Raw genomic sequence first — 58,393 nt, 5'->3', positions numbered from 1 at the left:
AAACAAGAGCACTACTTACATATATAGACATGAATAGTGACATACCCCCTGTAGTAGTAGTAGTACGTTTATTTATAAGGCGCCACAAAGTGTCCGCAGCGCCGTACATAGCAAAAAAAAAAAAAAAACAAATTACAAGGTAACGTACAGGGTGTGTAGAAAGATACAGTATAAATAGGGGTATAGCTGGTAGAACTAAAATCAGCATCAGTTCAGAAGTAGGTGTCAAAATAGTCAAGGAGACCGAAGATGAAGTAGAGGAAGGGAAGAACAGGACAGGAGCACAGGTGAGGTAATGAGGTAGGGTGAGTACGTGAGGAAGGAGGGCCCTGCTCATAAGAGTTAACATACTAAAAATAGGTGGGTGGACGAACGAAATACAATAGGATAAGTAGGAACGGAGGGGAACGGAGGCAGGATAGGAGGATCAAAAGAGGTTAGGAGGAGGGATAGGCTAGTCGAAAAAAGTGGACTAGTTAGTCGAAAAAAGTAAGCTGTGCACAGGGGAGTGCATTCAGTGGGGTGGTGTTTACTTAGTCGCAGGGCTCCAAACACTTGCAGCCCAGTGAGCAGGTCTGAATGAGCCCACTGTCCTATTTCTAGGTAAGTCTACACTATAGATTTTCACTTGTTTGACCTGTTTCCCTGTATCTTCAGGTATAATAGTACTCGGAGACATTTGGAATAATGTCTCTGGATCGCCATAATGTTCTTTGCTCTTGGTATTGAAAGCTGGTACTATCAACCTTGTTGGACATAAATCCTGTAACTAGATGGATGTAAAATCCAGCCGATTCCAGGTCATTTGCATTAAACCGGAATCGGCCCCCGCCCCACATGTGCACACAATTTTGCAATCTTCTCAGCTTACCGTGTCAACCAGAATTGGGCCCATAGTGCCATCGTGGTTTGTGAAAAGGCCACGAATATGGAGAAAAAGCAAAATTTAAATGGAGGTCAAACAAGTGCTTGAACGCTAAAGGATCCATGGATGTAGGATGGGATTGTAGTGTGTGTGTGTGTGTGTGTATTACAATGTTACCCCTTTCACGCCTTTGTTTGGTGTCGTTGCACTTTGACATGTGAATAGTCCTGTGTTATACTGAAGATTAGTTCAGCTTTGATCAGGAGGTTTTTTAGGATTATTTCACTGGCACCTGCAAGGAATTCTCCTTAGTAGGCTTTAATCTCTGTGAGGTATGTCTGATCTGAGCTCTGGGGAATATGTACAGTATATGTTACAAAGCAAAAGAATGAGTCCTCTCCGTTCCACTACAGCTTATGGGGCTCATTCAGAATTGTGGACAGGAAAATGATGACCCATTTGTTTTACTTTATCCCTAATCTTCCCTCTAAACCTAACCCTCCCACTGTACCTAGCCCTAACCGCTCCCTTCCTGAACCTAACCCACCCCCAAGTCCCTAGGCTGAATTTACCCCATGTCCATGCCCCTTTACCCTAACTTCCCCCATGTACCTAACCCCAAAGATCCATAAAAAACATTGGTCAAACTTTTTTGCATCGAAACGGTCAATTTAAATCCATGTCAACCACTGTTTAACTGTCGACCTGTGTACTGTTGACCATCTGGTGTTGACTTATTGACTTTACTTTCTACCTTCCATCCAGATGCATTTGTCCGTATACCTAGTTGTACGCATCTCTGCAAGTAGGTTGCCGCTAGTCATACCGTTTGAGTCATAGCTGTCATAATACTGCACACTTGTACTGCCTTATACAGGCGTAATTGTGCATACATACACCTGCATAGGCTGAAATTCCATATGCATCTTCACTAAGCTAATACCTGTTCCACTTCCCTAATAATAATAATTATATGGCTATGTACTTTAAGTAGGGTTTCTTGTGGTCACTGGTATGGAATTGCTTGGTAGTAGAACACATTACATAAACATGGCGGACCGGTACACATCTGCTTTAATACAGAACTTATATTTCTTGCTTACAATATCTCCCTAAAGGATTTTTAAAAAGCAGGCACGTGCACGTCTATGGGGCCCATTTGTCATTGTATATTTGTGTCTTAATGCTCAAACACCCGATTTCGGGAGTGAACTGCAATTATAAAATATCCCTTGAATGAGGTAGGAAGAAACACAGAAGCTATCGACATTGCCTGACTGGCATCCACCCACGTTCTGATTGGCCCACTGGCCATTCAGTCAAAGATAATGGATAACCATTGATAGCAAAAACGATCAATGGTTATCCATCAAATAGTTTGACTATCGATGGCTGGTTGCATTGATGGCAACTGCACCGATGACTATCCCTACAGCGCAATTTGTGAGAGACACTGCAGCTCTACCACAGACTGACCATACAGCATACACCGTACTCACTAACTGGAGTGCTTGGCTGGAACAACCAATTTGGGGTTCATCTGGTCACAGCTTCAATGGGCAGCCGTCTCGCCGTCATTTGAGAACTGATGAATTTACCTTATTGCCCCATCATTCCAGACCCAATGGCCGGGTACGACTTATAGTTACCAAGTGCCCACATTTATATTTATACTATATTAAGACCATATTGGACAGAGACTCTACAGATTCTTACAAGTATATCACTATTGGAGCACAAATTGTGCAACCATTCATTGCATCTGCAATTAAGTGAATGCCACACAGGATTGTGTTTCTTTTATATAATGTGTAATAAGCATTATGGTGTGTGGCATAAAACGAAATAAGCATTCCAGTGTGGCAAAATGTGTAAGGGGCATTAGGGTGTGTGGCATAATGTGTAATGGGCATTTTGGTGTGTGGCATAAAGTGAAATAAGCATTACGTTGTGTTGTGTGGCATATGTGTAATTGGCATTGCCATAAGAAGGAGAAATGAGAGGTGGGTGCCGCCCCACCCATTTCATGTCACGGCAGCGGCCCCGTCCCCCTGCCTGACGGAGCTGGCTGCCTTCTCCCAGAGAGGGCAGCAAGAAAGTAAGCAACTCTGCTCAAAGCAGCATTTCCGGATACAGGGGACGGGGCTTGATGTTGTTAAGACCATTACAGTAGAAAACACGATTTACGGCTCTTCAGGAGGGGGGCTAAAATTACATGATTTGCGTGACCCCCAAAGAACCGCGAATGCCGCTATTTGACCGGCAGTGGAGGGGGCTGCAGGGGTCCATGTATGAATCTGACAAACGAAGCCTGCAAAGAGTGCTGAGGACAGCAGAGAAGATTATTGGGGCGGACTTCCCCCTGTAAGGGAACAATACTTAAGCAAGGTCAAGAAGCGAGCAGGGAAGATCATGGTGGACAAACTCCACCCTGGCCATAACTTGTGTGATATTCTCCCATCAGATAGATGCTTCGGGCCCATCCCATGCAAGTCGTCAAGAACCGCAAAAAGCTTCTTCCCAATAGCCATTCACCTATTGAACAATATTCTCTAAAGCTGTGTACACATTGGCAAGAATCGCTGGCAATATGGTCGCTATTGCCAGCGATTGGAATGTGCAGCGGCGATAAATCATGCACCCGTTTTTAGCCCTCATATGATCACTGGTCGTAGGACCAGCTGATTCCCTCTGCGGCTCCCCCTGGCAGAGGTTCCCTTTCATCAGCGACCATCTCTGGATGCTGATGAAAACGGGACACTGAGTGATAGATCGCTCATCGATATATCGCCCTGTGTGTACGCACCTTTAGATACTGCTAATCTAAACACATAACTGCTCTGTTTAACCTTGCAAATCATAACATGTGAGTTGACATTTGTATGCACAACTGATGCAATGTATGTATGTCCTGTTATCCCTCTTGTACAATGCTTGAAGCTGCACTGTATACAACAGATTCATTCAGGTTAAGCAATCTCTATCTGACACGTATTTAACATTTAAGTAATATATGATCACATCCCACAAAATAATTATACACAGCGGACATTTGGGTTATATCATTTCACTTCAATACATACACATGATTATACAATTTTCACTACAAAATAATTTTTAAACAATACTTCACTGATTTTAAATAATACAATCTAATTAAAGTTCAGCTATAGTTTAAGCTTTCTTGGGACACTACATGACAGGAATTATATGCTAACATCATCACGAGCTAGTCTGGAGCGCCCCTTGTAGGAATTATGGATGGACATCATTGCCATCGATGGTTGCCATAGTGCAACTGGCCATGCAATGGATGACCATCAATGTTTTTACATATTGATGACCATCCATTTTCGTTGACTCATTGGCCTGTGGGCCAATCAAAACACAGGGGCAGGGATTCACAGGTGTCACAGCGGAGCTATGTTTTGTGTCCCGGGACCCATACCCTTCTGGAAAAAAGAAAAATTTAACTATTAGTTTAAGCTTGACATTGATAGTGGAAAATCATTTGTTTCTTCCCCATTGATGGTAAAACTATGCTATATTGGCCATAAACCATTGATGATATTGAATTATCGATGGTTGATGTAGGAATGGCCATCTTTGCCATCAATGGTGCGGAGAGATTCAGTAGCCGCTCGGGGGGCGGGGCTTAAGCGTGACATCACTAAGCCCGCCCCCATGCTGTTAAACCAGCGAATTCAGGGATCTCCGTGGAGGGGACGGGGCTAAAATGATGCGATTGTGTCATTTTAGCTCCGCCCCTCCTCTGAGACCCGAGGATTGCGGCATTTTAATGCCGCGATCCGGGGGACAGTGGGGGTCCCCCCTGAATCCGGGAGGGTTGCCCACCCTTCCGGGGGGCCGGGAGGGGGCCCCGATTTTCGGGAGACTCCCGGAAATTCCGGGAGGGTCGGCAACCCTGTTGTAAAAGTATTCAACATCGGCCATAAACCATTGATGATTTTGAATCATCAATGGCCATCCCTAGATTGATGGCCATCCCTATTAGGAATCCTTTCTTTCTTCTGCTGGGGTCCATGCAGATGCAGGAGGCTTGCCCAACCGTCTAGGGCTGGGAACCCTGCTTTACAAGGGAGGGTTCCACTGGAAACCGCTGCCAATATGCGGTCAGCATTATATGCATGTGCAAGAGTATATTATAGAGAGAGATAGATAATGTGTGTGTGTTTATATTTAAAATAGATACTAGATAAGTGCTCTGTGTCGTGTCCTCCTAACAGTGAGTGTTTCATCACTATTACAGTTAGTATAGTACTAAAACAAAGTACTAGCCCTTCTTCCTAAGAACATGGGCTGGCCATTCACAGCAGTAACTCTACTCCACGTAATCGCACTGGTGATTGGCTGCCGGGGCGTGATGATAGCGATCACCTGATTGGGTGAATGCGGCAGCTGGAACGCATGATGTGTTGAGGGGGCGTGTCCGTGCTGTAACCCTTTCCTGGCCGGCGCTCAGGAGCAGCATGGCGGAACTCCGGATAAACCGCAAATTCGCGGATAACTATGATCGGTACCGGGAGAAGGAGGAGCTGCAGCGCTGTAAGTTTACCGCCCCGGCCCCCGGGAGCTCCGTATCTCCCCGACAGGCAGAGCCATTAACCACACGTCCGTTCCCTACAGGAGGCCTAGCATTACATCTGGTGCTCTCCATGTGTCCCAGCATGCCTTCCACTGCTGTGGAGGTTGAAGTCCCTGCATTAGTCCAGAGGTGGAGATGCTGGGACTTCTGCTCCCACAGAAGTGGTGTGGCCACAGACTGGCCTATAATATAGCAGTGTACAGTAATAATGACCCTGAGGCGCTGTTATTCTGTGTATATAGCTTCACCAGCCCCATCTGCCTTTCTACAGCTGCGAGGAACTACAAGTTTCAGTACACCCTTCCACCATCTGGCCTGCTGCTGGGACTTGTCCGTCAACTGCTGGACCCCCATATCCAGGGTTACCTATCTGACCCTCTCCATGAGGGAGAAAATGCAGTGTTCCTGGGCTTCCCTGGCAATGTAGGATTGCCATCACCTGTGGGGAGCTAGGTAATTGATAAGAAAGGTGTTTCACAACAGGTTATGGAAATCATTCTGAAATTTCTCCATTGTGAGACGAATAAAGGGATTCTATTGTGATGGCTAGCATACATTACCAGGGAAGTCCAGGAACAGCATTTTCTCCCTGAAGGAGAGGGTCAGGTAGACAACCCTGCCCATATCCCACTTCCTCTAGTAATCAGATCAGAACGTTCCTGCTTGCGGACATTATATAATTAGGGATGGACAGTGCATGGACCATCAATGTTTTATATCTAATAGTAGTGTTTTTACCATTTGATGGCAGCATTCCTGTGTTTGCCACCATATAATGGTAAACATCTGATGGTGTTGTGATGGTCCCGCGCCCATTTCTATATATATTTTTTTTCTATCAAATTATTTTGATGCAATGATCAGTTACCATCGCGTCAAAATATTAGATGGCGGATGCCCAGCCATGATTTGATATTGGGCTTTCTACGGTATGTCCATCCCTAGTATAATGCATTAGACCAGCGATTTCCAAACTGTGTGCCTAGAGCACAATTTACATTTTTTTTTTTTATCCATAATAAACTTTTTGACTAGGGGTGCCTTGAACAAATGCGGATATTCTAGGGTTCTAGAGTTATCTGCTAGGTAATATAATGGCCTCCGTCCTTCTCCGAACCATCTATAGAGATAGAAGTCATCAGGTGCGAGTTACATGAACTGTAGCTATAAAGCAACGATTAATTTAAAGGGTAAAACTAACCTGGTTTTGCTTTTTATTTTATTGACCCTTTTATTCTACATACCTAGTTAGCGGGATAACCAGGTTTATGAAAAGCACGCCCTGTTCAATGTACCCCCCGGCCTTCCCTTCCTTATACGGTGTAGTTTGCGTTACCGGTGTGAGACCTCCCTCAGCCGCAATGTCACATTCTTGCAGAACAGGAGCAGTTGTTCCGTTCCCTGTCCTGCTGTAGGAAATGTAACAGGATAATGTTTGGGGGTGTTTGTCTCACAGTGAAGGATCGGTACGGGGATCAAGAAGAAGACGGCAGCGGTTTTTCCAGCTCGGAGTCAGACAGTGAAGATGAGTTGGTGAGTTCTCCTTGTATCACCCTCTTCCGTTACCCTTGTTCTGCCTAATTCGTAGTGACTTGTGGAGATTCTGATTGCACTGCACGCTGTCACTTACAGGCGATTGATCCACAGTTGGACAAGGACTTTTATCGGACCCTCTCTCTGCTCAAGAAGAGAGATCCTAGGATATATCAAGAGGATGTTACATTTTACAAGGAGACAGGTACCAGGGCAACACGTCTTGTGGGTGGCAGTCTGCCCTTTGTTATATCACTGTACTGTTAGACTCAACTTTGTATTTCAGATCCACCGGCTGCCAGTCAGAGTAAATCTTCCAAGGAGAAGCCCATGTATCTGAAGGACTATGAACGGAAAGTGATGCTGGAGAAGGAAGGGTGAGCATGACGGTGGCACCGCCATATCTGTGACCCCTATGGCCAGTTATCATTCTCCTTTATCTCATTAGTGTATGTCTGGCGATGACTGTATTCAGAAAGTAATTTTCCTCTTATTTTTTTTTTAGAAAATACGAAGATGAAGAAAGCTCAGAGGGGGAAGATGGCTTCATGCAGGACCAGGTAGAGATGGGGCAGATGATCCACTAGTCATAGTAGTACAGTGATCTCATTGCTGTGGGGGAAGGCGGCCTCATGCAGGACCAGGTAGAGGTGGGGCAGGGTGGTCCGCTAGTCATGGGAGTGCAGTGATCTCATTGCTGTGGGGGAAGGCGGCCTCATGCAGGACCAGGTAGAGATGGGGCAGGGTGGTCCGCTAGTCATGGGAGTACAGTGATCTCATTGCTGTGGGGGAAGGCGGCCTCATGCAGGACCAGCTAGAGATGGGGCAGATGGTCCACTAGTCATGGCAGTGCAGTGATCTCATTGCTGTGGGGGAAGGCAGCCTCATACAGGACCAGGTAGAGATGGGGCAGGGTGGTCCGCTAGTCATGGGAGTGCAGTGATCTCATTGCTTTGGGGGAAGGTGGCCTCATGCAGGAGCAGGTAGAGGTGGGGCAGGGTGGTCCACTAGTCATGGGAGTACAGTGATCTCATTGCTGCGGAGGAAGGCAGCCTCATGCAGGACCAGGTAGAGATGGGCCAGATGGTCCACTAGTCATGGGAGTGCAGTGATCTCATTGCTTTGGGGGAAGGTGGCCTCATGCAGGACCAGGTAGAGATGGGCCAGATGGTCCACTAGTCATGGGAGTACAGTGATCTCATTGCTTTGGGGGAAGGCAGCGTCATACAGGACCAGGTAGAGATGGGGCAGGGTGATCCGCTAGTCATGGGAGTGCAGTGATCTCATTGCTTTGGGGGAAGGTGGCCTCATGCAGGACCAGTTAGAGATGGGGAATATATATATTGTGACAGGTAATGGTAAAAATAAAACATGACTGGATTAGTGTGTAATCCCCTCTTTCTGTCCCGCAGAGAGCGCGATCTCCCACCTATCTGGAGGAGCAGAGACACATTAAAGAAAGGTGAGTTATATCACTGGGGTGTTACATGGCACTCCTTACATTTCAGTATTTATTTTTTTACAACCCATTTAAGCTACAAATGGCTATAGTATATTGTTCATGATTGTTATCAAATGACATGTGGCTTGTACACCACAGAGTGACAAATCTGTATTAATGCTAGAAGATGGTCTCCTACCCACCCAACCCAGGGTGACATAGACAGGAGGGGCTATGTGACATGGGGTCTGTCCCTCCCACCACAGGGTGACACAGGCAGGGGGGAGCTATGTGACGTGGGGTCTGTCCATCCCACCACAGGGCGACACAGGCAGGGGGGAGCTATGTGACGTGGGGTCTGTCCATCCCACCACAGGGCGACACACAGGAGGGGGCTATGTGAAATGGGGTCTGTCCCTCCCACCACAGGGTGACACACAGGAGGGAGCTATGTGATATGGGGTCTGTCCCTCCCACCACAGGGCGACACAGGCAGAAGGGGTCTGTATAACATAGATCTGTGCCTCCCACCACAGGGCGACACAGACAGGAGGGGGGCTATCTGACACGGGGTCTGTCCCTCCCACCACTGGGTGATGCAGACAGGGGGGGGGGGGGCTGGCTATGTGACAAGGGGTCTGTCCCTCCCACCAAAGGGGGACACAGGCAGAAGGGGTCTGTATAACATGGATCTGTTCCTCCCACCCCTGAGTCACAAGTGTATGAATGTGTGTTTTCTGTTTGCAGTCTCTCCAAGTTTGTAGATGACAGTGATGAAGATGGAGATGATATAACCACATCCAGTCTGTTGACAAAGCGCTCAAAAACCAAGAACGAGCAAGTGAGTGGTGCTGGACAGCTGTATATAATTATCATGCTTGGGCACTTGCACATATTATCCTGATTGCTGTAGTCTTCATTAATGTCCGTGCAATGCCGCTTATCTGGATGGGAATTTGTTTGATGTTTGGTTGCAATGCCCACAACACACTTGCCCATTAATGTTAGTATTTTAGTTTATAGTTTGCCAGAATATTTCACTGTAGATTTCACCTCTGTAGCCGATTGGTTTGGTTTCTACCAATCTGCAATCTTCCCTTACTCACAGTCACCACTAGGAGACAGCACACAGGGCTGGGAACCTATTAGTAGGGGTTAATATCACTGTTTGGGTGTAACTTGTTCCATGATTATCAACCCACAGGATAAGGAGGAGGACGACTACATTGCATGGCTTAAAGGCCAGAAAGACGTAGAAGAGAGAGATGACGTGAAGGAAATGGTGGGTACAGCTGTTGTAGTACGAGTACATGGGTGGTGTTGTGTGTATGGCTCCACTGGTGCTGGACAGAGCAGTGATTGCAGTGCTTTCTCTGTACAGAGTTACCTGAAAGAATACTGGACTGACCCAGCTCTGGATGACGGAGAGAAGTTTCTGAGGAATTATATCCTAAACAAAGAGTACGTGGAGGAGGAGTCCGATGGTGAGGATGAATGGTGAGACCTACAGCAACATTTACCAACCGTGTTATGATTGCAATGTCTGTATGATTACCAGCTTTTAGAGCAGGGATGGGGAACCTTTGACCCTCCAGCTGTTACTGAACTACACATCCCAGCATGCTACAGTTTTGCTATTTGCTTTGCTACAGTTTTAGCATGGACATTCTGGGATGTGTAGTACAACAGCTGGAGGGACGAAGGTTCCCCATCCCTGTTGTAGAGACAAAAGGGGGCATCTCAGAGCCAGGAAATCCTGGTGCTCCAGTGCTATTCGGGTGCAATCTGAATATAACAAGCAGGTGCATCTGCTGGGCCCAGCTGCGTTATGCTGCATATACATACACACTGCAGACTGTGAGCCCTGGAACTGCAGCAGGTGCATCTGCTGGGCCCAGCTGCGTTATGCTGCAGTTACATACACACTGCAGGTTGTGAGTCTTAGCACTGCAGTAGGTGCATCTGCTGGGCCCAGCCGCGTTTACATACGCACTGCAGGCTGTGAGCCCTGGAACTGCAGCAGGTGCATCTGCTGGGCCCAGCTGCGCTATGCTGCATTTACATACACACTGCAGGCTGTGAGCCCTGGAACTGCAGCAGGTGCATCTACTGGGCCCAGCTGTGTTTTTATACCCACACTGCAGACTGTGAGCCCTGGAACTGCAGCAGGTGCATCTGCTGGGCCCAGCTGCATATTTACACATAAGTGTAATAAGTTTTTTATTTTTAATAATGTATCTTAAGTTTGAATGTTTTGCATGAACCTATTTGTATTCGTAGCTGTAGTTCACCTGAATCATTGTAACTACAAAGGGACATTGTACATCAATGCTGTCAGTTTCTTGCATTGCCGTGTGCATCCGTGTTAGGCGATGCCAGGAGCAGGGGGTAATGAAGTCTTTGCTGTCGCTGTGTCACACTGCAGAGTTGAGTTTGTGTAGCGTTACATAGAGAAACAATGAAGAGATTACTGAGCTGTTTCCTGTTCCCTACAGCCCCCCGGCCTTGGACGAGGCTCCGCAGGTCTCGGACTCAGAGGACGAGGGGGAAATCTTCTTGAAGAAACAGGAAGATTTTGAGAGAAAATACAATTTTCGATTTGAGGAACCAGATTCTACTTTGGTATGTATAATGTATGTGCAGGTGCCTCGTTCACCAACCACATGTGTGCGGCATGTATGACCATCTCTACTACATAACGCGGGCCTTCGCCAAAGCAGGGTAAGGGGGTGAGGTCTTGTCACCCCCAGCCACTGCCTACAGAGTGGGTTTTAGGTGAACTCTTTGCCAGGGGGCCTAAGGTTTCTAATTCTGCAGATCCTGCGCTCCAGAACATAACCAGCAGTGCACTGAGGCACCTCTAGTGAGCGCTAGTCTAGAGTAGGAGGACGTTCTGGAACATCTTCCTCTCTAGGCTGTATGATCGGAGTATGAGTGCTCACCTCTGAGTAAAGTTGCTATTTGGCTTATTGTCACCCGCACCGTGTATCCAATCCTAGATAAAGACCTTTCCCAGAACCATTGCTCACTCTGTGAGACGGATGGATGACCGGAGGAAGAGGAAGCGCGATGAGATAAAGGAGAGGAAAGCTAAGGTAAGATCTAGAGCCTGGTATCTATCAGCATGGCATGATTGGGTACCGGGTGGAAGAGCTAAAGCAGCCATCTTGTTCTGTCCTGTCTGCAGGAGAAGGAAAAGAAGCAGGAGGAGCTGAAGCAGCTGAAGAACCTGAAGCGGCGCGAGCTGCAGGAAAAGCTGCAGAAGTTGCAAAAACTGACCGGGGAGGAGCACCTGGGCGTGACGGAGGAGGACCTGATGGAAGACTTTGACCCAGAGAAACATGACCAAATTATGCAGGTGAGCGGTCTGCCATGTACTTGTGTCTACTGATTGCATGATTAGCTGGTGCTCACCACCCATTCCTTCCTATGACAGAAATGCTTTGGTAATGATTATTACGGGGTAGAAGAGGACCAGAAGCCTCAATTCGAGGATGAAGATGAGCTGGAGGGTGAGTCTTTGTCCTGTAGCCTTCTGACTATATTCACGCTGTGCTTGAACCGTTCACTACGGCTACACATGGTGATTAGGTCATAAAGCCTTTTTATCGCTGCTGTCTCGCAGAGGAATGGAACTGGGACACTTGGACTGGAGCAGAAGAGACAGAGGAGCCCGAGGAGCAAGAAGGTGGAGAAGGGGATTACCAGCCCCACTGTGACGACCCGAACTTTGTGGTAAAATGTTGTTCTCTGGTCTGTGCTCCCCTTGTCCCCCTCCCCATGATTCTGTGAGAGTACCTGTAGTAGCAGCCTATGGCTCTCCAGCTGTGTTGAAACTACAAGTCCCATCATGCCTAGCCACAGTTTTGCTATTAGGGAATGCTAAAACTATGGCAAGGCATGCTGGGATGTGTAGTTTCACAACAGCTGGAGGGCTAAGGTTTGGCCATGACTGGCTCATATCATAGTGCTCAGTAGCAGGGCTGAACTGGAATGCCATGGTAGTAGTAGCCAGAAGACATATCCCATACCCAATATAACGTATATTTTCTACCCTCGCAGATGGACGTAGAATATGATCCGCAGGCCCCTCCTGCCCCAACACGGAAAGAAAGAAAGAGGATGAGATTGGAGCACGAAAAAGCTGCCAAGAAGAGGAAAAAATCTAAATTCGCAGAGGCCGTCGGCAGGAAAAAGCCCATTTTTAACCCAGGTCAGTACATGTCAAGGGGTCACATGATAATTGGCATTGCTGCTTTTACAGCCCTGGGGCAGGGGGCATGGTTTAAATTGTGACCAAGGTACTGTAGGTGTGGGGTTTTATGTGCCTGTTCTGAGTGCTATGATTTTCCTTTAACAGACCGGTAGGTAGGTTAATTGTCTTCTGCCTTAAATAGTATATTTAAGTAATATTTGTAAGTGCCACTGAGTCTCTGTAAAGTACTTCATCATATATAATTGCTGTAGAATAAAGAGTAATGATCATACAATGACTGACCTACTATTGTATTAGGGCAAAAAGCGGGTTACAACCATATCAATATAAACATAATATTGAGCTTCAGGCACAATTTTGGCCCAATAAATAATACCCAGCATGCTTGAAATCGCCTAGTTAAATATATTGGCTTAGATGCTGAAATGGCTGTATCTTGCGAGTCTGGGTGACAGATCCACCTCACACCTTCATGCCATGCTGTCTGTAACATTAAAATGTTTAAACTCCAAGCACCTTTTTAACCCCTTCACGACATTTGACGTATATATACGTCATGGTCGGGAAGTACTTCCCGACCGTTGACGTATATATACGTCATGACTTCTAACTGTCACTGCGTCTAGAGACGCAGTGACAGTTAGGTGATGTCTGCTGTCCCTGACAGCAGACATCCCCCCTCGTCGCCCAGGGGGGGCAGGGGTGCCCCCCCCGGTCGGCGATCGCTGTGATTGGCTGTTCAAATCTGAACAGTCAATCACAGCGTTTCCTGTGTTACCGGCGGCTAAGCCGCTCGGTAACACAGAAAACGGTGGTGATCGGTGCAGCACCGATCACCACCGAGCGGCAGCACCCCCCTCCCACCCGCCGGGCACTCACCCGGCAGCAGCAGCAGCTCCAGCTGCTCCACCGCTACGTCCGGAGCGCACGCTGCGCTCCCCCCTCCCCCCCCGCAGCAGCAGCAGCAGCAGCATCATGCTGCTGCTGGAAAAGTGAAAAATAAAATAAAATAAAAAATAATGTGCAAATGTGTGTATATATATATATATATATATATATATATATATATATACACACACACATATATATATATATATATATATGTGTGTGTGTATATATATATATATATATATATATATATACACACACACATATATATGTGTGTGTGTGTGTGTGTGTGTGCGTATACCGCACCGATCACCAACGATCGCCAGCCCCCCCCCCCTCCCACCCGGCAGCCCCCCTCCCTCCCACCCACCCGGCTGCCGCAGCGCCAGCACCCCTCCCACCCCCCCGCCAGCCGCAGCGCCAGCCCCCCTCCCAAAGCTGGTGACCAAAATGGGGTCACTTGTGGGGGGGTTCCACTGTATTGGTGCTTCGGGGGTCTTGCTAATGCGACATAGCACCCGCCATTCATTCCACCACCAAAAATCACTCCTTCCCTTCTGAGTCCTGCCATGCACCCAACTGGTATTTTTTGGTCACATGTGAGGCATTGCCGTACCCGGGAGAAATTGGGGCACAGATTTTGGGGTGCTTTGTCTCCTTCATTCCTTGTGAAAATTAAAAATTTTGAGCCAGAACTGCATTTTTGTGTAAAAAATTAAATTTTTTTACACAAAAATGCAGATCTGGCTCAAAATTTTTCATTTTCACAAGGAATGAAGGAGACAAAGCACCCCAAAATCTGTGCCCCAATTTCTCCCGGGTACGGCAATGCCTCACATGTGACCAAAAAATACCAGTTGGGTGCATGGCAGGACTCAGAAGGGAAGGAGTGATTTTTGGATTTTGCAGCACAGATTCTGGTTGAATGACCCCCGAAACACCCATACAGTGGAACCCCCCCACAAGTGACCCCATTTTGCAAACTACACCCCTCAGGGAATTCATCTAGGGGTATAGAGTACATTTCAAACCCCCCGGGGTTTCACCAATTTTGATACAACTGAGCTGTGAAAATGAAAAATTATTTTTTTTCATTTTCACTGCCCAGTTGTACCACAATTGGTGAAACCCCTGGGGGTTTGAAATGTACACTATACCCCTAGATGAATTCCCTGAGGGGTGTAGTTTGCAAAATGGGGTCACTTGTGGGGGGGTTCCTAACTTTTAGCATCTTATGGTGCCTAGAAACCTACATGGTGCCTAAAAAATAATCTCATAAAAAGGAGTCTCCAAAATCAAGTAGGTGCTCCTTCTATTATGAAGCCTGTGGTTTGGTCACCGTGCACACTAGGGCCACATATAGGATATTTATGAAAACCAAAGAATTGGGGGAATCAATTTTTAGTCACATTTCTCTAGTAAAATGTACTGTGTTCCTTAGAAAAATGTATTAAAATTGAAAATCCGAAAAAAAAATGAAATTTTGAAATTTCACCTACACTTTGTTTTAATTCCTGTGAAACACCTAAAGGGTTAACAAACTTCCAAAATGCTGTTTTGAATACTGTGAGGGGTGCAGTTTTTGAAATGGCATCATTTATGGGGGTGTCTCACATACAAGTCCCTCAAAGTCACATCAGAACTGAACTGGTCCCTAAAAAAATCAGTGTTTGAAATTTTCTTGAAAATTTGAGAATTTGCTAGTCATATTTGAAGCCTCCTAGTGTCCAAAAAAATTAAAAGGAAGTTGAAATAATGATTGCAACATAAAGTAGACATATGGTCTTTGTTAGTTATTAACTATTTTGAGTGGTATGATTATTTGTCTCACAAGCAGAAAATGTGACATTTTGCATATTGCTAAATTTTCCATTTTTTCACGATATTTTGGTATTTTTCACAAAAAAACACAGACTGTATCGACCCAAATTTACCACTAACTTGAAGTACAATGTGTCACGAGAAAACAATCTCAAAATCACTGGGATAAGTAAAAGCAAAAAAAAGTTATCCCCACTTAAGTGAGACATGTCAGATTTGAAAAAAAGGGCTCTGTCATGAAGGCACAAACTGGCTCTGTCATGAAGGGGTTAAACAGTCACTCCTGATCTCAGGATTTGGCTTGCAGCCTCATAGGTAACACAAATTATCTAAAACAAGTCTGTCGCTCTCCAGATGTTGGGAAACTACACAACCCAGCATGCTTTGCCACAGTTCTAGCATTCCATATTAGCAAAACAGTGGCATTGAATGCAGGTAGTCACAACAGCAGGAGAGCCACAGGCTGGCCAGGCCTTATCTAAGGGCAGTATTCAATGAGAATATTCTCCGTGCATGGCGAGAGTTTTTTTTTCTCTCGCCATGCACTCGCCGTGTTTTTGCGGAGATTCTCCGTCACGGGACTTTACACAGTATTCAATGTGACTGAGACTCGCCGCCCCTCGTGGCGAGTCTCAGCCAATCTGGCGTATGAGGTGACTGTGAACCGAGCCTGAGGACGGCGGCAGGCAGGGAGATGGAAGTCTCCCTGCCTGCCCCAGAACGTATGTGGGGGGGGGAGGTGGGCTGCCCCCCGGGAGAGCCAACAGGGGACCAGGTATTCACTGCACCCAATCGTGCATATGTAATGATCGGGAGCAGTGACTATATGATATCTAATGAGTGGCTCTCGGCTGGCTGCTATGTGTAAAAAAAAAAATATATATATATATATATATATATATATATATATATATTTTTTTTTTTTTTATTAAATATATATTCATGTGCTGTAAGCACATGCATAAAAATAGCATGCCCCTTCTCAGAGTAAAATTCCTGATTTTTTTACACCAAATTAAAAAAACAAAACATTATTTTAAAAGTTCACATTCCACTTCACCATGAAAAGATGGCAAGTGAGGCACGGAGAAATTAACCTAGAAATTTATTCTCCGTCTTCTCATTGAATACACTCATGTCATGGCGAGTGACGGCGAATCTCAATGCAAAATCCTATTGACAAGACACGGCGATTGGCGGCGAGTATTAGATGGAGAACCATCCATTATTCACTGTTCGCCGACGGCGAAAATATCACATTGAATAGGGTTGCTCGCTTTTTGAGACCAAAATTCTCCGACCAACGTGAAAAAAGCAGAAATTCGCCATTAAACACGGCAAATTTTCCTCATTGAATATTGCCCATTGAATACTGCTCTAAGAGATTGGTGAGGAATCAAATACATAGCTGCCATTTTGTTCTATCCTTCAGCATTTCTAGGCACAATCTGAGGAAGATGTACTTGCGGTGTGGTATTATTACATCACACTTTATCTACACACAAGAGTGTAGTAGTAGTGGATTCTATTTTGCATTTTGTCTGGTGAAAGTCACCTTTTGGGCATTCTGTCTTCTGAAGGGCTAATGTCCATGTTTCACTGGCCCTCATGCCTCTTGCAGATGACAAAACGTTCCAGGAGTACGTGGAGGAGTATTACAAGCTGGACTGTGAGGATATAGTGGATGATCTTCCGTGTCGATTCAAGTACCGGCAGGTGGTTCCCTGTGACTTTGGATTGGCCACAGAAGAGGTATGAGGAGGGATGGGCCGGGCCATCTATAGATCTCATAGGTCCCTGCATTACTCTGTTTAGTGTGAGTGTGTATCTAGCTATCTGCTTCTGCAGCGGTAAGAGACTCGGCATGTCATATGGACAGGCCCAGACAGACACTGATCGGGTATAACTGAGATCCTCTTACCCTTTAGATATTGAAGGCCGATGACAAGGACCTGAATAGATGGTGTTCCCTAAGGAAGACGTGTATGTACAGGTGAGAGGCCAGAGCCTAACATGGCAAATGTAACTGTGCAAAGTAGGCATGATGGACAACCTGTGGCTCTCCAGCTGTTATGAAACTACACATCCCAGCATGCATTGCCACAGTTTTACCATTCCTTAATAGCAAAACTGGCAAGGCATGCTGGGAACTGTAGTTTTACATGCTGGAGAGCCGCAGGTTGCCCATGCCTGAGCTAGCTCCGTACGTCTGGCAGGTACAGAAATGTAATCTCTTTTACAGAACCGAGAAAGAGGAGCTGTTTGATAAATCAATCTACACCCAGAAAGGACAAAATCCATGGAAGAAACAGCAAATCTTAAAGTCTCTGACCGAGAGGTGAGCTCCTTCCCCACACTGGTGTATGTCTGACAGATCAATGAGTCTGTGGTCTACCTGATTAGTTGTTGATTGTTTCTATGGGGCTTTACCATAGAAACGCTGGCTGCCTCTAGTATAGAGGTGCAGTATCGGGGGGGCTGATCTACTGTTGTGGGACACGAGGAGTGGTCCGGAAAATGCAGGTGTGTTCGGGCTGTGGCAGCTGCTTGATGATACACGCAGCGGCCGCGACCCTAAACATGGCCGGCCTGGTTTTGCAGCCTGTAATGTGCGATCGCTCGGACTTTAGAGATGTTTGTGACTACATAGCTGGGCGGCTTTGCAACCAGGTCTGAATTAGGCCTTTTGTTGAGATTAATACAATAAACCAGAGATTCTCGTACTCTGACCTCTGGGTCCAGGTTTTAGGGATATCCATGGCTTAGCAGAGATGGTTACTGAGGAGCTAATTAAGTCAGCACTGGCCAAGCATGCATATACTACAAACTGGGCCTGTTCCGCAAGGACTGCGTAGGGCTACCGCTACAATAGACTATGTGGAGTTATTTCAGTTTGCAGAGTTGAACCTCAATAGATTAGGAGGGTATTCTATCCAGGATCCCAGTCGTTTTTGCCGGTTTCCGACGGTTGGTATTTAAAGTAGCAACAGTGAAGTGTTGGAAAGTCCTGAATTCAACGAAAATGACAGCGAATTGTCGACGTCACAAACCTTATAGTCAGGGTTCACAAAGGCAATGCTGTGGCTGAGTTTAGACCTACAAGTTTTAATATGTGCTGTGTCTTTAGGGAAATTAACATTTATACAACTAAAATTTTCTGTAAATATTTTGTGACTCATCTATGCATTTCTGAATACTGTGGTTAGAATATTGTGGCCATTAGTGTGATATATATATATATATATAAAAAAAACCTCTCGAATTCTGCTTGATATTGACAATTTTTGCACTTTTCTAGAATTGTTAGGAACTCCGGCGCAGGTGTATTAGGCCGGATGAAGTGATAAAGTGGAAGGTGATAATGAAGCAGCCAATCTGTGCCTGTCAGGTTATAGGCTGGGTTTGATAAATGACAGTAAGGAGCTGACTGGCCACTTTATCACTTCACCAGGTTTCATATATCTGCCGCTTTATCCCCATTTCTTAGAACACATTTATAGACTCATACTAGTGGGGCGTTGTGTAACCTGTGTCTATCCATGATCTTGTGTTTCACATTTCATCTTTTCCTCAGTGATGATCCAATGTCTCCAAACTCCTCAAAGTCTAAGGTAGGGAAGAAACGACGGGACAGATTAAAGACTCAACAAGAGGAGAGGAACTTGGCTGTGAAATCGGAAGTAGAAACAAAGCTAGCAGTGGACCCAGACACTAAAAGTTCTCCAGCTCTCGATGTTCCGCTCCCAGCGGAGGCAGCCATTGTGGATCTACAGGCGGAGCTCTCTAAAGTGGAGCATGGGGAGGAAAAGACAAAGGACACGCCAACTGCCCATAATGTACCAAAGCTGGAGCAAGACACTGCAGCGGTCCCAGCTACACAGACCGAGGGAGTGGTTAAGGACTTGAAAGACAAGAGGAAGAAATTAAAACGAAACGGTGGTCACCGTCTGCTGAGCACCAAAGTGAGACTGGGAGGGCAAGAGTTCAGCGGGCACAGATTGTGGGCCTATGGCTTGAACCCTAAAAGGCTGCGATACAGGCAGCTTGGGCGGGAGAGAAGGAAAAAAGAGGAACAGGCCAAGAAGAAAAGCAGGAAACCAGACTAGCATGGGTTAATGAAAGACATTCACCGCGTCACGCGCAGAGGAACCCCGGTCCAACAGAAGGGATTTCACACTTACCAAGCCCAATATAAAAGCTTTATTTCCCTAGATAAATAAATCATTTGTTTTCCACAATATACAGATTTAATGTGTTTTCGTTCCAGTTTAAAACATACATGAAGACAGACTCACATGTATACAGTGTATTTGACACCCATCCACAGCGGATCATTCCTGAGAATATCCCAGTGCCTGTATCACAAACTCTGTTTCGAGAAATAAAACACGGGCAGCCGAACAGCAAGGTCGCCCTGTCTACGGTTATCGGTGGGAGCAGGCACAATCATAATCTGTTCCACACGGGTGGAGCTTTCCTCTGCTCCAATCAGACTTCATTACAGTAGAATACTTAATATTATGGTGTCAGTTTCAATATGGAAGAAGGGCTTTGGTGAGGCCATCCGCTGCTTAGTGCAAACATAGGGGGTTATTTTGGTTCATTCCTTCTTAGATGGACAAAACCATGTGCACTGCAGGTGGGGTAGATGTTACTTGTGCAGAGAGTTAGATTTGGGTGGGGTTTCTTCAAAGTGAGATCAATAATGAAGTGTAAAAATAAAGCAGTCAGTATTTACCCTGCACAGAAACAAAATAACTCACCCAAATCTAATTCTCTCTGCACATGTTACATCTGCAGTGCACATGGTTTTGTCCTTCTAAGAAGGAATTTGTCAGAAGGAGTGAACCAAAATAACCCCCATAGACCTTATAAATGATACTGGGCAAAGAGAATGCTCGTCACAGTGGGGTCTCCAGCTGCCTGGTTTTCTGATTAAAGATTTAAAAAAATAAGTTGCACTGCTTATTGGCAGCAGAATACCATGTGACACAGACACACTACCAGGATTCATTCGTCTGGTGAGCAACTTACATAAATGTGTTTTAAAAATTTAACAGCAGGGTTCTGACAGTGTCCCTGCTCATCGCTTTAATCCCCACAGCAATGGGAACACCCAAATTGGCAAAATACTGGCCAACATTCTCATAAGAACTCAAACTCATCTGAGCTAGGTCTCTTGGCTATTGTCCCCCTCTTACGGTGGGCAAGGGCAAATGAGGTGAGGGATGGTCCGTCTGCATTGAAGAATTCCTGAGCTTGGCCATCTGAGATGCTGAATACAGGGTACTTCTCACCTGCTGACGGGGAGTTCAACACCTGGAGGGGGGGGCAAAGGAAGAGAGCGTCACACTACTGATCTGACCAAGATAAATACATAGCTGAAGATTGCAATAGACATACCCTCAGCTTAAAATAATAGATTGCCACAAATGTTGCCTTAAAGGAGATAACTATATATAAATGATAATATTCCAGAGGAAAACCTAATTGTTTGTGTACTGCACACTTGATCTCTCCTAACTTTATCACTTCACCAGCATTAATACATCTGCCCCTCAGAGCCAGACATACTAAGCCTTGAATAATGACCAGGTAGAATGTGATAGTTAAGAGCTTATTGGCTGGATTTGAATGTTGACAGGGGCCAAATGGCTGCTGCGTTATCACTGCCAACTTTATCACTTCGCCTGTCTTAATACATCTGCTCCTCAGTCCTTATTCCAGAGGCTGCGATGATGCGGGAGCGTGTATCGGCCACTCGTACACACTGGGCGAACTTTTGAGCTGAAGGCTCAAACGGCAAAACTGAGCTTTCAGTTTAAGTTCACCCAGTGTGCATGGGCCCTAAAAAAGGATAAAGTGTGGAGGGATAAAGTACCAACCAACCTGTAGCATGACTAGAACTGCTGGGTTGATACTTTATCACTTTTCAAGGCTTAGTACATCTGGCCCTATGTTTAGAAACCACTGACTACTAGAACATTCCTATTCAACCGCTACTAACAAAATACATAAACAAATTAGCAAAGGTACTTGTCCTACAAGACAATGTAGGACAAGTACATGGTATATAGACATTGTTGAATCGGGACAGGACACCAAAATAATCATTAGGGTGACAGAAACCGAGGGTTATGCGCTACACATGACCGCTCTGTACCTGTCAGCAGCACACTTATGTTGAGGTGGCAAATTGGGTGATTGACGTCACATTATAGTAGACCTACCCTTAGCTTAAGTATAGTATAGTAGGGTATGGTACCTTCACTAGATCATCGCAAAGTGCTCCAAATTTTTCATGATTTTTTGCATAAAAAGCAAATGTACAGCTTGGATCCATCTTCACAATGGGCATTTTCCTTGGGAATTTACAGTGAAAGGTCTGCAGAGGGGAAGGAGAGACATCACAACTGTCAGAGGAGCTCTACATAGGAGACACACCCTCCTAATACAAGAGGACACTGACCTCTCGCCCCCCCCCCCTCCCAATACACAGACACGAGGACACACTGACCTCTCCCCTCCACCTAATACACAGACACACTGACCTCTCCCCTCCTAATACAGACACCAGGACACACTGACCTCTCCGCTCCTCCTTATACACATACATAAAAACACACTGACCTTTCACCTACGCCTAATACAGACATCAGGACACACTGACCTCTCCCCTCCTCCATATACACAGACATCAGGACACACTGACCTCTCCCCTCTTCCGTATACACAGACATCAGGACACACTGACCTCTCCTCCTAATACCCAGACATCAGGACACACTGACCTCTCCCCTCTTCCGTATACACAGACATCAGGACACACTGACCTCTCCCTTCTAATACAGACATCAGGACACTGACCTCTCCGCTCCTCCTAATACACAGACATCAGGACACACTGACCTCTCCCCTCCTCCTAATACACAGACATCAGGACACACTGACCTCTCCCCTCCTCCTAATACACAGACATCAGGACACACTGACCTCTCCCCTCCTCCTAATACACAGACATCAGGACACACTGACCTCTCCCCTCCTCCTAATACACAGACATCAGGACACACTGACCTCTCCCCTCCTCCTAATACACAGACATCAGGACACACTGACCTCTCCCCTCCTCCTAATACACAGACATCAGGACACACTGACCTCTCCCCTCCTCCTAATACACAGACATCAGGACACACTGACCTCTCCCCTCCTCCTAATACACAGACATCAGGACACACTGACTTCTCCCCCCTCCTAATACACAGACATCAGGACACACTGACCTCTCCCCTCCTCCATATACACAGACATCAGGATACACTGACCTCTCCCCTCTTCCGTATACACAAACATCAGGACACACTGACCTCTCCTCTTAATACACAGACATCAGGACACACTGACCTCTCCTCCTAATACACAGACATTAGGACACACTGACCTCTCCCTTCTAATACAGACATCAGGACACACTGACCTCTCCCTTCCTGATACAGACATCAGGACACACTGACCTCTCCCCTCCTCCTTATACACATACATAAAAACACACTGACCTTTCCCCTACGCCTAATACAGACATCAGCACACACTGACCTCTCCGCTCCTCCTAATACACAGACATCAGGACACACTGACCTCTCCCCTCCTAATACACAGACATCAGGACACACTGACCTCTCCCCTCCTCCTAATACACAGACATTAGGACACACGGACCTCTCCCCTCCTAATACACAGACATCAGGACACACTGACCTCTCCCCTCCTCCTAATACACAGACATCAGGACACACTGACCTCTCCGCTCCTCCTAATACACAGACATCAGGACACACTGACCTCTCCCCTCCTAATACACAGACATCAGGACACACTGACCTCTCCCCTCCTCCTAATACACAGACATCAGGATACACTGACCTCTCCCCTCCTCCTAATACGCAGACATTAGGACACACTGACCTCTCCCATTCAACTTACTTCTAAAGCAAAGTCATCCCTACTGGTGTCAATGTAGGTCTGGCAATAATGTGGATCCAGGTATAATAGATCATTATCTAGTGAGAGAAGAATGATAAATACAAGTGCAATGTGGGAAGGTGTACAATGATATTGTTACACCAATGCTTACCTTGGTAGCCAATGAAATACAGTGAATGTTTGGGTTTCCCTCCTATAATGCCCAGGCATGCTGGCATCTGCAGGAACTCCTAACAGGAGAAACATTCAGCATGGAGTCACTGTGGCTCTGTCCACTAGCACTTACTACTATACCCAAACACCTGACCTACTGCTGTGTAAGCAAAGGAACCAAGTCTCTCCTCCCCACTGGTTGGCAGGGCCCATTACCTGAATGCACTGCTTATATACTGGGTTGAAATGCTCGCCCCCGAGACGTACAGGTATGAGGATGATAACAGCCCTCCCAGGAAGATTCTTCTCTGGGCCACATTCCGATCCCTCCAGCAGCTGCTCCACGTCTGCCCTGTACACTGAGCAGCACAAACGCAGATTAAGGGTTCAGTCTCCTTCCCCATAACACAACATGTGCAGAGCCAATGCATGTCTTACCTGTGCAGTCCTGGGACACATAGACTGAGAGCTCCGGGACTGCAGGCACAGTCTCCAGTGCTTTCCTGATGGACAGAAATACAAGTCATATGATTGGGCAGAGGCAGGAATCTGTAATAACATGAGCCTTCTTCTATTGGCCAGTTTCTATACTACACTGTGACCTCACCAAGATCTACATACTAAGGATCATGTGAGACATTACAAAAGAACAGAAGTGATAGGATAGATTGCTTTGGAGGAATGACGGATGCCATTCTCTCATGGCCTGGTAGGGGGCGCCATAAATCCTTTACCTGTGGAGTGTTTGCAACCATAATAAAACCTCCAGTCATGACTATATGACTTATAACTCGTTTTTTTTTTCTTTTCACACATCCTCCCCGCGCTATGGCTGGATCGGTCTCAAAGGCCACATTTTCCAGACCATCTAGCTGGTGCACAGGTGCATTCATTGCTCACACATTTTAAAAGATCCACAGGTGGAGCTAATTACTTTATTCTGTGAGGAGACCTGGAAACCGTTAACTGTTGGTAACTCTAAAGGTCTGGAGTTAGCTGCCCCTGGTTTATAGTATTACTGACAAGGATTCTAAAACAACTCTTTGCTAGTAATTTTAACATTCTGCCTGGACCTTAGAACTGGGCGTCTGCACAGGACGTGTCCTGGATGCATTATTTGAATTGGATGACGGATGACTCTCCAACATCGGAATCCCAACTATCAGGTGCCTGAGATTTGTAATCCCAGCAATTTTCCCTCGTGGGGTCCACAACCCCCATAGAGGGAGAATAGAACAGGTGTCGAGCCACAGAGCCCGCAAGTGGCTTGAATGCCCCCGCCCGGCTCCTTCCAGTTGGGATTCCGATGTTGGAGAATAGACCATATGAGGGTTATACCATAACCTTTATCAAAAGCTTAAAGCTGTTAATTAACATTTAGCGTATTGCTCCTACATGAAATAACCGGTGTGTTCATAGGTCATCCTGTCCTCACTCCTCTGCAGCGAGGGCGGGTCAGGTGTGGGGGTAGAGCAGACAGAGGTACCACAGCATTGCTGTGCAGTATTGCAGTTTGATGGGGGCAGTCACAGGAACTCATCTCTGTTCTTAAAATATAATGAGGGAACTGTTTTAGCAGTCAGTAACAGGGGGAAGTTAATGTGTTATAATTGCTGCGGTGTTTGTTCAGGGTAGCATAAGGTTCCTATATGAATATTTCATTTATTTTTTCAGCAAGCGGCAAGAGAAATAGGAGATGAACATTGCAGTGTAGCGGTTTTAGTAGTCCCTTAATCTGAATACACTCCTATTCCCCAATGCCATAATGCAGCTGCTGCGGTATTTTCCAAGCCCAAGAAGTGTCAGCAAATCATTTGTGATTAGATTTTAAAAAGTTAAATGAAAAACAAAAAGTTAAATCTCCGCATCACATTTACTATGCGGCAAGCTATTGTTATCTGTTATCAACCAATATGTTTCTCTCAGTTTGTACTGGATATGCATAGAGAAAACAAACCTCCACAAATAACCCTAACTTGCGTCTAGGTTCTGTAAAATGGACGAGCGGGAAAGGGCTCAGTCAGGGGAGATATATCAATAATATTATGGCATGCAGTACTCTTCCTCTATTGGTTCAAGGTTTATGAATATATTATACACCCTTCTGTTATTGGAAAGGATGCAGACTATTCCCTCTAACATATAACCCACAAGTCACACCAGATCCGCTGTAGGTATTTTCTTACCTCAGGATGTGAGCTACAATACTGGGGCCGTACCAGTCTCCAGCCTTTTTGCCGAGACTTTCCCCTAATTTAACCATGTGGTGGAGACCAAACGGGGCATCAGGGTGGTCTGACAGCCAGCGCAGGATGTTCCTGTGGATCAGCTCTTGGTGAGGAACCTGCGAAAGATGTTGGTGTGGGAGGGACCTTGATTGGCCGGCAGTTGTTGAGGACGTAATGGGAAATGGATTTGAGCTGGATGGGGAAGATGATCGCATGGATTCCATGTCTACGAAGTTTAGTGCTTCTGGCCAGAACCAATCTGAGTGAGCAAAATGGAGACGTGTGTGACAGTTAGACTTGCAGACTACATGTCCCATAATACTCCCCTGCCCTATAAGAATCTGTCACCTGTGTGCCAAGTGGACACGAAATTTGCTTTGTCAAAATCTCTTCAGAAAGAACCATTCCCCCACAGTAAAATGGGGAGCAGGTCACTAGAATTGGTATTGAACTGCAATGAGCAGGAAACCGGTAGTTACTATGCTTTAACATTATTATTCAGCAAAAAGTGATTCTGTCCCTCTCACGTCTAAACACACCCTGTATCGCGCAGGAGAAAAGCCTGTATCGCGCAGGAGAAAAGCCTGTATCGCGCAGGAGAAAAGCCTGTATCGCGCAGGAGAAAAGCCTGTATCGCGCAGGAGAAAAGCCTGTAATTATTACAGGAGCAGCCCAAATGTGCTGTAAATCAGTGATGAGGTGGAGCCGGGTTGGGATCATATGGTAGACATTCATTAGGTCGACACCCTGAATAGGTCGGCATATGTCGACTTTAAAAAAAAAAAAAACATCGACCTTTTGACTGTCGACCTTCCCTAATGGCCATGTCGACCTACAGTCAAGTCGAGGGTGTCAACCTTCAGTGGTCGATATAATGAATGTCCACCTTCCCATGGTCGACCTAGTGACCGTATACTGTGGAGCCCTACAGGCTGGGGGTAATCAGATGCAGCACATCACTGAGTTTCACAAACCAGGTAGGTCCTGATGGCAGTGGCTTACAGTAGTGGGGATGGCAAAAAAGACTGACGAACACAAAAGTTAAATCCACGTTTGATGTAATTAACAGAGGTGAGAACCTGCTAATTGGAGAAAGCAGTAAATTAAATAGGTGAGGTGCAGATGAGGGGACTGGGTGTTACAAAGATGAGATGAAGACCAAGGCAGAGGGTAATGGAGTGAGGCGCAGCTATAGGGTCTGGGGATGGAGGGCGATGGCGTATACTAGGAGACCACAACACGTGAGAATCTGCTACGGGAGTCATCACCAGCCTGAAGGGGGCAGTACTGACCTCTGTCTAGAAGATGCACCAGTAGCGCCTGCGCCAGTAACATTTGCGCGCTCCTGATCATACAGCCCCATCCGCAATCTGTAGTGAACTGGGTCCCTTCGAGAACAGGAAAATCACGTCTGTATGTCAGCCAAACCCGCGAGACAAAATCCTTCTGGAAACGTTCTATGTCACCTGGAACATAGGAGAACCACATGACTACCTGGACACAGATACCGCCGTACCCCTCAGTTATTCAGCAAGAAGGTAACTCGTATCCAGCAACATGCTTCATGCCCATCACTCCCTGTAAGCCTGGCTCCTCCGTCACCCCACCACCCAGCCCAGCTCTCACCTTCATGCCTGAACTGGTAGCATTTGCCTAATAAATATAAGGGTGAGACTCTGTTGAAATTTGTCTTCATCTTCACTGTCCAGCCTGTCAAACAAAACACTGGGTCAGAGGCGATATCACACCCTATACGCCCTAATCATCTATATAGGTCTAGTGTTTGATTGATTCTCCGAAACACTGCCATCTGTTGGCAGCTAGGGAAACTACATCTCTTTCTCTCTCACACATGCACAAACACAGATGCAATCACAAGGTAGCAGACTAGCTTTTCGCTTACTAGTTTATAATATTTACAAACATATTACAGATTTGTTTTTTACTCTATTAAAATGATATATTAAAAGCACTTGAAACACAACTCCCAAGATTTCTTAGTCCCATTTCCTTACCGTACTTGACATTGTTCCATGCACTCAGCAGTTTGCTCTTGAACTTATCCACCTCATCAATCTCCACATCTTGGCCGGCTCCTTGGTAGCCCACCTTAGGCTGATCCGGGCTCCCGAGTATGAGCGCGCGCCGTTGACCCCGCGGGCTGCCATACTGAGTGCCCACGGGAGAGATGGAATTCATCTATTTGATCTGGCTTCCCGAAGAGGAGAACAGCATGACCAGAGTCACTCTGGGGAGAGAAAAAGCCCAGCTATAAGGATTTCTCCCCCAACTGTCAGTTTGGGTGCACACTGCATGGTCTCATTTATGCCTTCTGGTAGTTGCATGTGAGATCATGGATAGGCAGGGGCAGTTCATCCTGAGATTTAGATAGGAGCGATCTGGAGCCCTACTGGGGAACGGTCTGCTGAAAAAGTGGCTGGACCTAGAGGGAAGTGCTGACTTTCAGAACGGAGAACTGGTAGTAGGGGAGACGGCCCGAGAGAGGAAAAGCACCTTGCACCAAAGGCCAGTCACAATACAATGTGTGTCCTTGATGGGAACCTGACTCCCTGTATAATGTACGCCTGCGAGCAGGGCCCTCTTACCTCCTTGTTGGCCTGTTATTCACAAATGTCTTTTAATTACGGATTCCCAACTTTAAAGTGCAATGGAACATGCTGCCAATACTTCAGGAAATGTTAATAAACTATACCCAGAAACGGTTGACTGTTCTAGCATCAGGACTTGCGCTGTTATTAAAGAAGTGTCATTTATATCTATTGTCTGACTTGTGATCATTATACAAAACTGCACAGCGAACAGGAACACTGATCACACAGGTAACCTTCATAATCACAGTATAGCACGCTGCAAGAATATTTATGTTATCTAGATCACTAAAGTAATGGCACATACACCATACATATATATATATATATATATATATAAATATAAATACATATATAAAATCACTCACCTTGACCCCAGATTGGTATTTATAGAGCAGGAATCCCCACACTGCGGGTTGCAGGACGACAGCCCGAGCCCAGCACTCTCCTCATCTCATCTCTTCCCGCAGAAGGAAGCCATACGCCGCCAGACTCTGCCGGTGTCGCTTCCGCCTCACTTCCGTTCCGCCCTACTACATTACCGGGACAGACCAGCGCCCACAGAACACTTCCTGGATACCAGTGACGTCACGTCAAAAGAACAGCGGAGTCTCTCACTGACGTCTCACAATGCCTGAAACCGCAAAGCGTTTCCCGGCAGCCATGTTTTGGCTGGCATTTTTTATTTTTTTATCTAACTCAATAGCTTTATTAAGGATTTGAAAGTTTTAACAAAATTACCGTAGGCTCGTGGGGGGGGGGGACCCTGGACCGATATTAGTAAACATTGTAAGGCAGTGCTCCGTAATCAACATACGTCACTGATCAGGTCACCTGGTACTTATTACAAACACAGGTCAACCAGGGTGGAGCGACAAAGCGAGCTGCTACTGCCTCTGCTGGCGTGCTGGGTCCACTCCTCCTTCAATGGGAGAGCCGCAGAAAAAGGTAAAATTTGCATATGACTTCCCGTGAGCCTTAGCGGTGTCATCAGTCGTCTCTCCATAGCGTAACTGAGTAGTGCTCAGGGTGTGATGCTCGCTGAACGGTGCATACGCTAGCTTTGCGCAGTGGCAGTATCATAGCCAATGAGGTTTATCCGAGGCGTGATTATTGCTTATTGAAAACTTTTCCCAATACCCCGCCATGATGACTTGAAATATAGTCAGCATTGGCAATTTTTGACAGTCTCCCAGGAGACTGATATCTGTGTGAAATGGTAGCTACCAGTAGGGGTGGGACATGGAAGGAAAACATTAGTTGAATGCTCTGCTGTCATTCCACTTTGGATAAATGGATGGAAAACTACATTTAACATTGGTACTCCAAACTGATGTTAAGCTATGTATCTGATCATAGCAATTCTCCTAACTAGGGATGGCCATCGTTGCCGTTGCCATCGATTAGGGATGGGACATCGAAAGAAAACATCGATCAAATGATGTTTTCAACATTGGTTGTAAAACATCATTTAGACCTAAACATTGGTACTGTGAACCCGATGTTAACCGATGTTTCAATATTTTTTTAAATAAACTGGTTACCAAAGCATAAGCTTCTGAAATGAATAATGAAATAATCCCTCTATTAAGTTTATCTTGTTGGAGACTTACAGTTTATACTCACACAATGGATATATGATTCATGTTTTGTGGTAAATCAAATTTGTTACTGAAGGAAAAAAACATGAAGCATTAACTATCAAAACTTTATTGCAACAACTCACAATCTGCTATTTTTAACTGTAGCAACAGGCTAATAACTTATGTTGATCATAGAAAATAACAAAAAAACTGTACACACAGTGCAACATAGAACATACTACATAGAACAATCACATAGTACATTGAAAAAAACTCTTTGTAGCAAAATAGGAATCTACTATTGAGGTACATAAATTATGGGCCTCACAATACAGGTGGATAAATCAAAATAAAAACTGGGAGGGGAATAACAGAAATTGGGGAAGAGGAGACTCCAGTCCAGCATACTTTCAAACTGGCCCCCAAATTTTCCCAAAAGCTGCAGAGCCAGCCACCATAGCAACCAGTGAGTCACTAACAGCACCAGTTGCAGTGAGGCAGGGGTGGGGCTGTCCTGTGTGCTGCTGCTGAATGGCTGGCCAGACTGTCTTTCACTGTCAGCTACCACCCACAGCAGCAGCACACAGCCACACACACATATGAAAGCCCAGCCAGCAGTGATACTGTCATGTTTGTTAATGGGTTTTTTTATCAGTCTCTTAAGTTTTTAATGAATATAAATCAAGGAGAGAGTGAGCTGGCTGCAAAGCATTGAACGCAGCACACATTGACACACAAAATAAAAAACATTGGAAGATTGAGAAAAACATCGGGGGGAGAAATCTTGCGATGGTGATGAAATATTGGATCCTCAACATTGCAGGGTTAAACATCGAACATTGGAACCATAAATCCGATGTTACCGATGAAACATCATATGATTACCCATCCCTACCATCGATGGCAATTCTGCAACAGGCCATCGATAGTGCTAAACTATGCAATGGATGACCATCGATATTTTTACATATCGATGGTCATCCATTGTGTTTGATTGATTGGCCTGTGGGCCAATCAAAACACAGGGGTGGAGCTTCGCGGGTGTAAGGGAGCTATGCTCTGTGTCCCGGCACTTTGAAAAAAAAAAGAAAAAGAAAAACATCGTTTTGCTGTTCCATCGATGGAGGGAAACCATCTGGTTCTCCCCCCATCAATGGCAAAACTATTCGACATCGGCCATAAACCATCAATGATTTCTAATCATCGATGGTCGATGGCCATCCCTAGTTTAAATGGTCCAAATACAGTACATTGTCTGAGTGACAGTTGTTGTCCATTGTCCGATTTGGGAAACAAATGACTTAATTACAAATTAATCCAGTACCATCTTTTTATTCCATCCAACCAACTAGTTGGATGGTTGGAAGAAAGTTGGTCTGATGTGTGGCCAGCATTAGGCATATGCTGTGCCTTATTAATAGTATTTAATTGGATATTAATGTTAACATTGATATTGTGTGAAAAAGGGATGGGAGTGGACATCCTAAGAAAACATCTGTTAAATGATGATGTGCAAAACCGATGGTAACCTATATTTTTTAAATAATAAACTGGAATGATGTAGGGAATGGGATGGCCATTATTGTTGCCATTGCCATCGATGGCAATTCTGCAACTGGCCATCGATAGTGCTAAGCTATGCAATGGCTGACCATCCACATTTTTACAAATCGATGGTCATCCATTGTGTTTGATTGATTTGGCCTGTGAGCCAATCAAAACAGGGGGGGGGGGCTTCGCGGATGTCAGGGGCGTGTCCTGGCACTTTGAAACAAAAATCGATGGTCGATGGCCATCCCTACAAACAGGTATGCACATTAGAAACTTGAACAAGATTATATCAATCTAAAATGTCACTTTCTTCTGCGCATGCATGCACCTCCCGCCGCGTCGCCAAGGAGGGAGGGATTGGCTGTGGGACATGACTGGCAGATAGAGAGGGGGCGGGGTCCACACCCAGTCCTGGTCATGTAGTTTTGTGAATACATATAGCCAAGTGGCTGCTTCCAGCCTGCTATGCCAACGCTGCGCACACGCACACGGCCGGCCGTACCAACCAGTGAGGGGAAATAGAAAAATATCACCATCAGATGCCATCCATCGATGGCCTAAAACTACTCGACCCTCGTCTATCAATGCAAAAAACATTGAGCACTAGTTCCCGACCATCAATGTTTTGGGAACATACACAGTACAATTGCTGGGTGCGATGAGATGCGCAATCCAATCACACATCTCATCGCACAGCTCAAAAAGTACGTGCTGCACATACTTTTTGTACTAGATTTATATATTTCTTTATTTACAGTTTCTTATATAGCGCAGCAGATTCCGTTGCGCTTTACAATAGTAATCTCATTGCATTGCAAAACCTATGCAACGCGATGCAATCTAGTCCAAATTGTATACAATAATTGTACCGTGTATGGGCACCTTAACTGACAAATTCTACATATACATATGTGGTCTAGAAAACATGGACTGTTGGTAGATCTTAAGGACCGGTTCAGCCACCCCTGGAATATGTCTGATCTTTTAGTGTTCTAAAAAGCAATCACTATATCACTACAGACCAGACAATGTGTTTAGCTCCACAATGTTGATTACATTTTTGTTATCTTTTCCCCCCCTGCCTCTGACACTTGTTTCCTACCTCTATAACACAATCTTCCGAGGGGGCCTCAACCCCTAAGGGAGCCATTCGAAAAGCCCAGTGGAGTATCCATTCCTATGCCAGGGGCTGGAAAGTGCCCTAGGTGGGAGCAGAGAAACATTTGGTTGGACGCTGACTGGCCGGCTGCCTGGAGCCCGAGGCTGCACTGTGCCCCCCGGGGAAACTCGGGGGTTGCCGGAACATGCACGGGTGATCCCAAAATCACCATGCACTAGTAAGCATTAGCGCCGCGCACTTCCCCTTTAGGTTAGGCTTCACGTCCTTACCCTGGGCCTTTTGGCTGGTGTAGGACAGTTTTTCACACACACACACCCCCCCCCCCACACCCTTCTGGCTGGGGTCTCTTTATTATTTATTTCTCTTCCTTCTTCATGTTCGTCACTTTTCACGTTTCCTGTTTTCTGTAGTGTCACCATTTTTTTGGGCTGTGTGTATGACTCTTATGGGCCATCCACTCCCCAATGTACCGAAGTTCTCATCCTTTTGGTGAGAGCTTCGGTCCCTCGGGGGAAACCCCGAGCCGCAAGGCGGAGGGAAGCCTACTGCAGGTCTCTCCAAACCTTTGGTGCAGATAACCCACTGGGAAGAGGACCCACCGATCCCTTTTCCCCTTCGGCCTTATGGCTGAGAGGGGTTAGGAGAGTAATGGGGCCCTTCTCCTTTGGGAGAGGGTCCATAAGTACGTACGGCCCCCTATGCTCGTTTCCTATAGATTGTAAGCTTGCAGCAGGGCCCTCTAACCCCCAAGTCTGTCTGATGTTACCCAGTTTGTTTTATCACTGTCTACTATTGTAAAGCGCAACGGAATCTGCTGCGCTATATAAGAAACTGTAAATAAATAAAAAAAATTAGGTTACTGCACTGGGTGTTGGGAGCACACCTCGGGCTCCCTAAAGGAAATATATATATATATATATATATATATATATATATATATATATATATATAGCACCATCTTTTGGGCAGCAGTGGTATTGCAACAGTTCCACTTATATTGTTTAACATTTATTTATATACAGTAGGGCCAAAATATTCCATTGCACTTTACAAGACAGTGATAAAATCAGAATGAATAATAAATAACAGGCAAGCAAAGAGGTGAACACCACATGCAATCTATAGGTGTTAACATTTCTTAAGAAATATATATATATATATAATTTTATGGGGATGCAGTTAAAAACCCGGCGGTCGGGATCCCGGCGTTCAGAATCCCGACGCCGGAATCCCGACCGCCGAAATCCCGACACTTTCTCCCTCCGTGGGTGTCCACGACACCCCTGGAGGGAGAATAAATTAGTGTGCCGAGCGTAGCGAGGCACCGGGACCGCTGCGTGGCGAGCGCAGCGAGCCCGCAAGGGGGGGCGATCCACGTCCCCCCCTTGTCGGCATTTCGGCTGTCGGGATTCCGGCGTCGGGATTCTGAACGCCGGGATCCCGACCGCCGGGATTCAATACTGAATCCAATTTTATGTATCCCCCCCCCCCCAAAAAAAACAAAAAAAAACTGGAACTGGATTGCAGCATGTTTTGCTGTGTTAAGGCCCATACACACTGGGTGACTTTGAGCTGAAAGTTGCTCAAACAACAAGTTTGAGCACTTTTCAGCTCAAAGCCCCCCAGTGTGTACGGCCCGGCGATGACCGGTGAGCGCTGCTGCGCGCTCCCACATCATCGCCGGGAAAGCCGTTTATCTGCTGGTTATACCAGCAGATGAGCGGCTTTCAGTACGGCTTTGCATAGTGCTGCCCCCCCCCCCCTACCCCGATGACAGCGCCGGGCAGCGGGAAAGCCACTCAGTTCTCTAGCCAGGGGCTGAGAAGGTCTGTCATGCTAGAACTATATCCAGGGGTTAAAGTGGTGGGGATGTGAGTGGAACTGAGTTTCACCACTTGTAATGGTAGGGGGGACTAGTTTCGCCTGCACCACAGCCCTACACAGTAATTCCTACAGAAAGCCTGTCCCAGCAGGTTCCTTTTCCAGAACAGCATATGTGATGTCATGCCATCACCGCCGCTGAAGTGAAGAAGAGTCACTAAGAGGAGCTTTCTATGTGCATGCTATAGACGAAGTCTGCTTCGGCAGCACATATACTAAAATTGGAACTATACAGAGAAGATTAGCATGGCCCCTGCGCAAGGATGACACGCAAATTCGTAAAGCATTCCATGTGCATGCTATAGACGGGGTGAGGTGAATGTGCTGGAGGGACACTGCGGTGAGCTGCTGGAGTGACAGAGACAGACATACCTCCCAGGTGTCACGATTTCAGCGGGACAGTCCCGATTTTCGGGTCCTGTCCCGCTGTCCCACCCGTGGCCGGCATTGTCCCGCTGCGGGGGTGGCAGTTGGGAGCTCCCCCAAGCTGATTGAATAGATGCTTTGCCGCACGAGTGTCCCTATTCCAGCAGCCAAGAAGTTGGGAGGTATGGACAGATATGTGTATAAGCGGCACTATTGTGTACACTTCCCATGCAGGAGTTTTAGTGATTTTCTCCAAGATTGTTGTCACTATGTTAAGTTTTCTGCCTCTATAGCACCATCTTTTGGGCAGAAGTGGTATTGCAACAGATCCACTTTTATGTTTATCAACATTTATTTGATCGCTTCTCGGCCTTTTGGCTAAGATCAAGTGTAGTATCTGTTCTTATCAGTGGGTATGGACTGGCCTCTGGCAGAGAATAGAGAAAGGCTGGACTGAGTAGCTGCTCTGATGGGCGGAGGGTGTGGGACCCCTCTTTTTTGCCTGGGAGCGGGGAAAAGTCTGGCTGAGTACCTTCACCTCTGCCAGTGGTAGGAGGTGTTGTTTCCGTAAATCCACTGGTGAGAGGGGGGGAGAAACACTGGGCCTAGTAGTTTGACTCTCTTGATGGGGTTCGTAGCCCCCGAAGGATGAGACAGCGAAAGGCTCAGTCTAGTATCCATTCCCAAGGAGCGGAGAAAGGCTGGGACTGAGTAGATGGCTCCTGTTCCAGAGGTTCGTAGCCTCTGATGGGGAGACCGCGAAAGGCCCAGCTTAGTACCTTAACCTTGGGATCGGAGAAACACTGAGACTGAGTAGATTGCTCTTCCGAGGGGGTCGCAGTCCCTAAGGGAGTCAGTCGAAAAGCCCAGTGGAGTACCCATTCCCATGCCAGGGGCTGGAAAATGCCCTACGATGGGAACAGAGAAACCTTGGTCGGACGCTGATCGGTCGGTTGCTTGGAGTCCGAGGCTGCACTGTGCCCCCGGGGAAACTCGGGGGTGCCGAACATGCACGGGTGATCCCAAAATCACCATGCACTAGTAGGCACTTGCACTGCGCACTTCCCCTTCAGGCGACGCATCACGTCCTTACCTCGTCCTTTTGGATGAGGTAGGACAATTTTTCACACCCCCACCCTGGCCTTCTGGCTGAGGTATCTTTATTATTTATTTATCTTCCCCTCTCACGTTTGTCACTTTTCACGTTACTTGTTTTTTTGTAGTTTGTCACGTTTTTTGGGTAGTGTGGTCGACCCTTTCGGGCCTTCCATTTCCCCAATGTGCCGAAGCTCTCGCCTTTTGGGGAGAGCTTCGGTCCCCCGAGGACGACCCCGAGCCGCAAGGCGGAGGGAAGTCTACTGAGGGTCTCTCCAAACCTTCGGGTGCGGAGGACCCACTGTCCTAATCCTTCCAGGGGTTGAGGAATGAGGGTCTCTCTAAGCTTCGGCGAAGAGGACCCACCGTTCCCTATTTTCCCCTCTTCGGCCTTATGGTTGAGAGGGGTTAGGGGGAAAACGGGGCCCGTCTCCTTCGGGAGATGGCCCAATTCGATCGCACGGCCCCCTTTGCACGTGTTTAGGCACAGCACTGGTGGTAGGGAGCACACCTTGGGCTCCTGAGTTTCTGAAAATTCAACATTTATTTATATAGCGCCACCAACATATTCAACGCCACCAACGTTGCACTTTACAACAGAAACAAGACAGTGATAAAATAACAGGCAAACAAAGAGACAAACACTACACATTTACAATCTATAAGTGTTTAAATTTATTCCCCCCCCCCCCGCCCCGCCCCATATAAATGTTAATGTTTACCTGGAACTGGACTGCAGCATGTGATAGGTCTTTTCCCTCTAACACAGCAAAACCTATCTCCAGCAAAAAAAAAGAGTTTCACTGGATTTAGGCTCTTCTACTCAGTGGTGCAGCTAGGTGCTACATTGCCCGGAGCAAAGGCATGTTTTGCGACCCCCCATTTGTAGTAGGTGGGGTTCTTGCGTGGCAAAAAGAGTGAGCAGCCTAACATTATACCACACACCGTAATGCCCATTGCACATTTTAGCGAACTTTGTAATACCCATTACACATAAAGCCACATGCAGTAATGCCAATTACACATAAGGCCACACATGATGCCCATTACATACTATATAACAAATGGTAATGCCCATTACACATAAAGCCACATGCCATAATGCCCATTACACGCTATGCCAGAGCTTGACAATAATTTTTTAAATAGGGAAAGCAGGGACAGTGTGCGCTGAAAATTTACACCGTAATGCCTATTACACGTCACACAACCATTACATAGTAAACCACATGCCAAAATGCCCATTACACGTTATGCCATACACCATAATGCAGCGCCGCTGGAGCAGGAGGGCACATCAGACACACACTGTCCCTTCCCCTCCCAGTGCGCGCCGCGGTGGTGTGTGTGAGACGAGTCACAGACAGTTCCGGGGAAGTGTCAGCAATTGAAAATTGGCAGGCTGGCTCGCCGGGCTGCGGGCGGGTGGTAGCTGTGGCTGTTGGGAAGTGCTGCAATCGTGCGGGTGGTCATTAGGAGGTGCCTGTGCACCCCCAGCACCCCCCGTGCACACGCCTATGCTGCCGGGTGCCTCTGACAGCTGCTCAATCCTGGCACCGTCCTCCACACTGTAAGTGTCCCAGCTGGGCGGGGGAGGGAGCGGGGGAGCTGGCTGCACACTGCTCCGGTGCCCTTTGATCTCCTGGCGCCCGGAGCTTGTGCTCCACCCTTCCTACGCCCCTGCTTCTACTTTGATCTCAAAATGGGCAAACCCATTTTTTGATTGAAAAAGCAGGTCTTTATTGACATAAAGAATGCAAAAAACAGACGATAACAAATATCACACATATACCGTGTCGCAGCACAGCCAAAACACAGTACACATGCAAACAGTATAGTACATATTATAAAATACAGCACAAGATAAACTCACACTATAGACTATACTATGCACTATGCATTCTAACGGTAACATTTACACTACAGTATACAAGACTATGGGTGTGGAGGGTAGGGGGTGAGGGAGGAGGAATCACATGCCCGAAGCTTTATTGACCAGACAGACACATATAAGGGGAGGGCAATAAATAGAAATACATCAACAAAACAACAGACATTGTGAAGTGAGGGGGAAGGGGCCACGGTCCCAAAGTCTTATAAAACAGTCCAAACAAGGGGAAAGGACCAGAAGAAAAGGGGTTTAGTCCTCTTCCTCCTCAGGGCTATCCCGAATGGAATAGTCTCTGAGCAGGCTGTGAACCAGCCTGCGGCAGTCCTGAACGGACATTCTCTCCCTCCGCAATATGAGACGATTTCTGGCAAACCACAAAGCGTCCTTAACACAGTTTATAAGGCGCCAGGCTTCCTGGGTCGCCCCATATGTGTGGGTACCCGGGAATAGTCCATACAATACCGAAAGGTATGAAAGACAGTTCCTGGGCACGGAGTCCTTGAATTCAGTCTCTAGGGCATCCAACAACAACTGTGTGTAGGTGCAGTCCCAGAAGATGTGCATGGAGGTTTCTTCATGCACAAAGCACCAGGGACAATGTCTATACCTACACAAGTTTCGGGAGTGCATGAATGACCGGTGAGGCAAGCCGCCCTGAATGGCCATCCATGACATGTCTTTATGTCTATTTGTGAGCCTTTTGGAGGCCACATACTCCCAGACAAACTTGGCAGTTGCTGAAGGGAGCCCTGAAATCGGTTCCATGACGTCTTTGGCTCTGATGAGCTTGTGGACATTTTTAGGTTTCCACAAGTCGGGTTTCAATCCCTCCAGTTGGTGCTCCCTCACAAACTTGGACACATCCAGGTAGAACCATGGAGTAGTCCAGTTGTAAGGGATGGAGCTGTCCCACTTGTCCCATTTAAGGGTCCTCCACATAGGTAGGAGGAAGAAGCGGGACATGGAGTTCCCCGCAGAGCCGGCACAATTGTCAATCAAAGTTCTGCGGATACAGTTACATGCAAAGAAGGCTCTCAGCATAGTTGGAATGTCTGGAATGCCTTTGCCACCTTTGAGGGGATCTTTGTACATAACAATCCGCTTGACTCTGTCCATTTTGGAGCCCCAGATGAAGTGGAAAACAGCCCGTGTGATGGCCTTGCAGATCGCCGCCAGAGGTGGCCAGGCCTGGGCGGTGTACTGAAGAACAGGAAGAATCTCATTCCGCAGCACAAGTGTTTTCCCTTCGATGGTAAGGTCTCTGAGACTCCACAATCCCAGTTTCTGACGCATTGTCGCAAGTCTTTCATCCCAGCACTTCAGGGCCGCTCCATCTCCCCCGAACCAGACACCAAGGATCTTGATGAGGTCTGGTTTTACCGTGAATGGGAATGGAGTGGAGGACGACAGGTGCCACTTTCCGAAGAGCATAGCCTCTGACTTCCCAAGGTTGACCCTTGCTCCTGAAGCACGGCCGAAGTTTTCGCAGGTCTGGACGAGTGCCGTCACCGATCTCTGGTCTGCGCAGAACACCGTGACGTCATCCATGTACAGCGAACACTTGGCCTCTGGGTGGTCTGGACCCGGTGCGGTGATCCCTCTGATCTCTTGATTTTGCCTGATGGATACAGCGAAGAGCTCTATAACACAAACAAAAAGAAGAGGTGAAAGAGGGCAGCCTTGTCTGACCCCAGACAGAACTGAGAAGGGGTCAGTCTTCCAGCCGTTCACCAACACCGAGCTGTAAATGTCAAGGTACATCAGGTTAACATACGAACAGAATAGCTCACCAAGACCAAATTTACGCAGTACCTTGCCCATCAGCTCATGGGAGACACGGTCAAAGGCCTTTTCCTGATCAAGACTGATCAGGGCCGTGCACACATTACGGTCTTTCACGTAATGGACCGTGTCTCTGAGGAGGGCAAGGCTGTCTGCGATTCTGCGGCCGGGAATGGCGCAGGTTTGGTCTGGGTGAACGATCTGCCCAATGACAGCCTTCAGCCGGTTGGCCAGTACCTTGGCGAGGATTTTGTAGTCCACGTTCAGAAGAGAGATGGGACGCCAGTTTTTCAGGTCACATCTCTCCCCCTTACGCTTATACAAGATCGTGATCATTCCTTCCCTCAGCGAAGGAGGCATTTTGCCCTCCACCACTATCTCCTCGTACAGCTCGAGCAGGTCCGGGCCAATGAGATCCCACAGCGCAACATAGAGCTCTGCTGGGAGACCATCACTGCCCGGAGTCCTGCCCTGCCTAAAGGATTTAGCGGCAGAGAGCACCTCCTCCAACGCCAGGGGAGCGTCCATGGCTGATTTACCTGCAGGATCAATAGAGTTAGTGATACCTGACAGGAACTTATCCGCCTCATCTGTGTCTGTAGTCTTAGGGGAGTAGAGGTCGCTGTAGTAGTCGCGAACGACCTTCATCACGCCCTCCTTCCCCTGTCTGGGGATGCCATTCTCATCACGCAGCTCTGTCAGGGGCGTATGGCCAGAGTGGAGTTTCCTGAAAAAGAAAGAAGAACACGTCTCACCCTTCTCCAGATTCTCCACCTTGGAACGGAAGATGATGCGTCTGGACTCCTCCTCAAAGTGCCTTTTCAGGCTCTTTTTGGTCTCGTCCAGGTCGTCCTTCACGTCCCAGCCGCACCGCTGGAGGTCCACCAGGGACTGGAGCTCACGCTGCAGTTTTCTGAGGTTCCTCTTACGGTCGCATGCCTGGATACGCCCTTTAGCCTGAAAGAAACTGCGGATGTTAGATTTGGCATATTCCCACCAATCAGACATACAGTCAAAGTAACATTTGTCATTCTTCCATGTGATGTAGGCATCCTTAAGCTCAGCCAGTACTTCCTCCCTTTCCAGTAAGGCACAGTTCAACTTCCAGGAGCCTGGGCCAGATGGAAAACCATGGCCCAGAATTCCTTGGAAGTGAATGACCCTGTGGTCAGAGAAGAAGCAGGGAACCATAGAATGCCTAACCTGCTGCACTGCCCGGGATGTGAACACAAAGTCAATGCGGGAACGCACGGAGCCATCGGGGCGGCTCCACGTGAAATTCACGGAGCCAGCCCCCATGGAGCCCACAGCGTCCCGCAGTGATGCTTCGGCCACCATTTCCCTGAGCAGGTTGGACGTGATGTCCAGCTTCGCAGAGTTGCAGGTGCTTCGACCATCCCCTTCAATCGGGCAGTTGAAGTCCCCGGCCATCACTACAGCCCTGGTGGTGGCGAGCTGGGTCCGCAGGGTCTGGAATAATTCCAAACGCTCATTCTTGATAGGTGAAGCGTACACGCAGATAAGCCTGATAGGCTCACCTGCCCAGGAGCCGTCTACGACAATGAGTCTGCCGCAGACAAGCTCCTGAACAGAATCTAGCGTGAAGAGGCTCCCCCTGATCAGAATGGCTACCCCTGCAGACTTACACTCACCTCCACCGGACCAGCAGGATGGACCATGGGACCACTGCCGGGCCAGATGCCTATAGGACCTGGAGAAAGGGAGAGAGCATTCCTGCAACATATACACATCACATTTCTGAATGTCAAGAAAGGAAAAAATAGATTGACGTCTGTTCTTATCCTTAACGCTCCTTACATTAATGGTAAAAAGATTAAAAGCTACCATTTGTTAAGAGGAAAAGGCAGGGTCATTGTACGTTTACATTACCACTCCCATCGGGAGGCGTTTCATCAGGATCTGCAGCCGGATCTCCTTGTTGGGGTGTCTGGATTACATACTATATAACAAATGGTAATGCCCATTACACATAAAGCCACATGCCATAATGCCCATTACACGCTATGCCAGAGCTTGACAATAATTTTTTAAATAGGGAAAGCAGGGACAGTGTGCGCTGAAAATTTACACCGTAATGCCTATTACACGTCACACAACCATTACATAGTAAACCACATGCCAAAATGCCCATTACACGTTATGCCATACACCATAATGCAGCGCCGCTGGAGCAGGAGGGCACATCAGACACACACTGTCCCTTCCCCTCCCAGTGCGCGCCGCGGTGGTGTGTGTGAGACGAGTCACAGACAGTTCCGGGGAAGTGTCAGCAATTGAAAATTGGCAGGCTGGCTCGCCGGGCTGCGGGCGGGTGGTAGCTGTGGCTGTTGGGAAGTGCTGCAATCGTGCGGGTGGTCATTAGGAGGTGCCTGTGCACCCCCAGCACCCCCCGTGCACACGCCTATGCTGCCGGGTGCCTCTGACAGCTGCTCAATCCTGGCACCGTCCTCCACACTGTAAGTGTCCCAGCTGGGCGGGGGAGGGAGCGGGGGAGCTGGCTGCACACTGCTCCGGTGCCCTTTGATCTCCTGGCGCCCGGAGCTTGTGCTCCACCCTTCCTACGCCCCTGCTTCTACTTTGATCTCAAAATGGGCAAACCCATGCTGCACTGCAGGTGGGGCAGTTGTAACATGAGCATGAGAGTTAGATTTGTGTGAGTTATTTTGTTTCTGTGCAGGGTAAATACTGGCTGCTTTATTTAGATTCAATTTAGATTTCAGTTTCAACACACCCCACCCAAATGTAACTCTCTCTGCACGTTACATCTGCATACCTCCCAACTTCTGTGTTGGGGAAATAGGGACACTCGCGCGGCGGAGCGCGAGTGCCCAAAAAGGGGCGGGGCGTATGCAAATGAGGGCGTGACTTATGCTAATTAGCCGCAACCTCATTTTCATACGCATGCGCACAGCGTCTATTCTATTAGATTGGGGGGTCTCCCAACTGCCACCCCCCGCAGCGGGACAATGCCTGCCGCGGGTGGGACAGTGGGACAGGACCTGAAAATCGGGACTGTCCCGCTGTAATCGTGACAGTTGGGACTCAGATATGCATCTGCCCCACCTGCAGTGCACATGGTTTTGCCCATTTTGAGAACAAATTTGTACTGCGATCAGATCTGAATAAAGGCCTTTATCACCTCACCAAGCTTAATAACTCTGCCCCTCAGTAACGTATCTCCCTCTTGTTCACAATGTTATTTGATAGCAGCTATAGCATATACACTAGGGCGGAGTGAAAAAACTGAAATTGAGAAATTCAAAATCGGCTAGTGTGGAAAAGTAGTGACTTGACTTGAATAAGAAATGTGCAAAAGCATTTTGATCTGAGTCAACATCTTCTGTTCTGGCAAGAGGCCTGAAGTTTCACTTTTTTGGTGAAAATGACGAAAACTATGAAGATGCTCCAATCTAGTTATAATTATGTCAGGATGTCTTAGAGTGGTTCATTAATATACTTTAGCATAGTAAAAGAGAGTACGAGATTGTCCTAGTGCAAAGTGAATGACTTTGGCGGGAGAAAAAATCCCTAATAATTGACCCATTTTCATGGTAAATGGAATTTCATTGACACTGTGTGAAATATAACACTGCATATTAGCCCTTAATCAGACCTGATCCCAGTACAAATTTGTTCTCAAAATGGGCAAAACAAATGCTGCATTGCAGGTGGGGCAGATGTAACGTGCTGAGAGAGTTAAATTTGGGTGGGGTGTGTTGAAACTGAAATCTAAATTACAGTGTAAAAATAATGCAGCCGGTATTTACCTTGCACAGAAACAAAATAACTCACACAAATCTAAAGGTGGCCATACATCTACAGATCGATTGTCAGATCTGGCTGGTTGGAACAAACAGCTGGTAATATCTGAATGACAGTTTTTCAGCATTTCAAAGCAAATGGTCAACTGTCATTTGCTCTCATCTTTTACCAGGATTTTGTTCCAACCAGACAGATCGGACAATAAATCTGTAGATGTATGGCCACCTTAAATCTCTCTGCACATGTTACATCTGCCCCACCTGCAGTCCAGCATTTTTTTGCCCATTCTGAGAACAAATTTGTACTGCGATCAGGTCTGATTAAGGGCCATTATGCAGTGTTATATTTTACACAGTGTCACTGAAATACATGAAATTGGATTTATGCTGCTCTCTTTGCAGTGCATATACAAAGATAGACAATCATGTGTACATTAATAAGAAATAACTGTTGCAGTATGTTATTGAAAAACAGTAACTGTTACAATAAGTATTACAAGTAAGTGTAAACTGTCTAATGTATCATTTTACATATCACTTCTGTTTATTGACAGAAAAACAGTGTTGCATCCCCTATACTGGGAACATGATTGGGCTGAATTACAGCATATAATTATGCCAAAGATAAGCCAATATATTAACTGTTAAATACGTTGAAGTGTATTATGATGTAATAAATTGTAAGCTTGCAGCAGGGCCCTCTAACCCCCAAGTCTGTCTGTCATTACCCAGTTTGTTTTATCACTGTCTACTATTGTAAAGCGCTTCGGAATCTGCTGAGCTATATAAGAAACTGTAAATAAATAAATAAACAAATACATCTAATGTTTAGGGGGAAAAAAACAAGAACATTGATTCAAAAAAATAACAGGTTAATCATTCTATGAGTGGTGTCCAGCAGTACATATATGCCAATCACTGTGTTCATTTCTAGGCACCAGGGCCGTCTTAACAGCAGTGTGGGCACCTGGGCAAAGCAATGCACTGGGGCCCTTACCCATTCTCCCCTCCTAGGGGTGGGGGGTGGTATCAGCAGCAGCTTTGATGTCCCACGGGTGGCAGGGGGTGCTCTATCTTCCATTCAACATGTAGGACCTGGAGCAGTAACTTCTGCTAATTACTCCTTTACTGCACAGGTGGTGGGAGGGTGAACACTAACGTGTGGAAGGGGGCACTGAGCTGTATGAAGGGTCCCTTGTAAATGACTTCCAGGGAGGTAGGGGGTGTTTTATACACAGGGGACGGTTGGATAATGGAGTGGGCTTAATATTCGTCATTTTCCGGTGGAAGGGCAGCTTGTTTGACTGCAGATATCGCCATTATCTGGAAATAGATTTCTTAGCCTAGTATAAAAACCTAGAGTCCCAACTTTCAGGAGGTGCTGGGAACTTGGGTATCAGAGATCAGGAGCCAGAGCAATCCATTGACAAAAATATAAAACTACACCAGACGTTTGGAGCTGGAGCAGGGACCGGCTGCTTAAAAGGCTGATATCTCTGGTTCTGGGCATGATAGAGACAAGCCGCTAGTGTCAGAGAGAACCTGAGAAATATGACTGGAAATTGTATTTAACAGGTCGGATGTGGACTGCTGCTTTGAAGTTGGATATCTGCAATTCCCCAGGGCCAATTTTCAAAATTCAGGTATCCCTGGAAAAAGGGGATCCTCAGCTATTAACATAGAGCCCTTATGCGCCTGGGGCCCCTGGGCAAGTGCCCATTAAGCCCATACAAAAAGACGGCCCTGCTAGGCGAGGATTGATCAGCAATACTTATTACAGCATAATGCACTTTAATGTATTTAACTGTTAATATATTGGCTTATCTTTGGCATAATTATATGCTGTAATGCAGCTGCAGGTGGGGCAGATGTAACATGTGCAGAGGGAGTTAATGTGGCCATACATCTACAGATTTATTGTCCGATCTGTCTGTTTGGAACAAAATACTGGTAATGGATGAGAGAACTTTGCTTTGAAATGCTGGAAAACTGCCAAAAACTGTCATTCAGATATTACCAGGTATTTGTTCCAACCAGCCAGATCTGACAATCGATCTGTAGATGTATGGCCACCTTTAGATTTGTGTTGAGTTATTTTGTTTCTGTGCAGGGTAAATACCTGCTGCATTATTTTTACACTGCAATTTAGATTTCAGTTTCAACACACCCCACCCAAATTTAACTCTCTCAGCACGTTACATCTGCCCCACCTGCAATGCAGCATTTGTTTTGCCCATTTTGAGAACAAATTTGTACTGGGATCAGGTCTGATTAAGGGCTATTATGCAGTGTTATATTTCACACAGTGTCAATGAAATTCCATTTACAGTATTTGTGCTTCTTCTATTATAAACACGTTCAGGAGAAAACACACAATATTCACAATTGTGACCATGAAAATGGGTCAATTATTAGGGATTTTTTCTCCCGCCAGTCAGTAACTTTGCACTAGGACAAGCTCGTACTGTTTTTTACTATGCTAAAGTATATTAATGAACCACTCTAAGACATCCTGACATAATTCTAACTAGATTGGAGCATCTTCATAGGTTTCGTCATTTTCACCTAAAAAGTGAAACTTTAGGCCTCTTGCCAGAACAGAAGATCAAAATGCTTTTGCACATTTCTTATTCAAGTCAAGTCACAACTTTCCCACACTAGCCGATTTTGAATTTCTCAATTTCAGTTTTTTTCACTCCGCCCAAATATACACATTATGTGGCATTATTCTGTGCCATGTACAGCTGCCTCGTTAGCGCAGTAGGTAGCGCGTCAGTCTCATAATCTGAAGGTCGTGAGTTCGATCCTCACACGGGGCACATGTTTTGCGTTTTTCAATCAAAGTTTAGGTGGGCAGTGGTATTTTATGTTGGTACTTGTGAGTTATCCGGGCGTCCGATTTTTAAATCGGGTCGGATCGGGACATCGCATCGCATCGGATGCGATGCGATGCGATGACCCGATTTTTCCATAGGAATCAATGTTAAAATGGACTGAGTCCATTTTAACATGGAATTCAATGGGAAAAAGGGGTCCTTTTCATACCCCTACTATCCAAGTGGGCATGGAGTTGGATATAAACCTGTGGCGAGCGTAGCGAGCCACCGAGCCCGAAGCGTGGCGAGCGTAGCGAGCCCCGCGAGGGGACACGGAATACCGTCCCCTCGCGGGGCTCGCTTCGCTCGCCACGCTTCGGGCTCGGTGGCTCGCTACGCTCGCCACAGGTTTATATCCAACTCCATGCCCACTTGGATAGTAGGGGTATGAAAAGGACCCCTTTTTCCCATTGAATTCCATGTTAAAATGGACTCAGTCCATTTTAACATTGATTCCTATGGAAAAATCGGGTCATCGCATCCGATGGTCGCATGCGATGCGATGCGATGCGATGCGATGCGATATCGTATCGCATCGCATCTGATTGTATGCCTTAACTTAAGGCATACAATCAAAAAATCGGACGCCCAGATAACTCACAAGTACCTTTATGTTATAGAAAAGCCTTAAATATATTAGACGTCACTTGAGATTACAGATCATAGTTACTTTGTACAGCAATGCAGCTTCCCATGTGGTGGTCTCCTCCTCCCAGCACTCTACAGAGAAGCTACAGAGACAAAGACTGTACAGCACATAAGCTGCAAGACAGATGGCTAACGGCATAGTTGGCAACATTCTGGCTGCAGGGGGCTGGGGTAGAGGTGAGGGGGTGGTATGGTGGCTGAGACATGTCATTACCCCCAGGAATCTAATTTTTATTCAGATTCCATATGCATGCCCAGCTTTGTGTGTTACAGTACAGTAGTGTACAAGGACCGCAGTGCGTCAGGCCCTTGTATATAACATACGCTTCCCTGCATGATGCCCCAGGCCCCACCTCCGAGTCCACCCACTTCTTCACAGTCTGTACTGCCGCTGCGACATTAAGTTTCTTTGCCTGGTTATAAGCTACTGACTTGGTATACCCATCTCCAGTCTAGGGAAATACATTTCACAGACTGTCACTATATCAACTTGAAATACTGGCACTGTTCTGACCCTCATTACACGTATGGAGTGTGTAACTATTCAGACAGCTTAACCAAGCACATCTTCTTTTAATGCACACTGAAACTTCTGGAACTTTAAACTTTTATTGATACAGACTGAAATTATTGTCCATATAATGTAGCTGTAATTATCCAGGGTACATCAATGTACATGTACAAGAGATCATGGGCAGGGCAGCCAAGAGAAATCCTGGGCCCCGGTACAACAACTTCCTGGGGCCCCCACGGAGGGTGCATATATATATATATTCTCACAGCACCTTATGCACTATATGTGAACTAACGTCCTGATGAAAAAGCTGCATCGCTTTGAAACGTCGAGCTGACACCTTTGTATGATTGCACTATAACTATATAAAAGTGGATATCATCCATAGCCTGCTGAGTGCCGCCTGGTCTTTTGGGGTCTACATATCTGGGATCTCCGGGGACCTATCCACTATACATTATTGCGAGGAAGGCACCCGGGCGCCTCACCATTATTAACGAGAGTGCTGACCAACCTCCATTGTCTCTCTCTATATATATACAAGGGCTCGACAAACAGGGACAGTGCGCTTGCTGAAGACTCGAACCAAAAATTTACACCGTAATGCCTATTACACGTCACACACCCATTACATATTATTCCACATGCCATAATGTCCGTTACACGTTATGTCACACACTGTATTGCCAGTACACATTATGCCATACACCATAATACCTATTACATGAGTTTGCGCTGCATTGGGAGGTAGTGCCGGAGCTGGGGTAGATGCTCCCTCTGCACTAGCTCCAATGCTCACTCCTGATGCAGCATAAGCTGTTGGGTCCGCTACGTGCACTGCGTACCTGCTCCCCCGTGATCTTATCTCAGACAGGTAGCTAGTAATAAATAATAATAATAATAATAAAGTTGATCCTAGACAGGCGGCCGCCATCAGTGCAGCTGTGTAGAGACTTGGCTGCCCTGCCCCTATAGTATATATGCATTGTGGGCAAGCTGACAGTAACAAATATGGCAGTGGCAGGGGACGGACAGACTGCTGAGCATGCCCTCATGCAGCAGCATGTTCTCCCATGAACCTTTTGGAAATCCAACTCTGCCAGACACCATTTTCTTCCTTCCCCTAATTCAAAGCAATTCAAAGCAGCAAATACATGGGTGGACTGACAGAGTCCAGAATAAACGTGGAAGTGAATACAGTATAACATAGGCAGCACCTTGAGGTCTTATAATACATTTGAAAGAAATCATGCAGGCCGGTTGTGACCAGCATAATTTTTATTAAACGTATTATAAGACCTGAGTGCTGCCTGTGTTATATACACTTCGCAACATATTTTGATTTTCTTTTCTTCATGCAACCTTTATCTGCCCCCCGGAAGCTGGTTACCTGGTGTTAGGAGAACATAGATGAGGCTGGCAGCAGAAGCCAGAGGCAGGTGCTGGGTGAATACTGAAAGGCAGAGGGACCTGGGATAGAAAAGGGAGGAGCTGGACACAGGAGAGGAGAGGAAGGGCCAGCCTGGAGTGGATCTCAACTATTGGCAGCTGGTCCCAGAGGAGGGGCCAGCTACTGTACCCATGAAGAATGGGGCTGTGTTGCTGTGCTGGAGCTCAGCGGTGTGAGTACTATAGCACTGTTAAGTGTCAGCAGTGCTGGGGAGGGAGAGGCTACAGGATTCAGCAGCCCACAGTCACAGCTGCCTAACTAACAGCAGCAGTGGCACTAGAGATTAACTGTGACCCGTGTAGCCCCGCCCCCTCCCGAAGCCCCGCCCCCGTGCACGCTGCCTGCTGTGCTGTGTCTCGTCTCATCACAGGGAGAGCAGCCGGGCATGTGGCACCCAGGCACCCTGCCCCATGGCTCAGCCCGCCACTGAGTGCAGTGAGGTCAGGCTCCCTGACCCTGAGCTCCTCCGTTCCACAGCACGCCACTTTCTTCTCTCGTGTGCAGGCTGCAGCATCCGGTCCGGCTGCTGCTGCAGTGTACAGTCACACAGGCAGACTGTCTCTCTGCAGAAGCTCCGCAGCGGTGGAAGCCTCTGCCACTGCCTGCACACAGTGACAGGCTGCCGCTGCGCTACCAACCCGGTCTCCAGTCCATTAATTGATCCCTGATTTCCCGTCCCGCAGCACACCCGCTGCCTTTAAAAAAAAAAGTGTGTGTGTCCTTGGACCCGGGCCCCCCTGACAGGCCCGGGCCCAGGTAAAATGTACCCGCCCCCCCTGCCTCTTGGCGGCCCTGATCATGGGTACACAATATATATGTTCTTCTTGTTATTGTGTGTGTGTGTGTGTGTGTGTGTGTGTGTGTGTGTGTGTGTGTGTGTGTGTGTGTGTGTGTGTGTGAGTGAGTGGTAAGAAGATATAAGCCTGTAGGGGTAAGCAGACCTGTAGTATAGGGATGGACATCGATGGTCGATGTTTCGGAAACATCGATGGTTTTCTTTCGATGTTAGTGTTTTTGCCATTTAATGGTGACCTTCCGATGTTTGTCACCATCGAATGCTAATCATTCGATGGTGTACCGATGGTGGCTTATTTTTTGTAATTCCCAAAAGATATGCCTCCCCTGGCTGCTGTGTCTGTGTCAGGGAAACTTCCTAGGTTCGTTGGAGGCTGTCTGACTTTCTCTCTGCTTCCCTCCCTCTCCCTCTCTATGGTTGCTGTAGCTGCTAGGCAACAGGGCCCACTGCTAGTTCTGATTGGCTCTCACTGACTCAGAGAGCCAATCAGAGCACTAACCTCACCCTGCAGCACCAGTCACTCAAACAGCAGCAAATTTCACAGACACACTGAGCTCTGGAGGATTCAGAGGAGGAGACGTCACTGAATGTTATACCAGCTCAGGCAAGCTACAATAATAATAAGTACACAATACAACTAGCTACAGATATCTGTGAATGTCAGTCACATACAACACTCATTAATATACTGCATTAGTATTACCAGGCAGCAACCACTATATGATCATCAGTGAAGTGTTGGTCAGAGATTGTCTGTTTCTGTGAATATAGTGAGGAACAATATACACAGTCCTGGGGTACCAGTGGAATGGACCAAGCTAAAGGTGCCCATACACTGCTTTGACGCCTCGCAGCAGTGTACGGACACCCGACAGCCTGCAAGGCACGGACGCATGCGATCCGTTGTGATGAATTGCATGCGTCCCTGCTTCCGGCCCGCCTCACCGCCAGGAGGAACGGGTGGACGGCCTGCCGGTCCGACCACCTGGTCGGGTCCGATGCGCACGGGACCCAACGGCATGTCAGTGAGAGGCGATTTGGTCCGATTTAACGTGGCGATTGGTCGCAATTGGCCAAAATCAGACCAAATCGCCTCAGTGTAGGGGCACCTTAACTGTTTTTATATATAGTGAACTATTTTTTTATATTACGTGACCTGGTCGCTCAGCGACTGAATTGCTGGTTATCAGTATTTTACTGGTGACCAGTGATTCTAGCAAGTTCCTGCGACCGTCGCTGGGCTGCGGTGGGAGCGCACACATGGCGAAGGTCGCTAGGTATCACCGGCAATATGGTCACTGAGCGACCATATAGCTGACGATGGAAGCTAGAATCGCCTAGTGTGTAGCATTATTAGTGGTGCCCCCTCAGATCCTGGCACCCTAGGCAGCTGCCTAATGGTAGAGCTGGCCCTGCTCTTTGCAATATTTATCTCACCATATTAATGATGTGATGACCACTGTACCATCATCTCCCTTATTTGTGTGTGTGTGTAGTTACACTTGCCTTAATAAATAGACATTTTCCTATCTGGAAAAATAGTGAAACCTAAAGCGAGTTAGTTTACAATTTATCTATTTTTATTACATTTTGATTACTTGCTGTTAAAGTGTTAATAATGTGTACAAAATGAATATACTACTTTATCATTGGGCATTGTGTGAATATTATATATGTATATTATACACACAATGTCCAGTGATAAAGTAATATGTTGCTCAGAGCCTGGGCCCTGTCACCAAACCCAATTACCACCTTACAAATGGCAATACAGGCTTTTGCGCATGCGCTAGTCATATAACTAGTTTTCACCATCGAATACTTTTGATGCGATGGTTAATTACCATCGCATCGAAAGTTTCAATGGTGGAAGTACTGCCATCATTTGATGGTTGGCTTCCGATGTCCATCCCTACTGTAGTAACACAGCTTCTCAGTATCTCATCCTAGATTAACTGAAGCAGTAAGTAAAATGGAGGATTTCACCCTTTGACCTGTCACATGGCAAAAGGCAGCTAGACATGGGCAAATGAACATAGATCTACAGTACATAGAATAAAGTAGACTTAAGCAGTAGAGTGCAGAACAGTGGCGTAACTAGATCCATGTGGGCCCCATAGCAAAAGTTTTTAAGGGCCCCTATTTATCACCTAATGCTGAAAAATGTATACAGCCCATGATACTTTGACAGGCAAAGTGGGCCCCTCTCAGCTCTGGGCCCCATAGCAGCTGCACCCCCTGCACCTATGGTAGTTACGCCCCTGGTGCAGAACATTACCTAATCACATAAATCACTGTCTACAAGATAATATGATCTCTAATAATGCTGTGGATACAGTACAGGCACTAAAGGTGCCCATACACCGAGCCAATTTGGGCCAATTGAGACTCAGGCAATCAATGACTGGCCAGTCATTTAAAAATATTCAGCAGCCGCATCTAGCCACCCGGCAAAATGCAGCTACAAGCTCCAGCCTTCCAGCCACCGCTGCTCGGACGGACGGACGGACCCCGCTGCCCGCTCTCCACCACCACCACCAGCTGGCAGGACCCCGCTTTCCTCCCCCTGCCGCCGCAATAAATTGCATGCAATTTATTGCATGTAAAAATGGCACATCAGGAGCCAGATCGCATGTGAGCCTCCCGGGAAGCTGCCGGGGGGCTCTGGGCAAACTGGTCCAACTTGTCCTTAGGACAAATCGGGGCCAGTATAGTTGCCTGGATATCACATTTTCAATGGCTATACCACACACAGCCTGGCAGCCATTGATGATGATGATTACTATGTATGGCTGTGTGTGGTACAATTTTCAAAGGGGGGAACGTCGGCGTATCTAAATAAATTTTGGGGTAAAAGGTAAAAAAGTCCCCTGACCCCTGGTTTATATAATGCAGAGATCACCAATATTATATACAACCTGGAGCATGGCTAGGATGATGCAATTCAGCAAGAATAGTCTGCTCTCTTCTGTGGGCCGGGAGGGTTACCTGATTTTCAGTACCCGGGTAATCTGGGAGAGTAGACGGGTATGGTTTACAGATGGGAATATTTAATTTTTATCAGTCATTAACCCTTCAATGTTGTAGAAGTACAAAACAGACCATGTCCTAGCAGGAGACAAACTGGGTCAATGATGGTTTGGTGACATCAGTGACAAGTTATTGTTTCATACTTTTGGTAAATCATGCCTCACATCTGTCCCAATTTTTTTTGCAGGACTGTCCCACTATCCCACCCACAGGCAAACCATAAAAGGCAAGAATATAACCTACTGGTGCCTGGTAACCAATTAGGTAGGAGGTAACATAAAATCAGCACATATGTGGTCACATGCTCAGATCCCGGATAGCTCAGTCGGTAGAGCATCAGACTTTTAATCTGAGGGTCCAGGGTTCAAGTCCCTGTTCGGGCGTTTGCCTTTTGTTCATATTTGCAGGACATAGAAAACCATCATCCATATTACATTTGAGTAAATTGCAAATAAGCTGTGTATATACGCTTACATTTTTCCCTGTTTTCAATTTGATTTCGCTTATAGAAGCAAAATCGAATCGAAACCTAATCAAATTTGAATTGTTTTTAGGACACTTTCGACTGGCATTCGATTCGATGCGTTCTCCCGTTTTCTCTATATCGAAAAGAAAAAATAGACTGTGCAACCAAGGAAATAACGAAATCACTCCAGTAAATCGAATGTGTACACTGCAGTGGTGGATTAGCCATGGGGCGATAGGGGCGGTCGCCCTGGGGCCCCCACACCCGCCACCCCACTGCTGTGGTGGCAGGTCACGGGTGGCAGACAGCGCAGTCTGGCAGCACAGGGTGGGTAGAGCTGGCGGGCAGGGGGTCCCTGCAGCATATGTGAAGTGAGCGTCTGCTGCAGGGACCACGCCACTCACTTCACATACGCTGCAGGGACAGTAGCGTAACTAATAAGTATGCGCCCCCCAGGGATGTGCAGTCAGGGGAGGCAGAGCCTCCCCTGTCATTTATGTTTAATATAATAATACAATACAAAGAAAATACTTATGACACATATTATGTGTCATAAGTATATGCTTTGTATTATTAGAATCATTTTTACTTTTTTTTTTTATTAGCTAAGGAGGCATCAACAGCGGTGCCTCCCGCTGTCTATATTAAAGTTACAGACACAGGGGCGGGCAGCGGGCAGGGCTGAGAACTGAGCTGTAAAAGCTCATTTAAAAAATGTGTATAGGCGGCACCTATAGCAGTGCCTCGGTGACAGGGACGTGCTTTTCTGCCTATATGAAAGTGATTGGACACAGTGGTGCTGTCTCAGTGACAGGGGAAGCTTTCATAAAGGCAGAAAGCACGTCCCTGAACGATGGCACTTCTATAGGTGAGGTGCCGCTTATACTGTAGCACAGTTTAGTTTTTAAGGTGGACGAGCCGTGCACCCGCTGCACAGCTCGTCTGCTGACTTGTATTGCCGGGGGTGGGGGGCGGAGCTGTGCCGAGCCGCTCAGCCGCCAGCTCCCGCTTATCTGGCCACCAGGCACCGGCACAGTCTGCTCTCCTTACTGTCAGGGGTCTCTTCTCCCTCCCGCCCGGCGCTATTGTTCTAGGTCTGCATGCCTGTCCCAGGACGCTGCAGTCACTGCTGCCTGGGTATCCGCGGTGCCTGGCTAAACGGTAATTTGGCGGGTGGGGGCTGTGTTTTTTTTAAAGTGGCATAAAGTGGCATACAGTAGGTGTTTATTTGTGTTAAGGGACAGACCGACGTGTGTTTGTGTTGTTGTGACAGAGGTGTGTATCTGTATTTGTGTAAAGTGACATGTGTGTGTTTGTGTAATGTGACAGGTGTGTACTGTTTCTGTGTGTTTTTTTAAATTAAGTATATTGGCCCAATGTACTGGCCTCTGAGTTCACTGGCTGTGTGGGGTGCTGGCTGAACTCAGAGGTTCTTTTAAAGAGGCAGACATTTACAAGGAAAAAACATGCATTGTAAATGATTGCCCTTTAAAAAAAAAAAAACTCAGAGTTCAGCCAGCACCCCACACAGCCAGTGAACTCAGAGGCTAGTACATTGGGCCAATACTGTATACTTCATTTAAAAATATACTTATTTTACACAAACACACATAAACCATACACACCTCTGTCACTTTACACACATACATACCTCTGTCACAACAAAAACACACAAGTCTGTCCCTAAGAGGCTAGTTAGTACATTTGGCTGCATGTTTTTTTGTGTTTTTTTTAAGTGAAAAGGTATGTGGGCAGACCCCATGGCGGGTTGGTGGAGCCAGCGGTGATGGGTCTGTGGCGAGCGCTGGGTCCAGGTTGTTTCCTATGTGGTTAAGAACCCCCCGTGCGGCCGGTACCTCCTGCCTTGCGGATCCTGGCTGTCTTGCGGGTCCCGGCTCTCCCGGCTCCTGCTGCTTATAAAAAAAAGTGACATTCGGAAAATGGCTGCCCCAATACGAAGGACAGTTTTTGAGGATGCTAGAGGCGGCAACCACTAGCATCCATCCATGGGACCAAATTATTCATATTGCGTCATTGTAGCCGCGCCCCTGCCATGCGATGCTTGAAATACCGGCGTTGCATGTGGGGGGCATGGCCACAAGGATGTAATCACGTTGGCCACAGACCCAAAATATGACTTGCCATTGTAGCTCCACCCACATTCTGCCCCTTCTTCAGTGGCACCTTATGCTTGGGGCGGCAGAATGGCTCAAGGAATCAGTGTGCCAATATGGGCCAAGTACAGTATAAATGTGTTGCCATTGACACTAGTGTGGTGACTATTGCAGACACAGCTATACCATCACAAGCCATATTGTGTGTGTCTGGGGACTGCTGCACATGTCAGCACTATGGACTGCATTCAGGTTGGATCGCACAATGCGCATGCGCAGACCAAAAACATTTGGCCTGAATTTGGAATCGGCCTCTTGGCACTTCCCCATATGATACATAGAAGCAGGACTATTTTTCAGCAGGCTCCAGCAGGAACTGAGGCCATTATTCTAGTTCACTCTTTCTGACAAAATATTTCTTAGATGGACAAAACCATGTGCACTGCAGGTGAGGCAGGTGTTACTTGTGCAGAGATAATTAGATTTGGGTGGGGTTTTACATCTGCCTCACCTGCAGTGCACATGGTTTTGTCCATCTAAGAAATATTTTGTCAGAAAGAGTGAACTAGAATAAGGGCCTCAGTTCCTGCTGGAGCCTGCTGAAAAATAGCCCTGCATAGAACATACCTCCCAACTGTCACGATTACAGCGGGACAGTCCCGATTTTCGGGTCCTGTCCCACTGTCCCACCCGCGGCAGGCATTGTCCCGCTGCGGGGGGTGGCAGTTGGGAGACCCCCCAATCTAGTAGAATAGACGCTGTGCGCATGCGCACAGCGTCTATTCTTGTATGAAAATGAGGTTGCGGCTAATTAGCATAAGCCGCACCCTTATTTGCATATGCCCCACCCCCTTTTGCGCGAGTGTCCCTATTTCTTTAGGACAGAAGTTGGGAGGTATGATAGAAGCCTAAACATGAAATGTTTATTTGATAGCAGCTATAGCATATACACATGATGTGGCATTATTCTGTACCATGTACAGCTGCCTCGTTAGCGCAGTAGGTAGCGCGTCAGTCTCATAATCTGAAGGTCGTGAGTTCGATCCTCACACGGGGCACATGTTTTGCTTTTTTCAATCAAAATGTAGGCGGACAGTGGTATTTTATTTTATAGAAAAGCCTTAAATATATTACACTTCACTTGAGATTACAGATCATAGTTACTTTGTACAGCAATGCAGCTTCCCATGTGGTGGTCTCCTCCTCCCAGCACTCTCCAGAGAAGTTACCGAGACATAAAAGTCTGTACAGCAGCACAGAAGCTGCAAGACAGGTGGCTAACAGCATGGTTGCCAACTTTCTAGCTGCAAGGGGCTGGGGTAGAGGTGAAGGGGCGGTACTGGTGGCATGGTGACTGAGACATGTCATTGTAGTAGTCTACTAAATAATGCAGAGTTTACTGGCATCCGGGCAGCCATCAGAGGGGTCTGCACGGACTCAGATCCTGGGCTCAGACAGAAAGGAGGCCCAGGACTGGAGCAGTGGCAGTCGTCCCCCAGTCGTCCCCCCCCCCAGGTAAAATCCGCCACTGTGTGAAGACAGATGCAGTCCGGGATGCCTCTATGGCAGTGATTTTCAACCTTGCGGCACACTAAATACGATTTTAAAATTGCCAAGGCACACCATGAGATCCCCACAGGGCAAAACACACTGGCTCCCACAGGAAGAAAAACAAAACCTATTGGCCCCCATATAAAATAAATCACACTGGTCCCCACATAAATAAAATACATTGCTCTTTACATGAAAAGAAGAGACCAGTAAATAACAGTTGAAATGGTGGTGGCTGTAAACTGGCTTGGGCATCTCTATATCTGGGGGCACACAAAAAAAGTCAAGGCACACTAGTGTGCCATGGCACAGTGGTTGAAAAACACTGCTGTATGGGCTGCTGTGAACTGTTGGTAGCTCTCGAGGACCGTGGTTGGCTACCACTGGATTAGAACAGTGGTTAGGGAACTCGGACTCGGTCCTCATTACCCCACACAGTGCATGTTTTGCTGGTATCCAGCAGGTGTACAGGTGCACTAATTACTCACAGACACATTTTATAAGGTCCGCAGGTGGAGTTAATGGTACTTGTGAGTTATCCGGGCGTCCGATTTTTAAATCGGGTCGGATCGGGCACATCGCATCGCATGCGACCATCGGATGCGATGCGATGCGATGCGATGACCCGATTTTTCCATAGGAATCAATGTTAAAATGGACTGAGTCCATTTTAACATGGAATTAAATGGGAAAAAGGGTCCTTTTCATACCCCTACTATCCAAGTGGGCATGGAGTTGGATATAAACCTGTGGCGAGCCACCGAGCCCGAAGCGTGGCGAGCGTAGCGAGCCCCGCGAGGGGACACGGAATACCGTCCCCTCGCGGGGCTCGCTTCGCTCGCCACGCTTCGGGCTCGGTGGCTCGCTACGCTCGCCACAGGTTTATATCCAACTCCATGCCCACTTGGATAGTAGGGGTATGAAAAGGACCCCTTTTTCCATAGGAATCATTTTAACATTGATTCCTATGGAAAAATCGGGTCATCGCATCCGATGATCGCATGCGATGCGATGCGATGCGATATCGCATCGCATCGCATCTGATTGTATGCCTTAACTTAAGGCATACAATCAAAAAATCGGACGCCCGGATAACTCACAAGTACCGAGTTAATTATTTCACTTGTGATTCTGTGAGGAGACCTGCAAAACATGCACTGCGTGGGGTAATGAGGACCGAGTTCCCTGACCACTGGATTAGAGCAGTGGTTCCCAACCCTGGTCCTCAAGTACCCCCAACAGTGCACGTTTTACAGGTCACCCAGCAGGTGCACAGATTATTCTGGCACATTTTAAAAGATCCGCAGGTGGAGCTAATTATGTCACTTGTGATTCTGTGTGGAGACCTGGAAAACATGCACTGTTGGGGGTACTTGAGGACCAAGGTTGGGAACCACTGGATTAGAGCAACAACCTGACTCCTTCCACCAGGTGCAAAATACTCCACTCCTGGACAGGGCCGGTGCAAGGCACCGGAGCGCCCCAGGCAAGTTGGGTCGGGGCACCCCGGTGCCGGGGGGGGGGGGGGGGGCGGGGGGCATCCCTGCCAGG

At 46.9% G+C, this 58,393-nt stretch overlaps 2 protein-coding genes, 4 non-coding genes and 1 pseudogene across 6 annotated transcripts; 6 read left to right on the top strand and 1 right to left on the bottom strand.

Annotated features, from left to right (window-relative positions):
- The first annotated feature begins 5,286 nt into the window (after positions 1–5,286).
- KRI1 (KRI1 homolog) lies at positions 5,287–19,610 on the top strand. The gene is made up of 19 exons (XM_083185120.1): positions 5,287–5,431; positions 6,928–7,004; positions 7,104–7,209; positions 7,291–7,381; positions 7,510–7,564; positions 8,417–8,466; positions 9,193–9,286; positions 9,650–9,727; positions 9,827–9,942; positions 10,941–11,067; positions 11,445–11,540; positions 11,633–11,803; positions 11,882–11,957; positions 12,071–12,180; positions 12,508–12,658; positions 16,992–17,122; positions 17,299–17,363; positions 17,613–17,708; positions 18,945–19,610. Exons 1-19 carry the CDS (start codon positions 5,356–5,358, stop codon positions 19,474–19,476), a joined length of 2,298 nt encoding a protein of 765 aa, XP_083041246.1. The 5' UTR covers positions 5,287–5,355; the 3' UTR covers positions 19,477–19,610.
- Positions 19,304–29,361, bottom strand: ATG4D (autophagy related 4D cysteine peptidase). Its single transcript, XM_083185121.1, has 11 exons — positions 28,715–29,361; positions 27,753–27,985; positions 27,364–27,447; positions 27,030–27,203; positions 25,696–25,996; positions 23,948–24,012; positions 23,726–23,868; positions 23,508–23,586; positions 23,357–23,433; positions 21,636–21,755; positions 19,304–20,689 (listed from the first exon to the last, which is right to left on the bottom strand). Exons 2-11 carry the CDS (start codon positions 27,934–27,936, stop codon positions 20,516–20,518), a joined length of 1,401 nt encoding a protein of 466 aa, XP_083041247.1. The 5' UTR covers positions 27,937–27,985; positions 28,715–29,361; the 3' UTR covers positions 19,304–20,515.
- Positions 29,362–29,405: 44 nt separating this feature from the next.
- On the top strand, positions 29,406–29,546 carry LOC146076342 (U4 spliceosomal RNA). Its single transcript, XR_014473743.1, has one exon. It is a non-coding gene; the product is annotated as a U4 spliceosomal RNA (small nuclear RNA).
- Positions 29,547–34,674: 5,128 nt separating this feature from the next.
- On the top strand, positions 34,675–34,779 carry LOC146076800 (U6 spliceosomal RNA). The gene has a single exon (XR_014474198.1). It is a non-coding gene; the product is annotated as a U6 spliceosomal RNA (small nuclear RNA).
- A 426-nt stretch (positions 34,780–35,205) lies between these two features.
- LOC146076268 (U2 spliceosomal RNA) lies at positions 35,206–35,412 on the top strand (annotated as a pseudogene).
- Positions 35,413–46,143: 10,731 nt separating this feature from the next.
- Positions 46,144–46,216, top strand: TRNAM-CAU (transfer RNA methionine (anticodon CAU)). Its single transcript has one exon. It is a non-coding gene; the product is annotated as a tRNA-Met (tRNA).
- Positions 46,217–56,276: 10,060 nt separating this feature from the next.
- TRNAM-CAU (transfer RNA methionine (anticodon CAU)) lies at positions 56,277–56,349 on the top strand. The gene has a single exon. It is a non-coding gene; the product is annotated as a tRNA-Met (tRNA).
- Positions 56,350–58,393: the final 2,044 nt, after the last annotated feature.

The sequence above is a fragment of the Crinia signifera genome, chromosome 4 (assembly GCF_055691185.1).
Source record: "Crinia signifera chromosome 4, ASM5569118v1, whole genome shotgun sequence".
Lineage (NCBI taxonomy): Eukaryota > Metazoa > Chordata > Amphibia > Anura > Myobatrachidae > Crinia > Crinia signifera.
Note: the sequence above shows the minus strand (reverse complement) of the source record. Positions and strands in the feature narration are given on the sequence as shown.

What these genes read in the sequence shown, in the direction of transcription:
- ATG4D (XM_083185121.1), bottom strand. Translation starts at nt 27,936, where the DNA reads ATGAATTCCATCTCTCCCGTGGGCACTCAGTATGGCAGCCCGCGGGGT. An exon ending in TATATAAGCAGTGCATTCAG is followed by an intron (nt 23,587 to 23,725) that starts GTAATGGGCCCT and finishes TTCTCCTGTTAG; the next exon opens with GAGTTCCTGCAGATGCCAGC. An exon ending in GGGATGACTTTGCTTTAGAA is followed by an intron (nt 21,756 to 23,356) that starts GTAAGTTGAATG and finishes TCCCCTCTGCAG; the next exon opens with ACCTTTCACTGTAAATTCCC.
- KRI1 (XM_083185120.1), top strand. Translation starts at nt 5,356, where the DNA reads ATGGCGGAACTCCGGATAAACCGCAAATTCGCGGATAACTATGATCGG. An exon ending in CAGAGACACATTAAAGAAAG is followed by an intron (nt 8,467 to 9,192) that starts GTGAGTTATATC and finishes TTCTGTTTGCAG; the next exon opens with TCTCTCCAAGTTTGTAGATG. An exon ending in CAAAAACCAAGAACGAGCAA is followed by an intron (nt 9,287 to 9,649) that starts GTGAGTGGTGCT and finishes ATCAACCCACAG; the next exon opens with GATAAGGAGGAGGACGACTA.